The sequence below is a fragment of the Lepeophtheirus salmonis genome, chromosome 6 (genome assembly GCF_016086655.4).
Source record: "Lepeophtheirus salmonis chromosome 6, UVic_Lsal_1.4, whole genome shotgun sequence".
NCBI classification, from domain to species: Eukaryota; Metazoa; Arthropoda; class Copepoda; order Siphonostomatoida; family Caligidae; genus Lepeophtheirus; species Lepeophtheirus salmonis.
Window position 1 is genome coordinate 39,866,086 of NC_052136.2, and position 72,089 is coordinate 39,938,174.

The following is a 72,089-nucleotide window of genomic DNA, read 5'->3' on the forward strand; positions in this document are numbered from 1 at the left end:
ATATATTTATTTTTTATAAATACATTCAAATATATTTATTTTTATATATAAATTTATAAGTATATATTCCTTTCATTATGCATTTTTAAATCAATTGACACCAAAGATAGGCGAGAATTCTCTTTTAGAGGGAGACATTAACACAAATGACTTATTAGATAATAACAAAAAAGAAGAAAGTGCACAAGCATCAACCGTTTTTGCTTTTCTCATTGCATCCCTTATTTAATTATGATTAAGGGTGATAATTTTGATAAGAATACAAAAGCGTGCGAGGAGAAAAGAAGAATTACTTATGGCATCATTGATTAAATAATATACATCTTCTTCTATCAATCATGAACGTCATCATTCCCGCCTTTATTATTCAATACTAATATAATAATATTAGATGGGGATAGTCGATAGGGAACTGAATAAAATGCCTAAAATAACGTCGCCTTCTGTCTGGATTTCTGAAAATGGAGGCCTAGGAATTTGGAAAATACTTACCGGATGAGAAACAGATGGTTTGTCGGATTTGTCGATATAAATGTGCCTTTAGTAGTCTAGAATTACACGCCACTCATTATCCTCATCTCATAACTAGAGTATGGATATTCATCTATAAAATCAATTTAACGATGAATACATCAAGTCAGACTTTAACTCTGATTTCACAAGGATGCTTATTGTATGTAATATAACCTTATCCATTGCTAATCATCTACGTTCAAAAAATTTATGGAGAAATACAAGGGTAAACATATCCCTTCCCGAGGAACCATCATTAAATTAATGGAGGATGTTGGTACTGATGTCATTTATAAAAATACATATAAAATGTTTTGAGTCATCCACACCAAATGACGATCAAGTTATCAGTAAAAAGTATTTACGAATATCGAAATGGAACTCTGAATTTTGTACTATCTCACAGTAAGTATTCAATTTTTTTTTAAATCTAACCATAAAATATGATTCTATTTTAGCTAAACATATCAAGAATTATGATACACAACTCAGTAAAGGGCAAAAACAACTGCTTAAATGGTCACAACAACGGGGGTAGTAGCTTTGGATGGTTTGCAACAAGTTTTTCTGAGACTACTTACTTCGTTTTAAGACTTGGGTATGATAATTAGGTTTTCCAATATTACATAGTCATTAAATATTACTTTTTTATCCCTTAAGGGTTAGCTATGGTTGATGGGCTCCAAGAAATGGTGTTCAGAAAACTCATAAAAGGCAAAAATAACTGTTTAAATGGTCACAACAACGAGGGTAGTTACATTGGGTGTTGCATTATAATTAACAATTGTGTATATCCTTCATGATAATAGTATGTTGTTATATAAGCATACCTTAATAAGGGGAAAAATATTTTTGATGCTCTTAATAAGGAGTAATATCGCCAGACATTACTACATAATTAGCTTTTGCTCTAAATCTTTAAGATGAATTTATTTCTAACATTTTTTTATTAATATATTTATTGTCTAATTTTATGATTTTGACATTTACTTTATTATTAATAATTAGTTAGATCTCATCGGTAGAGATATATCTATCCTGTGCACAATTGTATATAGCAACTTCTACATGAAGAAGAGGGGTGATTATCTTTTTGATTAAACTCCACGTCTCACTTGTGAATTGCAACCTAAAGTTATGACATATTTAACTGAATTCCGATGTTAGAACAAGAAAAATTATCTGGATCAATCTATTATTTCAATATTCTTTATTTATAATTTATTATTATTAATAGTTATATGATTTTAATTGTTTAATTTTGTATATTTAACTTAAATGTTTAATGGTTTATTTTTTAGTATGTAGATTATATTTCATTAAAGCCTTCTTTTTTAAACTTTGAGCTTCAAATATATTTCAAATACTCTACTTTGTCGTTTCATTAGCTATTATTCTGAGAATAAGGTTCATAATGAATTACAATTTCATGGAGTGTGACGTTTTCAAATCTACTGTAACGGATAAAAACGTCGAAGTCAATTATACGTAGTATATCTTCATTAAACATTTTGCTAATAAATACATTCGTTATACCCTCAAAAATCATAATAAAGCAGGCAGATGATAATCACATAAGTATTTTAAACAATGATACCTTATGTCTTTTTTTCCCCCTCCTCCTCGCACGCGTTTTTCTCTACAATATTATCAACTATAATTATGATATATATCAGAGAGCAATAATAAAATAGCTACATATTCGATGCCTCACGCACACACCTGCAATATATACGCGTTCGATTCTATATGCACACATGAACAATAGTTCTTTAATATGACTAAATAGTTACTTCTTTGATCAAAAAATGTTTATGACATACATCAAATATATATATATACAGTGCGCTTCGTGACTGCTTTTCATACGTTCTTACAGACATACCCACTTTGCTTGCTAATATAGATTATTACTTAAAATGATATCTAATCTATATTTTTTCTCCTTCAAATTCTTATTTTATGTACAATGTACATGACACAAAATTTAAGAAAATGTTCTTCTTTAATAATAACTTATTTAATGATCCGGTATTTTAATACGAACGAGTAATTTGCAGATATTTAGCAGTCTTAATTACAAAGAATCATCAAAAGTGTAGCTGAGTCACGCACCAATACTACTAATTTACTGATAAGTATAGGCCCACAAGAGGAGAAAGGTAGGAATTAATCCTTTACTTTTTGAAAGGCAATAATAGTAAAAATTGCAAGATTATGTTCCCATCAACATAATAGACGGGCTTTTTGAAATTTTTTAGAAAAGGCAAATTAAAAAAAAAAAAAATGGCTTTACATTCTGACAGAATCTTTTTTTTTTTTTTTTTTTTGACAACTGTCATTTATTTATTTTGACAAAAATTAATATATTTTCAAAAAATTTATCACAAGATTTTACCCATGCGGGGCGCAGTACCTACCAGTATCAAAATTTAAGCATTTGTCACTTTGTTAACTCGCTAACACAAAAATATACAGTGTATTTTATTTTTCAGTTGTCAACATTTATTTTTATTTTTTCCTAACCATGGTTCTGAAAATTGATTGGTTGAATATGAATTAGGTATTTTTAAACTGTGACAATTTGAATTATCATTCCATAGTTGGAAAGAAATGGCTAAATACCAATTGATTTTTTTTGGGCGGCTTTTCTGTAAACTTTCTGTTAAAAGGTTACGTTATACAATAAAGAGAACGACGTGTCTTAAAGAGGAGACAAGAAGATGCCAACATACCTCTCTCGTCAGCAAGTTCTTTGCCCATAATGCTATTCATTGTGAGCAGCTATAATACTACATCATTACTCTAACACTCATTATTGCAGCGAATATTAACTGTATCTGAGTCCGTTCGGTATAAGTTGAATGTTTATATTTCTCCTTGAGTCATTCAATTACATCCAATTTTCCTGACATAATGGAGTACTTTGGGTATCTATTACACTAGGGGCAGGAATCAAGTCTAGTCTCTTTTTTACAGATTACTTTACTCTCTTCTGTTTTGAGATTGCATAGTTTTTAGATCTGACAACTTTTCCTAGATCTATTGGACTTTCTCCATGTACATACAATGAACAGTTTAAAGTTTCAATTTCAGTGCTCTTCACAAACACTTCCTCGTCTGTGGAAGAAGTTTCACTTGCTATGACTGATAAAGGTTAGGCAAGCTAATAATTTCTTCGTTGAATTTGGAGATTCCTGTTCGTCATTATTTTTTAATTGGGGAAGTTTTTTTCTAAATCCAGAGCAAAACCTGTTCCCAGATTTTGTAACGAAGAAAATTGACTCAACAGAGACTCTGAGGCTTTTCAAAGATATTTTCCTTAATATTTTTTTTATGGGAATGTTTGTGGGATCTACAAAATATTTTCTGAAGTTTCTTTTTTTCACCAAAACCATGTTAACTAACGATGAAACTAAGCAATTTATTACGATTACATACAACAAATTATTCACTTTATTTCAATCTCTATAATAGTGTACTTTATTACTAAGTTTCAAAGATGAATGAGTCTATATTATATATGTAATCAACAAAAACTACAAATACATACGAAGAAGATACCAGTACTCTATTATTTTCAATCCATGTGTTCCAAAAAATTGTAAAATTCCTGCTATACATCCAACTGGATCATGATAAAAAAGGATAGAACAATTAAAAACCACTCAAATACGTGTGAATGTACATTGTACAATAATTAGGTTGTTGGAATCGTTGAAAAAGAACGAATTTGATTGGCTGAAAGAGATTATATAAAAAAAGTAATAAAGCACGTTGGTACGCTTGCATCTTCTGAACAAATTTTCCTTGGTATTGTACTAATCATCAGCAAAGCAACTTCCCCTTACTGCTCTCTCACGTGCATCATCATTATGCCGAAGAAAACGTGCATTTTTTCATGGGTTTCTAACAACGGAGGTACTGATGTGTGGAATTATGATTTGGAAAATAAAAGTATATCTTGCCGTTTTTGCGGTGCCCATCTCGTTTTTTGCGCAAGTAATCCGCTACTCCATAATCTCCCATCACATCAACAACTTAAAATTCTTCAAAAAACACAAGATTCAATGAGACGAAGTAGAATTAAACGGTTCATCTTTCAATTTGGACCTAGCAAAGTTATTTGTGCCGTGTAACATCATTTTAAATGTTCTGGATTATCTCAAAGAGAGTATTTACTGCTTTGTACGAAATTCCCCTCTCTCCATCACCAATTATAACAAGATAGGGAACTTGGTTAAAAACAGTGGAGTACTACTACCATCACTTCGACGTCTTCAGATAATATTTAGACATCCTTGATGATGATTTGGTAGCAACCAGAAGAGCACAAAAAGTAATTAATAATGATTCCTTAAGAGAAGAAGTCGTATTGATACAGGAAATTTTTTTGTCAAATACCTTTAGCGATAACTGCACTAGAGGAAAGATTGCCTCTTCTTACCAGCCTAAACATAGTAGAAAATCTGACTCAAGATTTGAAGGAAGAGCCATTCAAGACCAAGTTAAAAGAAGTGCTTCAAGAGAATCCTGGCTACACAAAACTAAAGGAACTCTCAACAAGTGACAACCTTGTATACAAAAATATTGTCAATTGTGATGCTAAGAGAGTCTTTAGTATAACGAATATCATCAATACGAAAAGGAGGTCCAAACAAAGTACTAAGAAATTGAGGGAATTGTTGATCACCAAATGGAATGAATGTTTCGTTATCATTTAATTGTCAACACGTAAATAATAGCAATACTTTTTATATAATTTTTTACGTAATTGCCTCATTTATATTCTTTAGATTTCGTGCCAAAGTTATCTATTCATCCTTTATGGTCAGTGGTCACAAATAAGTTACGAGTACTTTTTCTGTAATGATAGGTTTGATGTTCTCTAACTAACGATATATTTTGTCTGCATAAATTTATAGAATATAATATACATTTATAAAGTTGTTTATACGGAAGTTGTATATAAATAATATACAACAATCCCTCTTCCTTCATGTGTAAATAAATAAATAATTTCAGTTAAAGATATATTCTAAACGATACTCTCTTAATTGGGTTGGAATCGATACTTACTTAGAACTCTTGATCCAGCGACAGATACAATTGTACCACTGTCACATGTAGCTATTATATTTTGAAGTAATTTCAATGGACATTCAATACATCGATGGGTAATTTATTCAGTTCAAATTTTTGAATCGAGTTGATCGAAATAGAGCTTTATTTTAGACACCTGCATACTCTGGCATAGTGGCCTCTCTTACCACATATTGTGCATTTGACGCTTTTTGCAAGCAAACCTTCCCATTCTTATGAAGAAATTGGAAACCACTCTTTCCACACAATTTTTCTTGGCTCTTGTTCCACAATCTCCTACAGCTTTGACTTCTTCGATATACATTGAATTCACATGACTTTATATTCGTGTTAATACCCTTTGATACTAAATCATTTAGACTACTTTGATTATTCTTCGCCGTTTCTACTATTCTCCATTAATATATACTTCACATATTTTGTTAGCATCATCAAATAATCTTAATTGTGTTTTTCTATACTTACATACCAAAGTTTTATATTATGACAATTAATATTTCATACTATTTGTATCATACAATAAATCATAACTAACATTAAGACTTTTTCTGGTGAATGTTATTTTGATTAAATAGTAACAAGTAAAGCTATATTTTGGTGAAGGAAAGATTCTATATGTAGTAAATTTTCAGATAAGTTGTAATGTTAAAAAAATCATAATTGAGATATCTTATAAGTATGTTCGAAATTATCCATCGGCCATCAAGTATGATTTATGAATATAGGTTGGTTTGTGTCCGAAAGAAAACAGAGGAACCCGATAGTTGATGTTGTATTTGCGGGCTCGCTTACGCAAAACGCGATTCCCACAACCTTAACAATAATACAAGTTGGAAAAGTGTATATGTATTATAAAACTTGTAAAAATTAATATATTCATATCATTTTTTAGTAAATAAGACGGAATTTACTATTATGGCGATTATGACCTTCTCCAGTTATAGGGCTGAATGAAGGAGATCTCATAGAGATCCCACTCTAATTTTTTGCACACTTATATAATATAATTTGTATTGTACATTTCTTGCAAAAAGTTGGCGAAATCAATTTTGAAGCAAGCCATTTTTATATTTTGCAATAGTGTCTTCATAATATTGTTTGCAGAGTATCCTCTTTTTATATCGAAGATTTTTTCAGCGTGGGTCTATATAGCGAAGTTTTTTTATATCGAAATTTATTTGGGCGGGCTTCTTTACAGCTAGGATCGTTTCAGCGAGGATTTAATAATTTGTATTAGAACAAAACAATACCAATAATGAGTGATGACTCATGACGTCATTTCATAAGAAACTTTCGAATGATATTTTTACATGAACATCTACATATGATATTTTAAATTTTGCCGTCGGTTTTATACATATTCGTAATCTAATCCGTGTTTCAGGAATTAAGGAATTAATATTTCGGATAATAAATTGAAGCACATCCCTCTTCTTGATCACGTGATCAACTCAGACAGATAATGGACCGACCCAACACTAATTAAGTATGTTCTCGTAAAAATGAATATGACGTAACGGCTCACTCGAACATTAAGAATGATCGACTAATTCTTTTCAATTTCCTACCCCTTACGTAATTACTAACTAGTTATGCAACGGTAAAGCTCAAAACAACCACATAAAAGAAACCTCGCTACATAGAGTTTCGCCATAAAAAGCACGCCAAAAAAATCCTCGCTGACAAAAAGCGCTCCCAAATAAATTTCGATAAAAAAAATCGCTATAATGTATGACACTCCGTGTATATGTTTAAAATATTCATGTTATAACTATGAAAATATTTCCTTAAAAAAAATATTTTATTCAATTAAAAACAAATTTAATCCAATACCTTTATTTTACATGAGAATTCATACAAACATGATCAAAATCCCCCCTTACTAGGTAGAAAGATTATTTCAAATGTCAAAAGTTATTGATTAGGATTCATAAAAAAGTTGAAGATCTTTTGCATAAGTAATAAAATTATTAAATGCAATTTCGTTCTTCGTCAATGGTATTTGCTTAATTTTAATGATTTTTTAGGCATATCGAACTTCCGCCATCAATATGGTTACGGATCGAGAGAAAAAAAGTAATTCACCTTGGGGGAAAATCGAAGATAACTGTAGTATGTCTTTGAAAAGTTAATGAAGAGAGTCCTAACGGTCCTTGCCTGAAGATAACATCTGGAGCAAGGAATAAACCGTGAATGAGATATTGAACCATCATGACTTCGGATGCAAATCTATTCCTTCGCAAAGTGGAGTTGGTAGTCCGGATAACGGATAAGAATCTCAAGATTTATGTTCCCAACTTATGTGGGATTTTTCTCTTTCTAAATTACTTTCCTATTATGATAATTAATTAATTAATAACATAACAAGGGGTGGGGGTGAGGCGGGATGATTTATTTATGAATGTTCATGTTCTTAAGCTACAATTAAGTAAACAAAGATCATGCCGGTGTGTCAGGAAAAAATTATCTAGCAAAAATAGCAAGAAAAAAAAAGTAAATTGGTGGAAAAAATGAAAAAATTATTTTAAACTGATATAATACCAATGACCAATAAAATATATTAAGATGAAAGAAAAATAAACAAACACAACAGCGGTTCGAATGTAAGAAGTGCTTATCACTTAATTCTGCATTATAAATTATAATATCATAAGACATCATATTCCTAAAGACTGGATTGATAGACAACCATTAGCATAATATATATTGAGAAATATAAAGCTTTTAAAATTTTTGAGTGTCTAAAACCTTCCCCTAGAGTTGGCCTTAACCATACGTCCGCAATTAACCAAATTAGATAATTACATGAGTCTAGAATAACATTTTTTTAGAGCCGTTTCTGTTGTCATTAAATATGTATCTACGTACATGAATTCTATAAATGAATTAATTGATGGAACTAAATATTGACAAAGGAATTTACTGAAGTTAATGAAGTTGGAGGCGGATTATCATTCTAAAGTGAAATGAATAAATATATAGAGTTGTAATATTTATATTATTTGATAAATATCAAAGAAGAATTTTTTTCCAAACGTAGAACTATGTACATATTCATATGCCATTGTATCTTACTAGAAAAATATACTTAAAAGTTCGTTCAAAGTGATCCTATTAGTCACTTGTTTTGGTTCTCATAGCTTAGTTTGATATCCATTGGATGTGTGAATTCATTGTCCTAGATGTACAACTTGTATGATTGAGTCCTTTGAGTATCTACGTAATGCAGCTTGTTTCATTCTCTTTGGACAATAAATAATGTTTATGAAGAAAGGAATTTCTATTGCAATTTCAGATTGCTCCAACTGTACTGAGCTTTATAGATTTCCTCACTTTCTCCAACGACCCGACTTTTGAATGCATCCCCTTATCTTCTCTAGTCTGTCTCGCCACAGACCTCTTCTTTCGACAAATCCTGTATTATAAAGAAGTGGAAATCCCTGCTTTTGCCTCATATTATACTAATACCTACTTGTTCATCAATCCATGAGTCTTGTCCAATATGAAAAATCCATCATGTATAATGATAATATATTTAATAATTCAGAACTATGTGATTAGCACTTCTACCATTTGAATTGCTTACTTTTCTTTTATCTTAATATATATGATATTGGTGAAACGTATTATATCAGTTTAAAATAATTTTGTTCTTTTTTTCAATTTCTCACCTTTACTTTTTTTTCCCCTGCCATTTTTTCCTAAATCATTAGCTATTATCCTTCTTGGAGTTGTATTATTTCCCCACAATATGGTGACACTCTCTGAACCACTAATATTAGTAAATAACGCTCATTATACATATATCATTTTCATAATATATTTAAATATGTTGTCTACAAGTTACAAGTTGTATAAGAATATTTATACAAGTTACAACCAAAAAATAAGATGAGTAATTTTAAATGAATGATTTACAGTACTTGGTGTAAAGATAATGCGATAATTGAATATTCCGTGAATAATCCATGTATTAAGGGTGTAATCTGTGGCACATTATAAATTTAGAATGCCCTCAGTTATTTTAGTCATAAATACATAATAACTATGTAATTTTAATACATCAAAAGGAAATGATAGTATTAATGTATAGTGGGTTATTAAGATGACCAATCTTGAAATTAAATAATACATTTGAAGACAAAGAAATTGAAACTTGTACAATTTACTTATAGACGTTGCAACTTGTACACAACATATATATATATATATCTATAAATTGTGGCATTAATTGATAAGTAACTGTTGCCGTAATCCTGATGACAACAAAAAAACAGAAGCAAAACATAACCTCCGTTCAACTTTTTTGCGGAAGTCAGATTTTAGAGCCTAATTAAAATGTGCAGTAGCTATATTTGGTTAAAATTATTCACTCCTTTAGATATGCCTTTAGTTGGGACAGTCAGAAAAAAAAAAAAAGAAGATTCCTCCCAATTAATATGCAATCAATAAAGGAAAAGGCAAATTACTTCACCAGTTTTGCCACCCTAAAGAGGCAAATTTTTTTCATAGCAGCTTAAGATGAACACATCAGTTGTGCTTCTTTCATCTATGAATTTGACCAGAAAAGCGGATGCCGCACAATCAAGCAAGCCTGAGATTATCATATATCTATTATAAAAAAACCAAAGCATGTGTAGATATGACTCACAAAATGAAGAGCAAGTACGATGTAAAACGATGAACAATGCGCTGGCCTTTGGCATTTTTCTATAACATGATTGACGTGACTGCATTAGTGTCGTTTATCATCTACAGGGAAAACAACCAAGGCTAAGGAAAAAAGAACAAAGGAGAAAGTGTCTCAAAGATCTTGCAAAACAGTTATGCGTGCTTGCAATGTAAAATGTTCTAGTAACCGGATGGTTATGAGAAACTATTATCTTCTAGCTACAGTGGAAATGTTCTTAGGGAACCACACTATCATACCCCCAGAAGGGGCGGTATCTTAGCTAAAAGTATTCCATGGAACTTGTGGAGCTAACCCTTTCATGGCAGTTGTTATATTTCTCTTGATAAGAAACAAACTCGCCGTAAGACCAAGAAAAACTGCGTTATTTGTGTTTAGCCTGCTTGTGACCAACATTCAGAAACAAAAGCTATGTGTATGTATTGTAAAACTGTCTAAATTTACCTCGAATATTTAAACCTATGTTTTTTGTCCTTAACTTTTTATTTCATTAATAACATTTAAATATATTAAAAAGATATTCGTAGATTCAGACGCTATTTCGCTCAAAAAAAAAATACGAGGGTACAATTTTATCCATGCTGTCCCTCAAGGCTGTGAACTTTTACCCCTGTTTAGGTAACTTTTCAATATTTCCACCCGAAAATTAGTGTATATAATGTAATGAAGAAATGTAGTGGCGTCAAAAAATCTGAGAGCTCTCAGATGTCTCGAAAAAAGTTAGACATTCTTTAATATTAGAATGGATGCAATTGTACCCATACAGTACCAAACAAATTAAATATATGCTTAAATAAAGACTTATGTAAAATTTGTTATTGAGTGTCTGCCTTTTATATCGAATACTTTTTCAGCGAGGCTTGATATAATGAAGATTCTTTTACCAAAATTTATTTGGGCGAGCTTTTTTTCAGCTAGGATTGTTCCAGCGATATATTTAATAACCAATTGACTAATGGTATTTGATTACTTCATTTCACTAGAAACTTCATAACTATATTTGTAACATATTTTGTATTGGGAATTAAGTATTTCTAATAACAAAAGGAAGGGCATTCGTTTCCTGCAGGAGGTCCTCACTTATAAGTTATAACTCAGTCATACTCCATAATGAATGGACCGACTCATTGTTTCCTAATATCAATACAAATTAGAAATACAACGATCAGGTTCAAAACAACAATATAAAAGAAAACTCCCTATAAAGAAATTCCCAATAAAAATGATCCTCCCTGAAAAAAAAGCTAGCCAACACAATTCAATTAGAAAACCTCTATGAGAGATAGTGTTGTGTCCGTCCTTATTTAGGACTGAAGACTCAAATCCCTTCCAGTTAAGTCTCAGTTTCGGTCCAGTTCAGCCTTAGATATCAGTTCTAAAAACTTATAAATTTCGGTTCTTTATGACGTTACTTAGCTTTATTTCTTTCTTTTTTTAATCCGCTCTAACACTGACAGTCCTAAGGGTCGACAGTCTTAAGGACCGTTTTCTATAACCGATAGGACCAATCCTAAGTCTAGAATCAACTAGATTGAATGAGTAAGGATGGACACAGCACTAATGACAGCCATTCATAGAGATAAACAAATGACACTTTTCCAATTGACTATAAAATGAATGTGGGTAACAGAGGGGTTGAAAAACTTTATGCTATAGTTTAAAAGTAACTTCGAGCAATGCTGGGCACACCCATTAGTAATATAAAATTTAGGCTTAATTTTAAAGCATTTCGTGCTTTTTAGAGAAGTATTTATATATACATACTTATTAGTGTTGGATCGGTCCTGATCCAACTGATAGGACTGATTTCTTGATCAGTCTCCCCCCCCCCCTTCGAGTCTTTTTTTAAAATCAGTACGATCTTTTTTACCATTCAAAAGTCCTTCAGTTCTACGGTCCTAGCAAGTTTAATAGAAATATAAGGTTCGACCATAATGTAATCAGGCTGGTTCAAATTTTCAATGTAATGTACCGTACCTACTGCTAGGCAATACATACATATTTTGACGTCATAACGTATAACAACGGTGTATTAACAGCATATAATACTAGAAATTATTTGATTAATAGTAACAGTATATACTCTTTGACGTCACTAATAAAAAGTGTGGTGGAAGTAAAATATTAGTCTGAAAAGCGTTATGGTATAACCTTGTATTTCTATTTACCTTGTGTCCTAACTATTTCTTTTTTATTTTCTTCACTCCTATCTAGGAATGAAGAATATAATAACGAAGAAAATAATGAATTATAGGTAGAACATACAACAATAAAATCTAGCAATACACCTTCTATTTTAAACATCGGTATCTTGTCTCGTTGAAAGAGGTTGTTATAATCAAACAGCAACCACTAAAAAATAACGTTGTTAGTAACTACGTCATTTCAACTAGTGTAGTTATCATAAAAGACTGATATGGACCAGTTCTAGGACTGATAAATTTTATTAGGACCGGAATTATAGGACTCTAGACTTCTTAGTTTTTTTCCGACCACTTCAACAACACTAATACTCGTACATATACATGATTCTGGATGTATAAAGTAATCCATTTATCGAATTTGAAAATAATAAGTAGTTACATAGGTTTTATGTTGGTAAATGTTAAAATGTATGTATATTATTTAATCAATAAAACTGTTAAAATACACATTTGGCATTCAAATCATTGGAGGATAATAATATTCTAGTTTCACAGAATGAAGCCCCAGGTAAGTAATAACAAAGTTCACATAATGAATGCTCCTCTGGATTCATGATTCACTTTTTGAAATAAACATAAGATGCAGTGTATTCTCCTTTCAGCTGATTCTATGAGTCGACTCTTCTATGATTCAGGCCCGTCCACACGGCAACACTTTTTAAACATTGCTGTATTTTTTTTTATATAGAATCAAAAAGTTTTGTGTCCACACGAGGCAGAAATGTGCCTTATCTGAGCGGGTTCTTAAATATTATGTATAATTATGGAAATCTGGTGTATTTTTTTTACCAGGCCCGTTTTTTTTTTTTTTTTTTTTTTTTGGGGGCAATTGGTAATATAAAGAATGAATTTTCATTTCCTTAGCTGTTGCTATTATTATTTAATTTCTTAGTAGTGAACATCCTTTCCTAGATAGATTCAATTATTTGTCAAAACCTGATTGAACATTCGTGAAAACAGAAGCGTAACCCTGAAGATTTTTGCTGCAGGAAACCATAATTGTAAGTCCTTCTTGGACGGAGAGTAGAATTGAGGATCGCCATTGGAGTAATATTAGCAAATGGCATTGCTTATATCATTTTCTCCTTCCTCCCTTGTCACAGCTGATTGTAGCTGATCTAATAAAACGTCATGAGCATGATTCTTTCACTCCTACAAAACGTTCTTCAAATTGTCAGGATTACCATGTTGATTTTCGAGTTTCTTTTTTTTAGCATGCCCATTCTACAGTGGACTTTCATCACTGATTATGTATCCAATGGGGAGAGTTGTATAAAATATGATCTGTCTATAGGTAAAAATAAAAGAAGACGAAATTATGGTGTGATCCTGACAATTTGAAGAATAGGAGGAGATCAACTTAGCTATCATAACGTTTTATTGAATCAGCTACAAGCAGTTGTGAGAGAAAGGGAATAAACAAAAATCTCACTCTGTATATACCAAAGGGATATGAAGTTACATATGAACCTACTCAATGTTCATCCTCAAATCAACTGTAAATCCAAAAAAGACTGACAGTTATAGCCCCTAAGCAACCCCTCATTGCTATTCTCCGTCTTTCAAGAGCACATGCACTAGTGATTACTTTATAATTAGATGTAACATCTTCAAGAATTAAATAATATTAATAAAAGCTATGTTAAATAAAAAGTACTTTTCAGATTGACGACTAGAAAAAGTTTCACACGGCTTATATATATCATATTTTTGAAGTAGAATCTTTATATTAAATGCGAATGTCCATGTGTCTGTGTCCGGGGATCACAGCCAAAACAATGAATGAATTTTGCTGAAATTTTTCATGTAAGTTATTTTCCATTAACTTTTTTATTGACCTTCAAGGCCATGGCAGCCTTAAAATAGTATTTTATAAAAACGAATTTTTGACTACCAAACAACTATTACACATAAAATTGAAAGTAAAGACAGTAAAAATTTAAGAATTATTCTCGCAAGATGTTGCTACGTATCTTTGATCACTTAAAAGAATGAAGATTATAAGATTTAAAGAAGAAGAAAAATAAGGTGGAATAAGACAAAGGTTTTTTGACAATAATATGAAAGATGAGCGATCGACAGTTCAACTAAAATATTTTTTATTCCCTAAGCCTTATAACCTCCTTTAATAAAGTGTGCAAAGATACATACCAACAAGGAGCGAAAATAATTCTTGGAATTTTACAGTCTTAATTTTTGCTATACATTAAACAGAAGAGTTTATAATTAATTTTAATTTCCTAATGTCCCGGGCAACGCCAGGCATGCTTACTCCAGTAGTTATGAAATGAAAGAGAGAATGGAATTAAAACAATCTTGTAATCAATGTCTTAAATAATCAAAATATTATTTTAATGGTTGATTTATTTATTTTAAGCTATTTAGAATAATAATAAATATATAAAGTTACTTGAATTTCTTTATTTGAATTCCTTCTTTCATTTCATAAATATTTTATTAATAGAATAAAAGCATTTTGTTAGTAAAAAAGGAAAACAAACAAGAGCACATGTGTTCTATATATAGAGTTTTCCAGGATCGGATATTTTAGAGAAAAAAGTGATGTAACTGATGATTTTCTCAATCTGAGATATGTTCATTAGAGGTTTGTTTAATGTAAATATATTGAATGAGCTATGACAGTTCTCGTTTTTTTCACAACAAAAGTCATGATACTCGCTACAACAATCAATAAATAATATCGACGACACAAAAAGTGAAAATGCTAATTATTTCTGGAGAAAAGTCACTTACACGTCTTAGTGCCGTAAATTTTATCTTGGTCTATAGTACGTACTTCCACTTAGGTCAATTTTGCATTGCATATTTTTGAAAGCCTGGGACTAACGGATATATGTTCTCAATTGCTTATAAAACCAGATAAAGCTATAAAATAAGGAAATACTGTTTGTTAGTTACGTCACTTTTGTACCAATCCAACGATAATATGGTTAGAGTCGAGTAGTTTGTTATAAAAAAACACATTTAAAAACAGGAAAAAGAAAAAAGTGTTTGGGTGTGCTCTTTCTTCTTTTTTGTTCATGATTTAATTGTGCATTGTGGTGTTAATTTCTCCCTCTGAAGTAAGTGTTCTCGCCTATCTTTGCTGCTAACTGTTTTAAAAATGGATAATATTTTCCCTACACTAATATTATTTTAAATGTAGAAGGTTTCTCCTATTTATAGTATTAATTCATTTTCTCCCCCTAAAATCATGTAACAGGTAGTGATAATACCAAGGGTCTAATTCAGTACTACCATACGTCTAGCTCACGCCTTCTCCTCGCGCTCTTTTTATTTTATCAACTTTAATTGTTGTACTAACAGTAGAAAGCTTGTAGTTTAACCTTATCTAAAGTCACATTCATTATTTTCTATTTTATATAATGTACTTCCCTTTTCAAACCTGTCTCACTTCTTCTTAAGATTCTTTGGTAGCCGGACTTTATGGAGACAGTGGACTATATGGAGACAACCAATCAAATAATTTTATACTGATCATAAAAATATTGATAAAATCAGTAGTTCGAACCGAAATTTAAAAAAAAAAGGAAGAATTAGGCTAATCTATTTGCAGGAAGAAAGAAAGAGAAAAGAAGCAAAACAATAATTTGAAATCGTATTGTAATTGTTCAATTCAAATCAGAGATTCTGACGGATTCGTTTTTGTAAATTGGAGCAGTCGTCATGTGGTAAGTGGATTACAGATAGAAGAGAAGCCCAATTAATTCGCTCAGTCACTTCACCAATCCCTAGATTGAGATCAACTCGTCTAAAGTTCCCTAGATGGTTGTATGAATGATCATGTTTACTGCCTACCTATGCGAGTAGCATGCATTGCCAACAGATGAGTTGTGAACACGTTAATAAGTTTCTGATCAAATAAAACAGTTCAAAAGCAAGTTTTTCTCGAGTGAATTTCTATCCTGTGTCTCATATTCGATTAGGATTCGTCTCTATCCGAAGATGCCTTGCTATGGATTGCTGTCAAGTAGAGTTTTTTTTTAATGAACACCAAATAGAGTGGATTTAATACGATGTAAATAATTTTGTTCATACATTTTATAGGCCCTCATGTCAAACTGCATAGTGAATATAACAATCATAGAAATAAAAACTGAGTAAATGTATATTTAGGACCTTCACACTGCCTCAGGTGTCCACAAGGTATTTCCAAATTTCCCTGTGAGATTAAGTTACCAAAGTTTCTTCGTCGAGGTGATTTCTTACTATGATATTTCTAATCAGTTTATTGTTTCTTTTATTTAATAAAATTGATTTACCTGACCCAGATTTTTAAATGGTATCTTTTTATTATTACGAATTATGCATATATATTAAATCAAATAGTAACACAATACAAATTCTAAAGTAAATAAATTTATATATATATTTATCATACGTTCATGGATCCTTTCTTCCCAGTCGTGAACTCTATAGGCGTAGTATTATCATGACGATCAGGAGCTGTAGATGCTTCTAGGAGGGGAGAGTCACAAAATTGTGGGGGAGGTTAGAGGTACTAAATCAAATATATTGATGGAATCGTTGTGGACGGACATTATGAGTTTTATATATTATATACGAGTGTTTTTCGTAGTAATAATTAAAAAATTATTTCAACAGCTAAACTAGTTGTTTTTATTGTATCCATAAAACTATTCCGTGTAGGAGAATTTGCCATGAACATTTTTGTTAATATTAAGATGTTTACTTTTAATGATAAATACAACTTTTTTTTTTAAAGAGAAGTTAATTTTAAATATGGCATAACTTATTATATTATACAAAGGAATCTTGATGAAACTTTTGAAATTCAGCACCATAACTTCAAAATTGAAAGCATTTTTCGGTGATATCAGAATAGAATATGCATTTTAGACCAAAATATCGAGAAAAGAGAAGCACATTATCTTTACGAGTCTATAATTATCTTTCACTTGTTTACCAATGACGAAAGAGACTCAGTAGTAATAAAGAAGTATACAACAATGATTCCGTAGAGGATCTGGAGGAATTTATGTATAGGACAATGATTAACGAGAACCGAAGTCACTATCACAGACCTTGAAATGAAGAGGCACTTGCACAATCAACAATCACTCCATTAAAGGGTACAAGATCCACCTACCGAGTGAAGCACTTGTTCAAGGGATCTCACCCTAAGAGTCGAGATCCCTTGAATAGAGTATCAGAAGACGTGTGAATAGATATTCATAGGAACGGTAAGGATGAATGGATGCAGATCCAACTCCTCACTTCTCTCACCTCCCTCCTTCGGCTGTAAGTCCCCCTTTTTTAGTCTGAGGGAAAACACGTTACATAAATTCATTTAGCAAGCTAATATGACGATGAGTTCTAACTAGTTGTTCTATTTAAATAATCTGCTGTTTCCATATAGTCCGAAAACGGACTATATGAAAACAGAAAGAAATACATACAAACCTGTCTCCATATAGTCCGTTGTCTCTATAAAGTTCGAGAACCAGATTCTTTTATCCATGAATATTAGTATTATATTTTTAGATGACGCAATTATGATTTTTTTATATGTAAGGTCTCTACATCTTTTTATTGTTCTGTATGTTGAATGGTTGAACTCGAATGAGCTAAACTGTTAAGTTGTGAACATTGAAATGAAGAATAGTCCCACAGTTAGTTATAATTGACTAACTATCAAAGGTTAGAAAAATTCCTTATACTGCAAGTCCAAGTAGAGTCTCAAGTCCTTGATCACAAGTTCAAGTACTTGAATATTTTCATCAAGTCCATTTCGAGTACAGTAATGCATTTTAATTTGTACTTATTTTAAGTCCATGACTATCTATAGAGGACCCATAGTCTAAATGCTTTTCTTGAGTTCAGTAGAATTAGCTTTCAAATACAATTCGTGTCGTGGGTATTTGCTAGGGAGATCAAGTCGAGACGCAATTCTTGATAACTTGTTCCTAACATCAACAATAAGGTTCATAGAAGCTTTTTTACAAGCCACAAAAAGTATTTGTTGAGCTACATACAGGTCACGTGCTATAGTTTCCCCCCTGTTTTAAAGATATGTTAAATAAATATTGACAGTGATATAAATCATTTTATTTTTTAGCTGCCCGCTTATTTATTTTTTGAATAAGTTATCTAAAGAACGAACATTATTTGTATTATCAATTCCTTAGAAGTGACCTTAGAGCTTAAGCCTGAGGATTTGTTGCAAAGTTATAATTGAAAGTCCTTGTTGGACTCAGAGTAGAATTGGGATCGATATCAGAGTAATTCTTGCCAATGTTTATTTCCTTCTCCCTCTCCTCACGTGTCAGAGCTGATTATAGCTGATCTCCTCCAAAACATTCTACATATTATCAAGGTTACAATATTTTTTTTTTTTTAACATGCCCATAATACACAAGATTTTTATCATGATATATTGCCTATTTAAATCAGTGATTCTATACACTTGGAAGCGTGTAGGTGTCATTTTCTTTTAGGGGAGTAGTTAATTTCACATGAATAATAGTGCCTAGGATTTCTTTAAGACTATTTTTTATGACCTTGATAACCTCGTGGAGCCTTCGACGATACACTGCGGAGACCTTGTGTCCCATGAAGCTTAGGTTTGGATTCATTTGGTATTTATTATATATTTTTTCACTGATCGGTTGACCTGTTTTACATAATTTCTGTAGAATAATTCAAATAACTCCGTGGCTATCTAATAAATATTGAAAATATTGGGATCTCTAAAATAAAAAGAAAAAGGCCCATCCCATATTGTCAATTATCGCTTACAAAATCCTATTTTTATATACAAATATAATTACTTCCCTACATGTATTATGACTGGATAAGTTAATATTTATTTTTAAGAGCTCCTTTACTCATAAAAGTTATTACATTTTGGACTTTAATTTTTGTGAAGATGTCAGAGAGTTTTATAGCCACAAAATGTAAAACAGGTCATCCGGTCATTGAAAAAACGGAAAATATATTTATTATGTTCACACAAGTTCTCATTGAATCTGAAAGAGAGAGAAATAGATAAAGGCCGTCAAAAATTTAGGGGCAATGAGACTTATTCTTTAAATACCAAGAAACCTCTATAAAATGGTTCCATAAAATATGTAATAGACTCTAATAAATATTCGAAATGTTCTCTGAATTCTCAACAAATTTTTATACGGAAAAACAGGTTCTGAAAAGGTAGAACCAAAAAAACCTCGATAAGAAAGATTGTACTTTTGATCAAAGAAAAGTATCCAAATTGAATTGTGTGATATAAATATTTATTTGTATATGAACGACTAGTACTAGCCTGCCCGTTCCGTGGACACATGGGGGATGATAATGAAAGTGTGATGTGATATTTGTTTCGAAATGTATCGATGCTAATCCAACATGGAAACATGATGTTGTCCTAAGTAATCAAGAGGACATATCACCAAAGTAATATGTCAAATTAGTTATATCATGTCACTGTTTGGCTTTATTGAACGGATTAAATTCTCATTCTTAATGTTCATTTGAATTGCAGCAATCCCAGACGAATCAACTGGTTAATGCAAACTTCCCTTCTAACTTTTAATAGTTGAGTATAGAACAAAAAATGTTGCTAGGCAGAAAAAACAGAGGAGAAGGAAGATTCAATGTTTATCTTTATATATACTAGATAAGTCAAATATCATCAATTAAAATCTTTTTTATTAATGTTGTTTTCCCAAATTTTTTTAGTCATTTGAATTCGTTTTTCTTTTACAAATCATTATCGACCTTGTTAGTGATCTCAATTCTCAAGAAACCTTTAAAATATCCAACTTTCGTCGTGGCCTGTAAAGTATCACGCAACCTATTTCCCAAAAATAAACCATTAGGTCACAAAATAAATTGGTAGTTAGCCAATTCTTCCAAACTATAGAATGATTATTCAATAATTTTGTAAAATTGTTAACAACTAAAAAATCTAATTGTTATTCAACCAATCAACGTTCAAAACACTGATAGGAGGTGTATAATTGAATAATTGACACCTGACAACAAAATACACTATATATTTTTGAAAGGAGCAAGATAAGGCTGTGAGGGCTGCTGCAACGAATTTCAGAGTGGAAGGTGAAGGGAGAATCCTTATTCACGCATTTTATATATAGCCCATATTTTGTATCTTCTGCAAGCGAAGAGTAAGGGTAGATTTCCCCCTCTCCCCGGCTGTGGCAACCCTGTATATCAAATAGATCATAGTGTAATTATTAATAATTTCTGTCAATCTTTTGTAATTAAAACAAACCATTCATTCGAGTCGAGGCTTTTGAGGTCAAGTCAATTATTGAGAGAATTTTTATAGTGTGATCAAGTTGAGCTGTAAGTCTTCAAAATATGGACTCCAGTCCATGACCCCAATTCTTTAGCTCTCAAATATAGAATTTGACTTGACACAGAGTCAGAAAAAGTGGGCTCAGATACAGCTCAAGTTAAATATATCAATAGAGTTGATATTGTGAATTTTATCTGTCACCGTGATGTACTACATTACCAGAAAAGTGGAGACTGATCATGCCTTTACCTTTATTGTATCTTGTAACCTTTTTTCAAAAAACAAAATAAACTCTCCCAAAATCAGTTTATAGTAGTTAACCGATTCTTCCCATATATTATTCAATAATTGTAGGGAATCGTTCACACGCTAACAAGAACTAATTCTAATTCAACTAATCAGCGGTTATAATATCCAAAGATAAAATACATAGAGTGATGAAACTGGACAAACTTTTTATTATAAGACTTTTTTGTCAGAATGAAATTTAAAGCGAAAATGAGATGATTTTTTTTTTTTGGGAGGGGGGTGGGGGATTTCTTCTCTTTAAAAAAGGTCATTTGGACAAATTATGCAGTAGAGCAAAATTTTTTGAAATTTTATTTAAAAAATTTATAAAAGATGTGAAGAGCCACTTGGAAGAGAAAGAGCCGGTTCTCTAATAAGAGCTAGAATTTCCATCACTAATTAGTATAGCCGTCGTAAAAAATATTAGATTTAAGAAAAATAATTAGGCCCTTCAATAAATTAATGATCAAGTTTTTGTTTCATATACTGAATCAAACTATATATGCACGCTAATTAAATCCATTTCAAAATGTCACGCGGCATAAAATTATATCGTTTGGGAAAACGTGAAAGTGAGATGATTCAATTGAACAATGTTTAGCGTAAATTCACGAATCTTATTCAATTGAAGAATGATTTTTTGTGGATTCTTGAATTGAATTATAGTCCAAATAATCTCCCAAATACATAATTATGTTTTGGAAAGGCAAAGTAAAATTATATTTAAATTTAAAAATTGGAGTAGATATTAATTTACTTCATAAAATAATATGTTTAAAAATATTTATTAACCTATTGACATCTCTAAATTTATAAAATTATGATAATATATTTGAAGCGCCTCAACGTTTTTAATATACCCAATAATTACTATTCCAATGTTTTGGTCAGCTATTTTTTTTAACGGAGTCGACTACTTTTTCACATAATCACTCGATATATTTTATCTCTATGATAAAATTAGATTGTATTTTGTTTTCAGCTGTTAATGTTTCTCCTCCTCTTCTCCTAATCAGTACTCAGAAGGGTGATATTGGTTGAATTAGAATGATTTCTTGTTAAGGTGTGAACAATTTACAACTACTATTGAATAAAAATTCCATTGTGACTAACTAGTACTAACTGATTTTGAGTCTTTTCTCCCAAATTTATTTTTTGACGAAAGGTGGTGAGATAAAATAAAAGTAACCATATGAGGGAAGGGAGGAAAAATATTGTTAGTTTACAACCAAATACTTTGTAATATATTGATTTAGTCAGGTAACGTTGTAGGATCAACGGAAAATGAACTCAATTTATTTTTTAGGAACATACTTTGACATATTATAAATAGATTTTTTTTAAAGTTACTCCAAAGTTTGGTAATAGGGTAGACTGTATAAGTTTGCTACTTTCATCCTACTTTCTCATTCTTTCTCGAAATTGGAGCCATTGACAGCGAAAAGTTGAAATTCAACTATTGCAACCTTTTAATAATAAGGAAATCACTTTGCTAAGTGAATTAAATAGTATATTATTGGAGTATGAGGAGGGAATCTTGACATTTTCCAGATATTCGGACAATTAGCACTTTGGAGGATCATGAAACAAGATGGAAGGTCTCATTATGTGGAGAAGGCGTTGAGTTTCTTCCGTAAGTATTTTTTTTCGAGGGGGATGCTGGGAATCGGAGTTGATCCGTGGAGTGAAGGACGAGGCTGGAGAAGATCACAGCTTGATTCAAACGAATAACCTATTTTAGAAAAGAAATTCCCAAAATAAAATTTTTGAAGATAATTTTTTTTCAGATTTTTTTTTTTCTCGCTTCGCTTCACTTATCAAATTTGTTTCCTCATTAACAAAAGGTTGTGATTATTGAATTGCAACTTTCCGCTGTCGCTGTCTCCAATTTCGAGATAGTAAGAGAAAGTATGACGTGCGGGCAAACTTATTTATACAGTCTACCCTTGGTACAGTTATCATTAGACAGAATGTATGCAATAGACAAATTTAAATATTGTTAAATATTTATATTATAAAAATACCAATAAAAGAAAATAAAAAAAAAGGCTTTTACTTACATAATAACTACTTTTTATACATCCTAGTGAGCCTGTTATCAAAGCAAAGGACATGTTAAAGAAATAAAATAAAATTGAATTGAATGCATAAATATTGGAAAATCAATGGGGCTTTAATTTTGTTTTTATATTTGTAAAAAAGAAATCAATTATATTGATTTTTAAAATATTCATAGGTAAATAAATCAACTAAAAAAGTATTACTACAAGTTTTCTGATTATAGGAAAATTTTAGATACATTTTGAACTATAAAGTTACTCAACAAGTCTTAAATGATATCAATGATAATGCATAATGTATTTTTGAACTAATTATGGAATTATTTGATTAAATAAAAGGAATAAGGAGAAAAGAATGCGCATTATATACGGTACATATATACGTTATTAAATTATTTGTACATTATAAACATTATATTTAAGACCTTTGAATCATTGATTCTTAAAAAGAATCTGTTTCGAAAGAGACTTTCGTATGAATTCTTTTTTTAAATGCTCAGAAATGAGAAATGATGCACATTTGTAAGACACGGCTGGTAACAGTGTTTTGTATCACAGTAGCTTTGGTCTTGAGAACTCCTTGAATTTTGAGTCGCAAGAGACATTATTCAGTTTCTATACATATTTCCAATACATTTTTTGATGGGTAAAGAAGACCTCCATTGGATTTCCTTGCAATTAAAGAATTGTGGTAGTTACATGGATTATGATAAAAAAGAGCTTTTAAGTACTTAGGGCATACTAAATACTTGGAAACTGACCTTACTATATATCCACTGATGTAAGCAACCGCGCATACTTTGAATTGTGGAAGGCTTTGCACAAAAGGAGGCTATCTTTATCCACCATAACTTTGATAGATACAAACGTATTTCTAACTAATTTTATACAATGGCATGTGTTTAATAAAACAAAGACTTTTTGGTGGCGATCACTGGGTTGAAAAAAGTATGTCTGAAACTCCTTGCCTGGTTCCAAATTAGCTCCCAACTTTTTAAGCATAGTTTGATGGCACTATGTCCATTGCAAGTTAATGAAGTTACTGTTATATTGATTGAATGGAACCTTCTCAGACATTGATTGACAAGATTTGCTTTTTCGGAGCTAGTCAAACTATGTTATGTATTGTCTTTTATATACTTTTAGCTCATGACGTAGGGATTTGTTTTAAATAGATAGTAATGTACCTTTTGTTTTACGAGTTGATATATTTTAATAGTTATGTCTATGTACATCCTTTTAAGTGTAATCCCTTATAGAATATACATTAAGTGTATGATTGTACCCCAAACCAAAAGGTCTTCTTATTGGCATTACTCCAGTCCGTTACTTCCGTCTGTTGGTGGTGTTCGTAGAACACTAGAAGTGGGGACAAAGATGGAGAAACTACTATCGAGGCTCACGCACGCGGAGCTGAGATGCGAATGTTCCTGGTTGGAACTTGGAAGTGAGGACGAGTTGAGGGGAAAAAAGAAATTGGAACTGGTGGCATTGGTGAGAGAGTACATCGAGGGTTGTGGCTGTGATCCCAAGTCCTTCAATTTCAACGATGGGGCTCAAGCCTCTGGAGATGGTACTTCAGGCACAACGGCACAGCTGGGGGTACGGCAGCTCTCTCCATTCGTGATGGATAGTCCACGAAGGGGCCATAGATGGTCGTCATGGTGGGACGAATTCAAAATTTACGTGTCCTTGTTGGGAATTGTCCCCAGAACGAAAAAGTATCTCCTGCTTCACTGTGCTGAGACAGAGGTCCAACAAGGGTTCAAAACCATACAGATTGTTGCTTTTCCTGAGGAGGACGTCTTCACCTCGACGGTAAGGGCAATTCGAGATGCTTTCTCCCCAACGGAAAGTCTCTTGCTTGAACATTTCCGGCTGTCTGAGATGAAACAGGGAGTCGGGGAGCCTGTGGATGATTACGTGACTCGGTTGCGTGCCCAGGCAAAGTTTGGTCGCTTTGCAGGTGGGAGCTGCAAAGTTTCATTCGAAGACGAAATTATTCTCGACGTGGTGATTAAGAACACGTCGTCTCCACGGCTCCGCCAAAGTCTTTGAGAGAGGCAGCACAAAATTGACAGACGTGTTGCCATTAGCCAGAGCATTGGAAACCTCCATCAGCCACGGCAAAGAAATGGGATCGAGTGAAACTGTAATGGCATCCCAGTATAAGGTGCCAAAAGGTCTCTGTCGCTCCAAAGGGGCGTGGTCGACGCAAAAAGGCTAATCCGAAGATGAACAGAGGGAACTGCAAGTTTTGTGGAAGAAGCTATGTCTTCCAGAAGTCAAAATGCCCTGCGTTTGACAAGGAGGGTTCCCTGTGTGGGAAGATGGTCCATTTTAGAGTATGCTTTCCGTCATCTGTGCCGTCTAGTTCTTCCATCTCTTTCCAGTTGAATGATGGAGTAGGGGATAGGGATTTTGCCTTCCTGATGATAAATGGGAGAAGAATTAAACTGTTACTCGGTCTTGGATCGTACGTGAATATCTTACTGAAACATCTGGTTGATATGTCAAAGGTGATCAAGAATACGGATCCAATAGAGGTTTTTGGAGGGGAAAGGTCAAGACTCTGGGCTCCATCAGGTTGTTGGTTACATTAAATGCTTCTGACCCGGTGCTTCGTAAGTTTATTGTATCTCCTATTGGGCAGCCAATCCTTGGTTTTCGTGATTGCCTAGATTTCGGATTGGTGACGCTGAGTAATTCCATTAACGCATGTACGGCTGGCGATCCCGTGTGGAAATTCTAAAGAAGAAGCATAACATTATATTCGACGACTCCAAAGGAAGCAGAATGAAACATACGCAAGCAGTGATCCACCTGCAAGATAATGCTCGTCCCCGTTACATCATAGCACGTTCAGTGCCACTCGCACTCCGTGAGGAGGTTGCTTAGGAGATCTGAGAGATGGAGATGCGTGGTACCATTTCTAAGATTGATTCATCAGAATGGGCCTCTCCAATCGTTTCAGTCCTTAAACCAGATGGAAGTGTTTGGGTTTGTGCCGACTTTACTCAAACCATCTCTTCAGTAATGAACAAGATGTTGCACCCACTCCCTCATCTAGATGAATTGCTTGCGGATCTTGATCAGGCCCAGTTCTTCTCCAAATTGGATTTCTTGAGGTGTTATAAACAATATGAATTGGAAGAAAAATCAAGAGAGTTTTTGGTTATAAATACACAGTCAGGACTTTATAGATATAACGTCTTACCTTATGGTCTGGCCACGGCTCCTGCTATTGTGCAGGCTGCTCAAGAGAGGCTATGGAGTGGTATTCGGAGTGTCAAGATTTATATAGATTATAAAGATGTCTGAATGGGGGGTAGCCCATTCCTTCTCTCCCCCATATCATCGGCAGTCCAATAATGGGCAAGCTGAAAGAGGAGTAAGGATTATTAAAAATGGGATAAAGAAAAATATAGGAGCATCACTTGAGGAAATCTTATATGCCTAAAGGGCAACGCCGTTAGAGTGTGGGAGCACGCCAGTTGAGCTGTTGGGCGCACGCCGTATTCGTACACGATTGGATGTATACCTTCCGACTTCTCTTCTCTTCTCTTCGGTTCAGACCCCACAAGGAATGGTTAAAAGACACATTAATCAACTTCGTCCTCGAGTACAAGTGAGGAGTGGTGTTATGTATTGTCTTTTATAACTTTTAGCTCATGACGTAGGGATTTGTTTTAAATAGATAGTAATGTACCTTTTGTTTTACGAGTTGATATATTTTAATAGTTATGTCTATGTACATCCTTTTAAGTGTAATCCCTTATAGAATATATATTTAGTGTATGATTGTACCCCCAATCAAAAGGTCTACTTATTGGCTTTACTCCGGTCCGTTACTTTCATCTGTTGGTGGTGTTCGTAAAACACTATAAACTATGAATGAAAAAATGAGCGACTGGAACTTTTCAATTCTGATTTAAAGACACAACCATAAAGACAAGGGCCTGTATAGTCTCACTAAGTTCTTCTTCATCAAGACCTATGTTGACATATCCATCAAGTTTTTTCCCATTCAATTTTTTTTTTTTTAAACTTACATTTCGTCTAATGTCAAATTGACGAGAATTTCTTCTGTAGATTCGTAAGCTTTATTGCCCTTCGATTTAAGAATATCAAAGGAAGATTGAGTAAAATCCGGATGACTATCCACATTCGAATACCAGTTTGAAATGGTACTGAGATTATGTAGGAATAAGTTAAAGGTATTTCTTACATAACTATATACTTTTGTCAAGTAGAATGACAATGTCAAAGCAAATGCTCGGAGCAGAGGTGAGTAGGTACTGCGGCTTCCCTTTATACTACTTCCGATTTGCATCCTTTTTAAAAGGCTTCAGGAACGTCAGACATTGTATCTAGAATGGATAAAGCCTCTTCTGATAGCATTCTCTTGGACCTCAGTTCTTTTAGAACGTCAACCAAGTTTCCTAACTTCTTGAAGATTGTATTCCAATTACATATGTATTTTTTAGAACGGTCTGCAAGCTTGGAAATCATATTCGTTTGCCATTGGAGCTTCTCCTTAATGACTTGAGCTGATGGGAGAGAATAGGGATGATCAAATTGCATGTTTTCCGTAGCCTCAAAGTGGGAAGGATCTATCTCGAGTCCAGGAGATGGTTTGACCTTTTTAATAGGTGAGGAGTAACTCCTTGTAGAAGACTTGCGTTTTTGAAGAGTTCTTGTAACCTCTTCTTGAAGGTGACGCGGGAGTGCTTTGAATAGAGTAAGCACAGCATTTTCTCTCAGCCTTACAACTTCCAGAGTCCAATTGAATGATTCAGAAGTAAAATGTTCCGAACAAATTCTCGAAAACTTTTTGGGAGTAAAGTCATCTTGATTGAGATTCCTTACCCATTGTCGGCACCTCTCCGGATCCTGGGTCGGAAAACAATGACATGAATTTGAATTGTCAGCAGCAAACTTGTTTTTGCACCCAAATGCAACACAAGACATGGCAATCATCGACTTGTTTGCAACAATAATTTGCATTAAGTTAATAATGAATAAGTAAAGTCACTAAAGAGTGTTTATATGAATAGGTACTCAAGATCATTTATAGAAATACCCCCATTGTAAATTGTGAAGTTTACATAATTTTCAGCATGTTTAGAGTTATCCACGCCATAGTATAAAAAGAACTCTGAATGTTGTACCATCTAACAGTAGGTATTCATTTTCTAAAAATATCTAATTATAAAATATGATTTTATTTTTGCTAAAAATATCGAAAATTATGATGCACAACTCATTAAATGGCAAAAATAAGTGTTTAAATGGTCACACTAACGGGAGTAGTAGCTTTGGATGGTTCGCAACTAGTTTTTATGCCATTAGTTTCTTCACTTTAAGACTTGGGTATGATCATTGTGTTTTCCAACATTACATAATTAATAAATATTACTTTTTTATCACTTAATGATTAGCTACGGGATAAGCTCCAAGAAAAGGTGTTCAGAAAACTCATAAAAGGCAAAAACAACGGTGGTAGTTGCATTGGGTATAGCTAGTAATTAGAAATTGTGCGTATCCTTTATGATAATAGTATGTTGTTTAATAAGCATAAATAACAGGGGAAAAATATTTTTTGATGTTTTAATAAGGAGTAATATTGCCAGATATTATTGCTTTATAATTAGCTTTTGCTCTAAATCTCTACGATGGATGTAATTCTAACTTTTTTTTATTAGTATATTTATTGTCTAATTTTAGGATTTTAACATTTACTTTGTTATTAATAATTATTTAGATTTCATCCGTTTAGATATATCTATCATTTGCAGAATTGTATATAGCAACTTTCAATTAGGGAAAAAGGGTAATGATCTTTTTGATTAAACTCTACGTCTGGTTTGTGTTCTACAATCTAAAGTTATGACATATTTAACTGAATTCATGTCAGAACAAGAAAATATTATTTGGATCAATCTATTATTTCATTATTCTGTATTTATAATTTATTGTTATTATAAATTATATAATTACAATTGTTTAATTTAGTATATTTAACATAAATGTGTGATGGTGTATTTTTTAGTATGTAGTATTTAATTTAGGCCTTCTTTTTTAAACTTGGAACTTAAAATATATTTCGAAATACTCTACTTTGTCGTTTGATTAGTTATTATTCTGAGAATGTGCCTCATAATAAATTACAATTTCATAGAGTATGACGTTTTCAGATCTACTGTAACGGATAAAAAACGTCTAAGTCAATTATAAGTAGGATATCATCATTAAGCATTTTGCTAATAAATACTTTCGATATACCCTCAAAAATCATAATAAAGCAGGCAGCTGATAAACACATCAGCATTTTAAACAATGATACCATAAGTATTTCTCCCCCCCCCCTCTTTGCACGTGTTTTTCTCTACATAATTATCAACTTTACTTTTTAGTTATTATATAGGGAGGTGTAAAAAATACTGAGATTATGTTTGAAAGGTTTAGTGATGAAAATATAATATATTTTCCGTTTCTTAATATGGAAATTTATTTTTAATTATTTGTATTCATTGGATTGATTTATCATCCTTAGACATGCATTTCTATTCATGTATTAGAGCAGTGGTTTCCAACTGGGGCCCCTGTGATCCTTGTATTCCACGATGCATTGTTCAGGGTTCATCTCCCAAATAGTATTTAAATAATTTATGTGTGTGTCATGTACGTCCCGCTTAGAAAAATAATAATAAAAACGCATTTATTTCAAAAACGGAGACAGATAAAGACTTTAGACAAATATAAAAGTTGTTCAGAATTATGAGTTACGTACGTCATGCCATGTTTAAGTCGGATCAGACGAGATTCCTGAGTCCTGGAGGGCAAGTATGATTTTTCGCAACTAAGTTGATTTTTTTCATAAAACAAGATCGATTCCCCGAGACTCAAAGTTTTTTAATTATTTGTCGATTCGAAAATGCACCAAAAAAATTAAAGATCCATAAAACGAATTTTTGTACTAGCCCTTAACCGCCTGAATTTTATCTAATGAATAAAAAAGAAAAAGTATCATTTGTATAAACTTTAATTGGCGTCAGTATATAATATAAATAAAAAATCATCAAAAATATTTTTTAATAACAAAAATACATTAACAAGACTTTGATATCCACTTGATCACATTATTTAAAAAAAAGTAAATATTTATATCTATGTTCCATGGCTTTGAAAGTAAATTCGGGCGAATGACTACAAATAATAATAACATTAGAAATTCATAAAAATTAATAAGAATATTCTATACATGGAAAAATATATATTTTTCCTTCAAAATCATATTCCATATATGAACATATAAACATATTTCTTATACTGATCATAAACCAGCTTTTATCATCATAATTATGTAGAAGATATAGACTTTGAAATTAATGCTACACCTGTTTATTTAAAAAGAGACTTTGAAGTATATCCAGGCGGTATAATGTATACTAACAGATCGTATATTAAATAAGAATTAAAAAAGGAAATTAGGAAGTGAATGAGCAAGTTAATCTTAGAATGTATCTTCAATATTCGTTATGGTTGAAGAAGTAACATGGCAAGTTTGGAATTACAATAACAATAAATAAATCACAGGGTAAAATTGCTTTATATTTACCAAAATCAGTATTTTCATATGGTCAATTATATTTTCAAGAGTGTCAAAAGGGGATGCAGGTTTGATTATATTTATATCAAATGGATAGAAATAACAAAAAATGATGTATACATGGAGGTTTTACACTAGAAATTTATCTAATATATAATTATAGTTTATAGTAAATCGTTATAGTTTAGAATTTTAACAAAAATAAGCTAAATATAAATAAAACCTTTTTAATCTTTCATTGTCTATCTTTAAGATAGCGTGTTCGTACTAGCATTTATATATTATTTTTTTTGAATTGATAATGTTTAATTGAAGTTGCCACATTACCAAAGGACTGATCCTTATTATGCTTAGCTAATTATAAGCTCATCAAATTGCTTATACAAATAAATAGATATAAAAAGATTCGATTAAATTAAAGGTGGATTTTCTCTGTGATAAATGTGAAAATGTAATTTAAAATTACCTAAACTTATCTTTGTACTGGTTTCATATTCGCTCATCTTGCTGACTGAATTTAGTTTATTTTCCGAAAATATGACATTCAATATTTGTGATACAAGAGATCATTTTTTATTATGATAACAAATGTGGGAGTAAATATGAAGTTTCTAGTAAGCTTAGTTCCTACATTATTATTTAGCTATTTTTTTCTAATAAACTTATAATATTTTATGTGATAAGCATTTTATTGTTTGAATATAAAATTAAATTTTACGAAGCAAATCTTACAAAGTATTTTTGTTGGAGGATGTACCCCATCATTTTGTTAAATATACATTGTATTACTATTATTTTACTAATAAACATAACAAACCACTAAATTAATCACTTAATAAAAAAAATTAAAATGATAGTTTGTGTAATAAAATAATTTTATAAATCAAATCATGCGCAAGATGGAATAGTTACCCCCATAGAAAATCATAAATTTTCTGACGTATTTATGCAATAAATGATTGTTGTGTCATTATTTAATTCTTTAAATGTATTTTGGGTTTTCATTTATTCAAAAAGTATAGCAAATACTGTGATGAAAACATTTTATAATTTAAAATCAAAAAAATACTTCTAAAGATAAATATCTTAGAATCTACCTTTCAAAGACAAATAAGTAAAAATGCTATTATTGTATAAGGCAAAACTAATTAAAATTATTCAGTGAAAAATGAAAATGGCAACTGCACAATAATGCCTTATATAATATTAATATTATTAATCAAGTAATCATCATTCAACCCTTGGATCGTCTCTCTCTAACTTAATTCTTTATTAAAGATTTACATTATATATTATTAATTTTACATTCTTTGCGAAAAAGATTACTCCTAACTTTAATGGATAATATATTCGATCTAAATTTTATTTTTGGTAAAAATACACTTCCCTATATAAGGTTATGTGATTGAACCTTGGTCCACTCCAGATATTAGTAGAATTAACTCATTGGTCAATGTCTGGGTATGACGTATTATTTACCATATTTAAAACTTTCTGAAGATTAATTTTGGAGTAAGACAACCAACAATTCTCCAAGTTGGACTTGTGGTGTTTACCTGAATGTAATAAAGAAGTTATAGGATTCTCGTCGCTGAAACTCCAAGGGGTAACCGAGTAAATGGAAGTCACAGAGTGATTGTAGACAGGAAATTAATATAAACGTAGTGTATTTAATATGATTACAGGGTTGCCAAGATAAATCGTAAAAATTCCTGATGAACTCTTGGGTTATCTTCGACGTGTGGCAGGAGGTAGAACCATGTTGCCGCACGTAGGGCTCTAAGACGTTTTCTTGCATCCATGGAAGCACAGTGTACCTGAAGTACTCCACATACACAGTAGAATTGACCTTTTCTCCCTTCTTGATGATGGATCAAGCGTTTTTGGACTTGTACACATAGGTACATTGTCCTTGGATGTGGAGATCCATCTATCATTTTGAGCGTGCCTTTTGCATTCAATAATCAATATTTTATCATCTGAGAAAATGATGGTGTGACCTGCATTGGACATTTTAAGCCTAGAGACTAGAGTCTTGCAGTGGACCAACCTGACCTCCTTCTGTTTCACAGTCAACAGATGACGCACAAACAATTTATAGGTCATACCTCAATGCCTTTTGGAGGTTGCTGCGAGCCACACCCTTCTTCCTGGCAAGTGTTGTCCTATTCAAGGATGGATCAGCGGCCACGGTCCTCTTCAGGCCTGCCAGAAACCTAGCAGTGACTTTACGATCACTTCTGGCACTATGTAAGGATCATTCATTCTTTTCCTCATTTTTGAAACTGGTGTAGATGCCATAGATAGTGCTCATGGCATATCTCGTGAGCTTGATAATAGGTACTGCTCCATGGCCTGTACGAGCGAGTTCGATGATAGTGAATCTTTTGGGTTACTCCATAACTCTTAGTGTTTATTTAGGGAAAAAAATCAAAATAATATTATAAACAAGATTGCAAACTCTTAATTGAGACATTCTGATTTGAACTCAGTGCAATGATACCAGTGTTATTATCAATTGAATGTTGTACGGATTTATCTAGGCAACTATAATTGTAAAAACATGCAAATATGATATCACCGCCCAATCAACTAAAGTGAGGGTGTAGTTGATTGATATGACGAGTTTTTCCTTCATTGTCAATCTTAACGGACCAGATTGGGTTTCCAATTTTCTCGATAGTGATGTCCATGATCCATTTAGGGCCTGTAAACTTAAAATTATTCCACCGAACTTTCACATATTCATTGAGGTAGTTTTTGAGTTTCAAAGAACGAGGTAAAAATCCATCAATACGAGAACGTATTGGACGAGAGAGCATCAGTTGTGCAGGAGTTTTTCCCCCGTTGAGAGGTGTTGAACAGTATGAGAAGAGGAGTACATCGAAAGAAATTTTTGTGTTCTTTTCCACATTTCCTTTACTATCCTCACTACCCTTTCAGCGTGACCATAGGATTGTAGATTGTATAGAGGAGACAATGAATGAGAAATGCCCCACTCTTGCAACTTCGACTTGAACAAGGGATTTGTAAATTGTGTGCCGTTGTAGGAGTGAAAAGACTTTAGAAATCCAAACCGAAGGAACCAAATGAGGAGTCGCTTCATTGTGTAATCCGTGGAAGTCTTAGGCATAACAGCCGCCCAGATCTTTTTGATCCATTTTAACACAAGAATATTCTTCTGTTTGAATTGGACATAGTCAATATGCACGCTCTTCCATACATCAGCTAGAGCAAATGTGGACAAACTGTGACGAAGAAAATGTATCGTTAGTTTGACAAGTGATACATGCAGCTACAAAATTGACAATATCCTCATCAGTACCAAGCCAACAAAATTGACATCAAGCAATCATCTTCACAATGCCTTGATGGGTGAGATGAATTTCTTCTAAAAGCTTTCAATGAAGTGAACATGGGACAACCAGTCGAATACATCAGAAAAGTAAGTGGTCTTCCATTGAGAACAGGTTTGCTTTTGAAAATACATTTTATCAAGGATAGATGACCAATTGCCTGACTTTGCAGCCTCGGTAGCTACATGACGGGCTTCATCATCTTGAACAGCTCTTAAAAGCTCATCCTCAGAATATTCAAGGGAAGAAATTGAATCACAGATGATAATATCAGTCAAATCATCCATGGTTTCAGGATCATCAACGGGACCACGTGAAAGCACATCTGCATGAGAATTATCAACTCTTTTCACATACATTATCTTGAAATCAAAGCCTGAGAGTTTAATAGCGAAACGAGCAAGGCGGTCTGTGAGAACTACAGGAAGTTCCTTTTTTAGGATTGAGAATAAATTTCAAGGGTTTGTGATCTGTCTTAGAATAGAAGGGAAGGCCAGGAACATAACCCTTGAATTTGTGAAGAGCAAACATGATGGCAGTGGCTTCTCTGTCAATTTGGAAATAATTGCGTTCCGTTTTCAGGAAGCAAAAGCCACGGGACGCTCATTACTATCAACGATGTGAGACAAAATTGCGCCTAGACCAAACGGTGATGCATCAGTAGACACTATGATTTGCAATGATGGGTAGAAGTGCATTAAACATGGAGATTCTGAAATAACCTTCTTAATTGCATCGAAGCTCTTGTTGGCTTCATCAGACCATATAAAGTCAACGTCTGACCTTATTAGATCTGAGAGCGGAGTAGTGATAAATGAAAGATTTCTCATAACTGCCCATAAAATTGAACTAACCCAAGGAAGGATTTAATTTCTGAAACGGAGGAGGGTATCGGAAAATTCCTCAAAGGACGAATCAACTCCTGATCAATTGAGCGACAATCTTTGGAAATTTTAAATCCTAGGTATGTTAGACTTGGCATAATGAAGATGCATTTCTTGAGATTGAGGCGAGCCCTCGCCTTAAGAATGTGTTGGTAAACTTGCTTTAAAATGTCGAAGTGTTCATTCATTGATTTAGAAAAACAAGGGGATCATGCATATGTGCAGCCTGAACAATTACAGGTGTTGAAGCAAGACCGTATGGTAAAACATTCTTGCGTAAAAGACCAATGGGAGTGTAAATTGTCAAAAGCTCAATGGTCAAAATACTCATCTAATTCAAATTGTTCGTAGTAGTGTCGAAAATCTAGCTTGTTGAATTAACACACTCAATTCAAACCAGAGAACAATTCTATTGGATGAGGTAATGGATATAGCTACTTGTTGACAACGGGAGATAATGTTTAAATAAAGTCGGCACATATTCAATTTAAATTGAATTAAAAAAAAAAAAAATTGTACAAAATTAGAAAAAAAAGTTTTAGTAAAAATAATAAATTCCTTAAGAATGACTATTTTTTTTTTTCCATAACTTAGAAAAGTAATAAATAGTTAAAAATCCGTAATAAATAATAATCGGAATTACAAATTAAACATTATTTTTACAATGCCAATCCCAATTCCAGAAAAAACACCATATTACTATTCTGATTAATTATCTTACCATTAGTAACATATACATATTTAAGGTTACCCTCCGTCTTTTATAAGCACATAAGCATGTTAAATCCGGTGTTCCATATAATTAACTCTATTTAGGAAAGGAAGTTCATTCCTCAGGAATTAAATAATAATGAGAATAGCTGAGAAATAGAAAATTTAATCTTCCGTTAGCCAACTTAAAAAAAACGGACGATTAAAAAAATTATCCGATTTTTATCACTAAGTAAACCTACTTATACCTAATTGGTGCAATTCCATCTGACCAACCCATAAAGGAGAACAAAAAATCATACAAACTAATAGAATTACTATGAATCTGTCAATTTCATTGTTTGACATTTTTCTGCATAAAAAAAAAGTGTGAATAATTTATAGCGGGATTCATATCATAGTTTATACATGAGATTTGGAATCCTGATATGAGCAATTTCAGCATTTTTTTAAATTCAAAACTTTATGGATGCAAAAGTTAATAATATATGGATAATCATTTAATCATTACAAGGGAAAAAATGCAATTTTTTTTTTTCCAGTGTTGCATACATATTGCCTCATCGAAAAAGTGCTCAAACAACTCTTTTTTTTTTTTAGAAATTACAAATCTTACTTCAGAGATAAAAACATTCATTTTTTTAAATTATTAACATCCCCCAAAGCCGTTAGTTAATTACTTTGAAGAAAATAATCTCCTTTTTGATAAAAAAATCGAAAATTTCGTTTTAAAAAAATCAAAAAACACAACATTCTGGTTTCTAAGATGGACACGGATTCTAATTTAAAAAATCCGATATCTTTTTTTACATTAACTTAGTTGACGTTATAGGGTTAAGTTCCTGTAAAAAAAGACATTAATTTATAAAATTGCACACATTCTATGAATAAATTATAATTCAAAACTTGTAACTTTTCCTTTTATATAAAAAAGAGTGCGATTTCCATCCACCAACCCCCACAATAATAATAAAGGGAAAAAAGGACGATCAACTGTAATTCCATGGGGAAGAAGAATGAAAAACAGCTGGTAGAAAGGAACAATGATAATTTAACAACGACAGGGAACAAAGAATAAGGCAAAATATATTCACCTAAATACTCGTAAATGTAGATTTAAAAATATCACCAATTATCCAAAAAATAGGCACAAAATGTCTGCAAAACCAGCACTAACGGTTCATAATTTTTCGTTCATTTTTGAGTCCCAACTTGCAGATGGTGTCTGTTATGTGTTTGTTTTCCCTCCCCTTTCCCCCTATAATTTAACATGTAAAACGGAAGTTGTAAATACATTATATTTTCAATAACAGATGGAGTAAGGTCTGACATTGCTCCTGTTTAAATATGAATCAAATTCATAACTATTTATCCTTTATGGTTGATAGAAAATAGGATGTACATATTTAAGAAGGTGAGATCAAATAAGTTAGGAAATGATTCTAAAAAATCCTTTGAGATAATATTTAAAGATAGATACGTCTTCTGTCCATGAGAAATTTGAAAAGAATAAGTTGCTCAGATTTGTTATTTGTTCAAAACTTATTTTTAAATCGTTATTACTCAGTAAAAATAATTTCTTAAATGTAACTTTCAATCTAACGATAAATATTTTTAAAAGAGTGGACTATTAACGTCTGCAATTAATACAATTGGAACCATTAATGATAAAATATTTTTATATCTCTTTAATAACATCGAAATACAAATTTTTTAGTTATAAGTAATATATTAATTATGTATACGGTAAGCTGAGAGGACATCAGTTGAGCTAAACAATCTAAATAAGACTCTGATTAAAATCAGAGGCGTGTATTATGATTGTGGTTGAGAAAATGATTTAGTGCTCTAAAGTGGAGAACCATCTACATTTAAAATAGTATAAGTGGATGGAAAGTATTGTAATTATTTTTAAATTATATATACTAACCTTATTAAAACAATTTACACTAAAGATAGGCTATAATGCATACTTCAGATGGACATTATAACAGCTCTTGTAAACATATTCCAGGGCCAGTGGTCCCCTGAATCCTTTTAAAAGTGGCAAGGGATTTTTTATAAAAATGACGTCATATATATACTAAGTTGCATTTGGGGGGGGCACAAATTAAAAAAGGACTTGTAATTTTTTTAAATTTTATTATATGAACTCCTCAAAAGTGATGGAAGGGGGCAATTTCACCTTGGCTCCTATGGTTCAAGCGCTACTTGGGCGATCCTGGTACCGGATGAGATATTTAATACTTTTATTTACATACTTGGTATTCGTGTTGCTCAATATACTCAATAGGTATTGGAGACCAGTACTTGCAGTGCTAAAAAAAAAAAAAAAAAAAAAAAAATGACCTACCGTTAAGGTTACCCAAATATATTAGAAAAACATTCGTAATAAAAAAGGAAGAATAGACTTTCATACTAAAAAGGTTCTCATATTTCCAAGCTATACCTCAGGCCACTCCAAACAAAAATACAGCGGATTTCTCTGCAAGTACATGTGAATTGATCTTAACGGCACTTTTTTTTTATATTTGAAGTCAAAAAGTACTGAAATGTACCAAGATACCGATACCCGTTGTGTAACCGGAATCAATACGAAATATTGATATAGTGACAACACTACTGGGTATATATATTCATTGATTTAATAAATCTCAAGGATCAGGGGGCTGGCCCGTTACTATGATTTTTCTTTAGGGGGGATTCGACAAACCTATGACAATTTTGACTTTCTTTTTTTTTTTTTTTTTGAGGAAGTACAAAATTAGGAATATATGGTAGAATATTGTTAATATCAAAATTGTGTAAAGACTAGCTAAAAACGTTTTTCCTTTTGAAAATTTGATAACAAGATTTTAGTTAGTGATTGGGGGCGGATGGTTCTCTTACCCGTTTTACAAGCTCAAGCTATAATTGATCAATTATTCAAAGTAATTCAAATTAATGAATCATGTACCGTGATTTCCGAGTTGTATCATTTTCTTTGTTACACTGACTAGCTAACAATATATTTACTAATATGTATTAGATGACCTTTCTACACTCACACAACACCGCCTACCAGTGTTTACAAAAATTATATATAGTATATACGAGGCTATAATATGTTCATGAGTCACACACTAAGACTTGTGTGCATAAATACTGATATTTATAGATTCTGGGTAGAAAGTTAAAGATGACGCCACATATACTATTATATGTATTTCCAGCGTAAAAAAATGTGTATTTACATAATTAGTTCTACCTCTTTGTTTTGCTTGTATAACTATAGCCAGTTTAAAAAGTAGGGGGTCATAAAGTGATGGATATAATCTTAAGATACCCACCTACTAAAAAAACAAATTAAGTATAAGTAAAGGCTACAATAAAATTATCAAAATAAACAAAAATCAAAATTTATTAATGCCTTTGATTAATGTTCAAATATAAATATATTATATAACCTCTATAACCGTTACTGATTGGCCCACGTGTTTTCTTTATGTGCAAATCGAAATAAAGTATTGAAAATAATCATATTTTATCATAATTCCCTTTAAAGTGCAACGATTAATTGGCTTCAATCACTGGCTCAATTCTCCAAGGGAATACTAGGTCTGGAGGGACTTCATTGAGTTGTGTGAGGTGGTGTAGGCATGCCTCTTCAATTCCTGGTAGACATAAAGATACAAGGGGCTCACGTCAAGGAGCTAGAGGTCCACGTTTGGGATCACAGTGTCCTTCCTTCCATTTGCCTTCTCGTCCCTCGAGGCGTCAGCACCAACCTCAACACATCCAGGATTATTTCAGTGTTCTCTCCACCCCCCCCTGGTTTAAGAAGTGGACAAAGGTGTCGTCCTTACTACTACTGATAAAGGAGGTCTAATTTTTTTACTTGAAGTTGCCGTCCCAGCCAACAGTCTGTTTTCTCGTTTTCCAATCAAATAAAACTTTTCTCAGCTGAGAATAATTTGAGGGATGGCGTTGACATCCACTTCAAGCTTTTCTAGATCTTCCTGCACCTCTCCAACCTTATCTCCTTAATGGTCAATTTCAAGAGGTCTTGACGGATTTTTTCAATGAAAACAAACGAAAATTTATTTTATCAGTTGCTTAACCTCTTGTATGAGCAGGTGAGGAGGGGGACTCGGCTGCAATGCACTCACACGGGATTTGGATGAGGTCAAAGTATGTTACAATTGTAGTGCACGACACTGCACTAATATAATGTACACTTTATACTTAAATATGTATTTGAGGATTAAATTAACTATAAGATAAGTGTAATTAATTTTTTTTATTTTTGGGTAATATCCCAAAATTAAAAAAAAAAAAAAATTATTGTCTTTTAATTGTAATGATTATATACACCTCTTGTTAGGACAAATACATGGATTTTTCTTTCAGGGAGGGAAGGTTTTTAATTTTTACAAAAACTTTAACCATTTGGACATTATGTTTTTAAAAAAAAAATTAAGATAAGACAAATACACTTTAATTTAAAAAAACATTGACACCAGGGAATATTGTTAATTTCTAATTTATAAAAAATAAATCAATTTTTAAATATTTTAATATTAAATTATGACCCTTTTTAAGGGTTTCAAGTCCCCCAAATGTTCCTTAATCCCTCCTCTGTCTCGAAATAAATCACATTTATATTTCAAAAATAAACTTATTCATATAAGTAATTCATTGACAACGGACAACAAAATGCATTGCAATGTTCAAATAATATTTATCCAGTGAATATTTTTGTGTTAGTGAGGTAACGAAGTGTTCAATTTAGAAAAACCAGTTAACTAAAAAATATACTCCCTCAAAATTTTATAAAAAACACAATTTATAAGTATAAATGTTAAGTGCATATACCTGTTTCAAATATGTATTTCATTTAATGCCATATATTTAAGCTAATATGTGAAACATTCATATTGAAAACTTTTGTAGCAGGTTTTTTAAAATATGCATATTTGTACAATAGAGCAACGAAGTTTTTATTAAAGAGGTTGTTATCACTCGAGATGACACCATCTGTTGTTGGGGTATTTATGCTAAAATAACCTATAAAAAATTATTCTCTTTTTTTAGTTGTGGATTTTCAAAAATAAATACATTTGTGCGCGTCTAAAACTGAACACTCCGAAATTTTTAAAAATAGTTAAATGATTCTGTAATTTTTAAAGTGGTCGACGAATTAATTTATTTAACATGAAAGATGAGAGACTTAGACACATGTCTATTCAATATAGCCCCCAATGTTCTCCACTACCAACTCCAGCCTGGACCGAACTTGCTGCATGACTTGGCGATGAAGCTCTGGTCGAGGTTGGCCCAAGCATTCTTGAGGGCAGACTTCAGCTTGTCTTTGGACTTGCATTGGGCCCCCGACAGCATCCCCTTTCAACCCCCAAACACTGCGAAGTCAAGCGGCGAACAATCAGGCGAGTTTTCTTAGGCTTGTTGAGAAGAATCTTCGACCTTGCGAGGCGTTTTTCCTTGTCTACAGAGGGCTTAACGAGGAGTTCTCTAGTAGACCTTAAGGCCAAGATTGTTCTTAAGTAGCCGGTCCATGGCCCTTCTGCTGACGTTGAACTCCCTGGAGAGGCCGCTGACGGTGACCTTGCCTCTCTTGTCCTCGACAGACTTTTTCACGGCAGCAACCATTTCGTCCGACCTTCGAGGCCTTGACTTAGATCTTGTGGTCGCCTCAGGAGTCCCTTTGGGTGCCATGCTGTAAACGGTGGTGCGGCTGCAGTTGAGAACCTTGGCAATTTCAGCGGGAGTTTTTCCCCGCGCGGAAAGTTCCGAAATTGCGACTCCACGTCTCTACATACTATTGGTTGTTGTTTCACTGTTGCTATTTAGATTTTGCTGGAGTTTTGTTTATAACTGGTCAAGAGCCTTGCCTCGAAGTATAAACTGGTTTCAACTCAATAAAATCACGAATATGTACATGGCGTAAAATTTAAAGGAGTGTTCAGTTTCAGACGCGCACACCTGTAAATATAATTATATATATAATATAGCGGGGTATATTACAGTTAACGTGATAACAGCGCCGTCAAGCAATTTATACTTATCAGCAGTGATGTAAATCCGGTAAAATTGTTAGCTGTTTTTTTTCAGGGGCTTTTTGTTTAGAGGCTCATAGGTTCAAGACGAATGGATTCAAAAAGCTTAAAAATATTGCATTTGATAGCAGAAAGTATAAACTCTAACACTTAAAAAAAGGGATTTTCCAAAAACGCTCTATATCGTTGTCAATTTGAGATAAGGCCTCGACAATATTTCAAGGATAAACCTAATTTTTGAATTGATCTCATCACAAAAATCCATATTTATTGGTATGCCCCATCTAGAAAGAGAGAAAAGAAGAAAAACAGATAAAAACAAAGAGAGAGAAAAAGAAAAGTTTGTACGGTAACTTCGTCTAAAACATATTCGTATAAAACGTTTTCGTCTAAGGAGATTTCATATAACAACAATTTCGTATAAATTTATGAGAAACGAGGCATTGACTTTATGAATTTTCATTTTGTACCCCGAATGTTGGGAGTGTTTTCAGGTAATGCCGATAATTATGTTAATACTAAGATCCCCTGACAACACCCCCCCCCAATAGTTCCCCGAATGTTTGGGGTGTTTTTGGGCACCGCCAGGTCCCAAAACGGGGTCCATCTTACCGCCAATACTTGAAAACAATTAAGATCCCCCTCCAAATTATACCCCAAATGTTGACGGTGTTTTCGGGTATCCCAAAACAGGTTGCAACTTAACACCGATACTTGAAGAAACTATTAAGAACCCCTAACAACCCTCCAATTCTACTCCGTATGTTGGGGGTGCTTTTGAGCACCACCAGGTTCCAAAACGGGATCCAACTTACCACAAATACTTGAAAAAACAACTAGGACCTCCCTCCCCAATTGTACCCCAAATGTTGGTGGTGTTTTCGGGTACCCCCAGGTCCTATAACAGGATGTAACCCACCACCGATACTTGAAGAAACTACTAAGAGCCCCTCCCAACCTCCCAACTATACTCCGAATATTGAGGATGCTTTGAGCAAAGCTGGGTGCCAACACGGCCAATCCTTGAAGAACAACTAAAAGCCCCTCACAACCACACTCCAATGTGTACCCTGAATGTTGGAGTATTTTTTAGAGTTTAGTAGTTCTCAATTCTTATACAATTCCTAGTTGTTTCTTAAGTATTGGGGTTGGTGTCATCCTATTTTGGAACCTGGTGGTAGGCGAAAACACCCCCAACATAAGGGGTATAATTTAAGCGTTGTGAGGGGCTCTTAGTTGTTTCTTAAGTATCGGTGGTGGGTTGCATTCTGTTTTGGGACGCGGCAATACCCAAAAACATCCCCTATATTCAGGGTACAATTGAGGGGGCTCTGAGTAGTTACATAATTATCGGTGGTACCCGGAAACACTCCCAATATTCGGGGTACAAAATGGCAATTCATAAAGTCTATACCTCATTTCCTCATAAATTTATACGAAATGGTTTTATACGAAATTGTTATTATACAAAATCTCCTTATACGAAAAATGTTTTATACGAAGTTACCCATTACAAAAGAAAAGATATATTATATTATATTACATATATATATATATATATTTTGTGCTTGATTAGATCTAATAACAGAATAAACATTAGATCTAATCAAGCACAAATGTGTTACCTTGTGATTTATACAACACTGCTGTCCTCAGCTACCGTTGATCATTTAATGGGTTTTTTAGTTATTTTTAAGTTATTATTTATTCTTCTACCTTATTTCTTTTCATTTTTAAATTCAAATACAACTATGCGAGCGAAAAAATGAGCGCCACTCATTTTTAATTGGGCGAGAGTGAGAGAAAGCTCACAAAATTAGTAACTGAGCGGGATCAGGAGTGAATAATTTAGTTATTTTAGCTGTTATAGTAAAAATAAAAGATCAATAGGGACCTGTCCTGGCACTGACAAAAATTAATATGGGCTGGACTGCAGTCAATTAAACTTATCATTCATAAATAACTTTTGGTAGATGGCCCATCTAACATTCGTTATCTATGATTTGTACCATAGAGATAATTTAAAAAAAAAAAAAATCTTTAGATTGTAAGGTTTTGTAGAATTGAATTTAGAATCAAAAGTTGCGAAAATTCATTGAAAGTTATTATTATAAAAATTATTCATTAGTATTATCGAATAGTAATGATCACCAATTTTTATGGGCTTAAGCCCATAGGCGGAGTTTGAAATTTATAATAGATGGGCTAAGAGTTTGAAATTTATACTAGAGGGCCAATTTATATATAATTTTATACATAAAATATACATGTTCATTTGATAAATCTTGAGTCAAGTGGTGCCAACTCCACGAATCCTTCAGCTCCCTCTTCCCCCTGAATATATATATTAATAGAGTGTAATTATGTGTTGTTGATTAAGTTAATAAATGATTATTTTGAGCTAGATTCCTCCCTCAAACAAAAATACTGCATACATCCTTCATAGTACATATTATTTACAAATCTGTATAAACCACATGTGGGACAGAGTCATTAATTTATGTGTTTCGAGTCCTTGAAGTTTAATTCAAGGTAAAAATTATTTATCTTTAATAATTATCTAATGAAAATCATTAGTAGAATATACGAAAAAACCTATGACGTTAATTTTAACACTCGTTACTATGGTTATGTTGAAATAAACAAGGGATATTAACTTATTTATGAACATATTCGAATTTATTCGATTTATCATTCTAATTAAAAAAAAAATACTTGATGAAAAGTTATAGAAGAGCTTTTGATGCATGTATCATGGATATAGAGATTTGATATGAATATACTTATTTATTAAGGTCATAAAACTTGTAACTTTTATAAATTATTTTCCTAAATATTAGAAACATATACTATTTTATGATTTGAATTTTATATATCATATAACTTTCTTGTAAGTCACCAAAGTTACAAGCCAAGTATCAAATCACTTATTTAGAGGTACAACTAATATAATATGTACTAGTCAAATTTCAAGTTCTTCAAACATTTTACAAACTTATAGTTAATAATATATAAAAATAACTAATCAATTACAAATAATGACTCGAGTTTAGGTCCTAGACTAAGGAGAGTACATCCCCATCCTTGACAAAAAAAATTGTCAATATTTAATTTTTTTGTGTAAAAGTGTGTGGCCGAAAAATGGAGTTATTTTGTCAAAATTGGAAATATTGAACAACATATAATATTTTTTTTGTTAAAGTAAGAAAATATATTTGTGTACAAACTGTTATGTTTGTAAAATTGCTACATGTTAAAACAAATGGTACCAGTGGTACTTTTTTTGTCTTAAAATGCATTATTTAATTCCAACATTGTTCATTTGATCTATTATAATTACATGGTATTATAATGATTAATATAAAAATGAGCATTTGAACTTTATATTGTGCCATAGAATATTTATACTTGAGTAATTATTTATTAAAATGGTCAAAATTACATAATTAATATATAGAATATCTATGGAATAGTCAATTATTACAATTACCTAACCCCAAGTTTTGTAAATCCTTCATTTAAAATTTTCAACTAATTTTTTGATTAAACTTTATACAAAATCATAACTTGTACACAAGAAATATGTATTTAAAAAATGAATTGAAAGAAATTAATGTTATATTTTTTTTTACATGTCCCTTTTTCAAAGATCATCAAAAATATATATATTGTCTTTTATATTAAAAAAACCCTTAAAGACAGTTCCTTGGTCAGATGGTATAATGTTCACGTATACTTAATCAGTGCAGCTCCATCCTACTAATTAAAGGAACATTAAAAAATATATGTATACATATATTATATAGTCGCGGTCGTCCAAAATACATAAATCAACACTTTACTATGGAGCATAAGAGATATTATGTGGACCCCTTGACTCGAGTCTTTGTGGAGTCGAGTCAAGGGCATGATGCGTAAGCTAGGTGTTTTCAACCCTTCAAGAGATCTCTTTCCCACCTATCTCCCAAAGTATATATGGCGAAAGAAATTACCAAAGGGTAAAGTTTTTGATCATATTATTGAGATATATCCACTATAAGTGTCTGTACGAGTAAAGTGATTGAAAAGAAAACACGGATTAGTAACTATTGTTTCTCTGAACCTCTGATAATCAGACAAAAAAAATAAGGAGTTGAATACTGGATAATTAAAAGGTAAGAATAAATCATATTATTGCTTTCAAAGATTATATATTTTTTTGTCTCAATAGGTAAACTATATTGGATGTTTATCGGAAGAGGATATTATAGAAAAAATCTGCTTGTTATAATTGATATATATTTTAAACATCTATCTTAATTTACTTATTGAATATAAATATAACTTTAATATATATATCAAAAATTGTAATTTTATTTAAATCAGGGTGGTCGAAGTGGTCTTTAAAAAATATTTTGGGTTTATATTGAAAATATATTAATTAGTATTATTCATTCTTAGCTACTTCATTAATTCATACTCATTCAAATTAAAATAAGAAAATTAAACATTTGTTGTATCTAATTAATTAATTTCATATATCTATACTTTTCTATGTTACAGCATATTTAATATCTAATTGAGTCTATGGAAAAGGAGTTCTTGGTATAGAAAGAGAGAAAGAAAGGAAGAATAATTAGAAAGAGAAAGCGGTGGTAGTAAACTTGCCCAATTTGACAATTTGAAAAATGTTTTGTAGCTAGGAGAGTGATTTAGATAGTGCAGACGTTTCATTAAGTTAGCTACGAGCAGCAATGAGACGAAGGAAATAAACCCCAAACCCACTCAGGATCTAGGAAGGACATAGGCAGGAATGGCTCATTTTTCGATCCTCAGTGTGTTACTCTCCGTCATTTATGAACGCACATACTCCAGGTTAAACTTGTGACCATTTGCTCCAAGAATAATTAGAAAGAAAAAGTGGGGATAGTAGATTTTAGTAAACGTAACCGTTCTTTGTATTGATTGATTCACAACAACAAATAATATTTTAAGTTGTCAAATTGTACCTTTATATAAATAACAATAGTATATTATCATTTATAAATGGGATATTCAGTTAAACAGACTATGAAACATAGCGTTATTATTATAGACATAATCTATGTATAGAGCAACATTTATAAATTATTATAGTAATACTAATATTGTACGAGTGCCACATTTGTCTGCATAATTTACAGATATGACATAAAATCGTAAATCATAATATATAAACAATTTAGGCGTGTTTTTATAATATGAATATCCACATCGATACGAAAGTGCATGTGAATCGGCAACCGCAGTAGAGTCTCAGCTTTTCAGCAGCCGCGTATGTATCCATAAAGATATTTCTACCCTGTTCATAATATATTGTACTAGAGAGTAGAAAAATTTTAAACCTCATAAATGCATAAATATCTGTGTACATGTAATACCTTGTATAAACTAATTGTACAAGTTGCAACCTAAAAATACAATAAATAATTTTTATTAGCTGTTATGAGGATAATAATATAATTTAATATTATTCCATGGATAGTGCATATATTACAGGTATCAATTGAGACTATTTTGATGAAAATAATTAATTGATAAGTATTATGTGGTATTACAGATTAATGTTAAAATACTCACAGATTGTGGGCCTCAGCTACATATACATATTACTCGTAATGCAGAATTTTAATAGATAAAAAAAATTATAATATGAATGTATAGATGATAATTATTGAAATTATTAATGCTGTAGTTAAATAAAGTGCTATGAAACGTAGAAATCGCAACATGTACAGTCTGGTTATACAGGTTACAACTTGTACAAGATAAATGTAATTCAAAGCTACCCCAGGACTGAAACAGTAAACTCTATGTAGTAGACATCATTGATGGGGAATTAAGCAATTTAATAATAAATAATTAGCTATAAAATTCGAGTTGAATTCGTCACATACTGCTAAATAAATCATGTTTTACTTTATCAATTGATAAAAATAAATGTCTATATATATATATATATAACATTAACATAGGTATAATATTTTCATTCATTTGATAATATATTTTCTTATCAACCTAAGTCAGTCATTGGCTGCATTGTTTATTGTGAAGAGTTTTAGTTAAATGACGAAATTGTTCAAATAATTCCTGGACATGCAGGCTGAATTAGCTGGGTAAAACCCTAGAGTCCGTTTGGTAAAACTACAGCATCAAATGTTCTAAATAAAACCGCCGGAACTAGCTATAATTCACGTAGTATATAATTAAAAAGACCTGTAGCAGCTGTTGCACCTAACAAGCCAAACATAAAAATATATAAATAAGTGACAACGACGAGCTGTTTATTTATCGTATTTTTATCTTAAATAAAAAGAAGGTTCACCTTCACTGCATGAATCTCTCGCTAGTAGTCTATTTTTCAGTTTGTTGTACACAGTAAGAGAGAAGTGAGCCTCTGAGTGAACGACGTTGTTATTAAGTAAATAGGAGGAAGAAGAAGAATAAAAATAAGGCAGAAGCTGAGGAAGAAAAATGAATTTTCTAAAGAAGAAAGCGAAGAATGTAATGTCTCATATAAAGATGGAAGATCCCTACGCTACATCAACTTTCCTTCATGGCTACATCCTCCTCGATATATTTGAAGCCACAGATCTCCCTGACATGGAGGGATGGCTCGCAAAAGTTGTGGACAACAAGGATTTAACGGACGCATTCGTGGACGTGAAGCTTGGAAAGGCCAAACTAGCCAAGACGTCTGTTATCCTCAATTCGCTTTTCCCCGTATGGAATGAATCATATCGTGTGGAGGTGTGTCATTTTGCTGAAGAGCTTGTCTTTGAGATCCGGGACAAGGATCATGCCTACTCTGAGTTCATTGGGGAAGTGCGTCTGTCTACGAGAGAACTCCTTAATGGAGACACACGAGAGGGTTGGTTCCCCATTATGAAGAAGAATGGAAATCCACAGGCAATTTAATCACAGCGAATATGATCCTAGCAGGAACTCCTTTATTCACTAGGCTCATGTTTGGCAAGCAATTATTTTAAAGTTATTGATCATTGGGGGTTTTTCTGAGATCACATTTTCTATTCAACTCTACGTATCACTTGATAAACATTTGAATTAAGCATTGATGAATGGCAAATGCATATTGCATGTGTCTGTGTCACATCATCTGAAAAATTTATCAATTCCCCCAATAACATTTCAACTTGTTGATATACTTTATATTTCACCACAATTTTTTCTTTTAATTTTTTCTGTGTGTGACTAAGCAAATCCCAATTAGCCTTATGTTAGTGTATTATACTTTTTTTAAATAGTGATTTATAGATTGATGATAATTATTTACAGAGAGCATACTGCTATTTTCATATTCAATTATTGATTAAACACAGGGTGAAGCGCAATTAAGATTCCGGGTTGTTTACATATCAAAGATCTGTATTAATAAAACCTATGAGGTGGATTCATATTTTCCTCTTCAAAGTAATTGTAACGTAACTTTTTATCAAGATGCTCATTGCTATCAAGACATGCCTGTTTTTGCTAATTTAATGGGTCCTGATGGTGTGAAGTATGAGCCAAGATCTTGTTGGACGGATGTGTTTCACTCCATTGTCAGTGCACAAAAAATTATTTGTATTACTGGATGGGCAGTATGGCATAAATTAGAGCTCTTCAGAGGATTTGACAAGGAGGATATCTATAATGGAACCTTAGGAGATTTGCTTCTCAGAAAGGCAGAAGAAGGAGTTAAAGTATATGTGATGGTTTGGTCGGAAAAAACTTCTGGAGATATTATTGGACAGAAGGGTGTTATGGGTACTCATGACATGGAGACCTATAACTTTTTCAAGAATACAAAAGTTAATTGTGCCTTAGCTCCAAGAGAGTTGGGGTCTATCAATGAGTTAACTGATGTTTTGCAGGTTTGTTATCTGTAATTATTGTCGTTTTTTATTAGGTAATTTATCTTTTATTGTTAGAACGAGTTTGCGACTGGTGCATATACTCATCATCAAAAAACTATCATTTGCGATTTCGAGCAATATAGGCTAATCGCTTATGTTGGTGGACTTGATTTAACCGGAGGACGTTGGGACACACCTGATCATGAATTGTACTCAACTCTGACTAATGAACATAGCGAGGATTTTAGAAATTCGAATGCAGGAACTGTGCCACCATCACAGGGTTAGTAATGTTTGACGTTATTGCAATGTATTAATCTTACTTTGAACGCTGTGTTCAGTTACTTTAAGAAATTGTCTTGTAATGGCTCTTTTATTTTCTCTATAGGTCCACGTGAACCTTGGCATGATATCCATTGTAAGGTTGAGGGCCCAATTGCTCATGATGTTTTTATCAATTTTTATGAAAGATGGATGCAACAAGGTACAAAGTATGGGGATCTTGAGCCCATTGATACCAGGGACATTAATATAAATGCTCCAGCTCCATATGTGGACCCTGCCAAAGTTTGGAACTGTCAGCTCTTTCGTAGTATAACATCGGATTCAGCAAAATTCGACCCTTCAAGAACAGAGGTTATGAATAGTAAAAAAGGTCGCTTAGTGGAGGCAAGCATTGCACAAGCATATATTCAAATGATTCGTAATGCTGAGAACTTTTTATACTTTGAGAATCAATATTTCCTTGGATCTGCATATGCCTGGAAGTCAAATGATGATGTTAACTGCCATCATGTTATTCCAAGAGAGATTGCTCAAAAAGTAGTTGATAAAATCTATGCTGGTGAAAGATTTTGTGCCTATATTGTCATGCCCATGTTTCCAGAGGGGGATCCTGTAAGTTTGTTTAGTCATTTATTGTGTTGTTCTAATATTAGAATGTCGTAAATTAATGTAATTTTTTACTTTTTTAAATTTCATAATACTCTTTCATTTATAAGTAAGACATATTTTTATCCTTTAGAATGAAAGTAATTTTACATTCTTTTAGATACTTAAGAGGGGTGCTTATTTTAATGAGTCTTCCCGCTCATTGCTTTCTACATGTATGCAAATGTTTTAAATTAATTCTATTTAACTTTTCCTATTTAATTATCCTTGATGATTAATTAATTGTTATCTCTTTGTATATGAATATTTCCTAATGATTATTGATTTTAATCTATAGGCTTCAGCTCCAATTCAAGAAATTTTGTATTGGCAAGCACGTACAATTGAAATGATGTATGGTCGTGTTGGTGAAGCTCTCCAACATGCACAACTACCCGATCATTTAGGAACCCATCCAACAGATTGGCTTCTTATCATGTGTCCAGGAAAAAGAGAGCTTCCTGGACCTCATCTAGATAACTTAGATGTAATTCAGTATTACGATATGATCATATGGGTGTATAATAAAATTATCTATTTATTTAGCCTCCAACAGAAACAATGGCATCTAAATTTAGAAAGACACTACGTTTCCCGATTTACGTTCATTCCAAAATGTTTATTGTCGACGATGTATATATACTGATTGGGAGTGCCAACATTAATCAACGTTCAATGGCTGGTACTCGTGACACTGAAATTGCAGTTGGATGCTGGCAGCCAGCTTACAATCCACAAAGTCCATATGGAGATGTTCACATGTTCAGAATGTCACTTTGGAACGAACATTTAAAAACCAGGGAGGATATTTTTGTAAATCCAGGCACGCTAGAGTGTGTAACTCGAGTCAAGGAAATGGTTTTATACAACTGGCAAGTGTATAAAGGAGATGTGCTTCAGGATACACCAGGCCAACTTTTGGCTTATCCCTTAAATATTCTCTCAGATGGAACCATTGAGCTCTTGGAGGACTGTAAGACTTTCCCTGACTTTGGTTCTGGTGCTAAAATTACGGGTAAAGTTAGTGCAATGATCCCTCAAAAAGTAACAACCTAAATTTAAGACTGTTACAAAGAAGCACAAAAATTGCCATGAACGAACAATGGAATCCTATTCAAATCTTTTATAAGTTATTATTACTTTTTCTTTGACTAAAAAAACAAAAAAATATTAACTTTATCAAAGTTGTTACTTATTGTATTATTTCAAATTTTAAAGAAACATTTTATTCTTCAAATTTTACGTATATAGAGACCGTTGTGATTGACTAATCTCTATGAAAATTATTATTATAAAATAGTTTTCACCGCTTCGATAAATTGTAGGTGCATAATAAGTTTGTGATATTCATTCTATAATGCTACAAACTCATCTTATTAAGTTGCTTGAAAACAAAATAAAATCTTTGTCTGTTTCATAAATTTAACATAAAATTAAATAATATGTAATTTCATGTACTCTTAAGGTGTTCAATGTCTGCTTTAACAATCATTGTTATGAAATAAGATATGGTTCTTTAAAAAAAAAAGTATTATTTGAGGCTTATAAAATTTATTATTTGTATGAATAAACGTTAATTCATGTTTTAGATAAATAGATTATTAAATATAAAGAGTGCGGGATGTCATTTTTCCGCGTTAAAGTTATTTAATTATAGTATTATCTAGGTTAGGGATACAAAAAATCAGATGACAAATGATATTTTGCTTTCACGTGCTATATTTAGATCGACCAGGTCTTAAACCACATGACTGACCAATTCACTGTAGGATCCTCCGAAGAGGTTATGGGAACTACAGACCAAATTATCCAGCTGTTCAGATCATGCGTCTGATTACAAGAATATGACCCCATATCTCTTCAAGCACAGGGGAAAAGTTGAACTCGAAGCCTACTATAAGGTTTGGGGGAGGGTGTAATTGTAGAAATTGAAAGCCAAGTCGCCTGAGGGAAATTATTGTGGGCTCTGAATAGCTCCAGCATTCCAAAGCTCAAAAGTTATGGTTGGATAACTTTGCCTCTTTTAAAGTAAGTACTTCTAATGCCATCCTCACTTGATCTCAAACCTCCTCTGGACTACAGTGTTTGGAGCTTTTTGGAGGCCAAGGTTGTTTATGACCTTTTACATGTAACGCTATGTGGAAGAACTAAATGCAAGCATCATGGAGTTAAAAATCCAAAAATTATAATTAGAAAAATTTCAAATATTAAGTTTTTTGGGGGGAAAAATCAAAAATCCACAGCTATTAACAAAAAATTGAATTTTTCGAAAATAATACTTCTATACCCTATAAAATATTGAAATTTTAAGTGAAATCGTTTAACAAAAGAAGAATGTTAAATAACTGTACTATAATACGCTTTTCATTTTGTAGCTTCGGTTGAACTGATGATGCGTTTATTAAATCATTTGAAAAAAATGAATTGCTTTACAGTATACAGTTAATCCTTGCTTCTCTCTATCTCCATATTTGTTAACACCAGCAAGATACCACTTTAAAACTATTATTGAGCTAATAGCTAGAAATCGTAAATATTTATCAAACTATTAAAGTTTATATGTGGCTTGAAAAATAATTATCCAATTATTTTATTGAATTATTATTTCCTCCAACGAAGTTAAACGGAGGTCAGGGCGTCCATTGAAGGTAGACTGGTTGTCCTCCATCATCCAAATCAATGAATTTTTGTCTTTATGACCTAAAAGTGATTGCTTAGAGAAATAAATTTCAAATGGAAAATAGCCCCTTGAGTTTTATTTTTGTCTTGGGTTGTTTGTAAACAGCAGTACAGACCGATTTTGGTAAACCATTGTAGGAAAATTGTAAATGGTCATGAAATTTGAGACGTCAAGGTCACATTTAAAGTTCAGATACATAATTGAAATGAATGTTAATTTTTAGGAGAAATTATTTTAGGCAGAGGTTTGGGCTCTATCGAGTGCTTATTCTGGGGCGTCGACAGGGGTGGGGGGAAGCAGAGTGTTTATTTCCCTAAAAAAGATGCCAAAACTATAAAAATTGATCTTATATATTTATTTTTACAATTTCAGTTGTAATTTAAGTTTTATATAACTTATGTATCAAAAATATATTAACTTCAACTGATTTCATAATCTTTTAAAGCATTTATCTTTAAAATTATGAAAATAATTGAAATATAATTTATTTGTTGACATAGGGCAAATAAACGAAAATATAAATTTAATTTATCTAATCAGATTCATAATTTACTTTATCATTATAAATATTGATTTAGTATCTGATGATAACTTTTGTTTATTTTCTTTAAAATTATATTTTCGAAGTTGATATAGTAAAGGGTCACTGCTTGTTAGAAGATGGTGAATCTGTTCTGTAAGGCTGTTAATTCTTAAGATATTTGTTATATGATCAATCACATATGTTTTATAGATATAACTTTTTTAAATTACGCATAACAAAAACAAAAAACTTAATATGGAATCCGTTGAACGCCAAAGGCGGGAGTTCCACCCAAATATATATATGTACGTTCATTTCTATAGTCAAGACACAAATTTCGACACACTTAAATCTTAGCTATCTCAATTTTAGTTATGGATGATACCTCCTAGATCAGGGGTTTTTAACTTGGGTTCAATCGAAACCCAAGGGTTCGCTAAGACACTCTAAGGGGTTCGGCAAGCCCTCTGCCTCCACTGACGTGACTTTCAACCGGGCGACCAACTTTCAGTGCGAGTGTGCCGCAACACTGTTGCATCGCTCAGAGTGGAGGATACCAATATGAAAAAACAATCGGGGTGCCCTGCTGTGAGATTAAAAAATATTTTCTCCGTGTTAGATTACAAATATTTAGTTACTCAGTAAAAATGTGTTACACAAAATAAATACAGCTCATTCGCGTTATTTTGATGTTACGCTCCGCTTGTCGATCATTGGTTGTATGTGAGTCAGTATTGCGCTTTGTCCGCTTCAGCGGACCCCAAAAAAAAAACCCTTACTCAACCGTCCACCAATCATATAGGTATGTAAATATAGATGAATTAAGTCATAGTTAATTATTAAAATCTATTATATATATGTAACTTATGACCAACTCATAATAGTACTGAGTCATTATAATAAAATTACATATTTGTAGCACGCCCACCCAAAAGGAAGCTAGATAATTTTTCTCAAAATTGAACATGGAATACATTTTCCAACAAATTATAGTTCATTTAAATGAAAAAATGATTCTGATTAATCCTTTGGAGGCACCACAAATTGTACTTAAAGTAGCCAAAATTCACCGGCACATTTATAGAATTAGTAAATTAATAAATTATATCTCTAAGACAATATTGGGGCCAAATTAAGTCAGATAGATAAAACGGAGGTTTTAAACTACAGTTAACACTCTCGGGTATCTCAATTCATCGCAGAAATTTGAATTCAAATCCTGTAATTTACCGTAATATCTCTTTCAAATATTGCCTGTCATTTTATAAATATAAATGATTGAACCTTTGAATATAAAACGCGTTTTCCGCTTCCCGTGATACATTTCTGATAATTAATAAATTACTGCAATTATTTCAAGAGTACTTTACAGCCAAAAATAAAAAACAAAGACGCACACAACATTTTTCGTATGGATTTAAAGTACTTCACATTGAGTGGATATTTGAGTTAGATATTACGTTTAACGTTACTGGTTGCAAATGTGAAGTACTTTACAGCCAAAAAAAAAAAAAAAAAAGACGCACACAACATTTTTCGTATGGAGTACTCTTGAAATATTTAAGAGCGTGAGAATTTGTTTCATTGAATACAAGATAAATTAAATTATTACTGCTTAAAAGGGACATAAATAATAGTTATGTACTTTTTAGAGTGGATTGTTGCAGTAATTTATTAATTATCAGAAATGTATCACGGGAAGCGGAAAACGCATTTTAACAGAGAGTTGGTGATTTGTTCTATCTGTCAGAAGGAAATACAGAAGGACAACTTTAATGATCACAAAGTTAAACTCCATAAGAATGACCCCAGCTGCAAGTATCAAGTGAAAATTGATCATAAGAAGCAGAAAACATTGAACTTTGCTGTTAAGAAAACTTCCTCTGCTACATCCTCATCCTCAGTCACTGCCTCCTCCTGTCCCGATGACCCTGCTCCAGTTGAGGCCTTACTGCCTGAACCAAGATCTGAAAAGTCCGTTTCTGCTGAAGAGAAAGTTACTGCAGACACAGAAAATAATGGCGACTCATCAAATTACCCCAGCGGACGGATTTCTCATGGAATAAGACTTCCTAATCTCGATATCGGACCAATCTTCTCTCCCGAGCAGCTCTCTGTAGTCAACAACAACAATATTCCCTCTGCAGAGGACTCTGAGACTAGCGACAATGTCCAGGGAGGTGAGAAGAGCAAGACTGAGGAGATGGAGTTTGTGGACGGAGGCCCAGAGTACCCTGTCGTCTTCACGAGCCAGCTGGGTGACCCGATACTTACCGGGCGGGAGCCAAAGCGGAAGGACATCCAGACCAGAACCAGAGTGGAGACTGAGCGGGAAACTGTGCCTAAAGTCGAGAGAGATCATCCTCTACAGCCCAAGTTACAAACATACAGTCCTCAGATAGATGACAAATACTCCAGAGACTTTCAATATGATTGGTTCCGTAAGTTCCCGTGGCTAGAATATGACGAGGTTGAAAAGTCAGCCAAGTGTTTCGCCTGTTCCAAATTTTCCATTTCCAACCTTGGGAAATTTGAGTTCAAAACATGGAAAAACAGTTCCTCGTTGAAAGTTCATTCTAACAACAAAAAACACAAACTGTCGATGGAAAAGTGGATCAATTTCCTCACATCAAAGAGAAAGAATACCTCGGTTCTCGGCCATGTTCAGTCTCAACATGCTGAGGAAGTCGTGAAGTGGCGAGCTTATTTGAGGTATCTTTTCCAAACTGTTGGGTTCCTCGCAAAGCAAGGATTGGCTTTTAGGGGCGATTCCGAAACAAGAGAAAAGTTGACGGAATCTAATGAAAACAATCGAGGAAACTTCTTGGAGCTTTTGTCCCTGCGTTCACACGACAATCATATTCTCAAAGATAAACTGGAGGCCGAAGTCAAAAAATTTGGTTCAGCTGGGGCAGGTTTTGCCAAATGGACTTCACCTGACATCCAAAATGAGCTGATAGAGATTATAGCATCCAAAGTGACGGAAAATATAATTGAAGATGTCAAGACTTGTGCCGGCGATGATGACTACTGGTTCTCTGTGATTGTTGATGAGACATCAGATATGTCAAACACGGAGCAGTTCAGTCTGTCACTGGGATATCTGACGAGTGAAGGCATCAAGAAAGAGAGCTTCCTCAAGTTTGTAAAAGTTACCCAGACTGACGGCAAATATTTGTTTGAGAAGCTTCACGAGGCTGTCAAGGATCTCGGCCTTAACCCCGCCCGCACTGTCTCCCTGGCCGCGGACGGTGCCTCCAACATATCCGGCATCAAGAAGGGTCTTGCCGCCAGGTGGAAGGAAGCAGCCCCACTGTGTGTCTACATCCACTGCTACGCCCATGTCCTCAATCTTGTAGTCAAGGATCTTCTCTCAGATATAACCCTGTTGAGAAATACAATGGGGACAGTACAAATTTTATACAACTTCATTGAAGGGTCACCAAAGAGGTCAGCAATCTACAAGTCGGTGAAGATAACAAGTAAAGATGAGGAGCATGCCAAGGTGATGACCCTGAAGAACCAGTCTGCTACCCGCTGGAGTCTCCGCTACGATGCTGTACACGCTGTATCTCTAGGGATGGTCAGAATCATGAAGACCCTCATAATAATGAGAAAAGATAAAGATACATTGTCGAGTTCAACAGCAACTTCTCTGCTCAACAGCATCTTTAGTCACGAATTTGTTTTCGGCATTGAACTGTTGAAGACACTCCTCAGACACACATCTAGCTTGTCAGATGAACTTCAAGGCAGAAAGGTTGACCTAACAAAGGCCCGGAAACACGTCAACCTAGTGATTAGGACTCTTGAAGATCTTAAGAATGAGAAAATCTTTGAATCAATCTGGAAACTTGCTGAGTTGAAGTCGTCTGAGATGAAATCAGTATTTGACCAGGAGGACTCAATTGATTTGGAATTCAAGGAGGCGAAGATTCCAAGGAGAATAAAGTGGAAAGGAACAACTGAATCCTACTTCCGTGAAACACATTTCGATGTTGCAATCAATAAGATTGTATTAGAGCTTGAGAGCAGATTTGCCACCGACGATACAAACATCACAATGGATCTCATTGCAATCGTCAATGACAGTGAAGTGGAGACCTGTGTCATTGAGCGTGTCGCCAAGCACTACAGACTTGAACTCGAGCAGCTCCAGTCAGACCATGCAATCTTCCAGCAATTCAAGGTTAATATTATAATGTTTCATTTTGCATTATATGTTTAAAATTTATGTTTCTCTAGGCAGATATTGACACAGAAGACATGGTTTCGTCACAAATTGCTGCGGAGTTAATAAGCTCGGGAGTGTTCCGCCTGATGCCGGAGCTATACAAGGTGATCGTTATCCTGGCCTCAATGCCCATCAGCAGCTGTGAGGCGGAGCGGTCATTCTCCTGTCTCAGAAGGCTCAAGAACCACATGAGGACCACCATGGACCAGGAGAGGCTCTCCTCCCTCACCCTCTTGAACATGGACAGGGTGATGGTGGACAAGGTGCTCCATGAAGACATGGACAGTTTGATTGACACCTTTGCGTCAAGGAAAGAGAGGAAAAACTTCTTCTTCTAATCATGATAAAGAACACATGCATTTTTTTTCATTTTTTTTTTCAAACACATCACCACGTATACATGCGAGTTAAGAACATCAAGACTTGTGAACATAATTTATTTTCTGTCGATGTAACCGTTTCATGGTATATTATAATCTCGTTCATTATCTTCATCCGTTATTATTTTAAAAATATTTAAGGAGGTTTAAATTGTTTGACTTAATTGTATAGTTCAAAATTTTTCTCTCATTCTTGCACCGTGCATTTTATACTCCATTATACTCCTTCCTTTATGAATAGGTCGGCATTGACTTTCCGTCTAGAGTTTTTCCTTTTCCTTTTATTTTTCCCAATGTTTGTTTGAAGAAAATAATGGTCAGACAGTCCATTGGACGATATTCTTGCAAGATTTAATCTATGCTGTAGCATTTGCCCTGTTTAAATATTCCACGTTCACCACTGAAAATCAACCGTTCACCCTTGTAAAGCGGACCGAAAAATCTTCAAAAAAGAGAGTGGTCCGACGAATACGTAATATAGATTTACGAGTATGAAGGAACGTGATGGGAGTCAGTGTCCTCAATACATGATTTGCACTACGAATATGATCCATTTTTGTCTAGCAACAGCAAACTGAAGGAACACTTCCAAAAGCTGCTCGGAGATGGGAAATACAAGAACACAGCACTTGCTGAATTCAAGGTGAAGAGAGCTCGATTTGATGATAAGGCTACTCTACCTGTTCTCGGCTTTATACCTCTCGACAAACCAATCCCCACAGCATCGTACGAAGCTGCTTACCTCATCACAAAGCAGGACAAAGCCACACCATTGGTGAAAACATTTGCAAAACCAGCTGCGTTAAAGATGGTGAATATCATGCTGGGAAAAGCTGCAGAAAATAATTTATCACAAACTGTTTGAAACAACATATCTTTGTGAGAAATCCTTTTTGAGGATTGTCGAGATAAAAACAAAAAAAAGGAACATAATCTGTTGAGAAACCTTTATGAGAGTTGTACTTGCCAAGGTGATACCACGCATTTCTGAAATTGTGTCTGAAAGGCAACAGCAAAAGACATATGGATTGGCAGCAAATATTCATTTTTGGGTGAAAATCATGTTTTCTTGGTATTGTTCTTTGATGACAGTGGTTTTTGGTTGTATCTGATGCATGGTTCTTTTTTTGCACAAATAAAATATATACATATGTTCTGAATAAATCATATTTTATTTTTCCAATCACGAAGAGGTTCGGTGGATGCACTGATGAAGTTTGCCGGGTTCAGGACCATCAATATGGTTAAGAACCACTGCTCTGGATTGTTCTATCTTGCAGTACACTATCAAGCAAAATCCTTATTTTGGAAAAATGCGCAAATATGCACAGGTCATTAATGATGTATCTAACTAACGTATTGAGTTTTTTTTTTGTGCACACTTGTTTTTCTGTACTAAAACGTTAGGTATATAAATAATTTTATGTATTTAAATCATAAAATTAGTAAACATTTCAAAAAAAAATTTTTATACAAATATAAAACTGAAAAAAAAAATACTGTAAAATAGTTACCTTTAACTAATGCATTTACCTATTTTTATTTAAAATTGTGTACGAACCTCTAAATAGTCTTCAAACTTTAACTTGATTATAGTATATTATTGGTATATTCTCATACGTATAATATACTCACAAATTAAGTTATAAAAAACCATATTACTGTTCTTTAAATTGTTTATTATCGTCTGAATAGCAAAATATTGACACATTTTTATTAGATGTAAACAAAAAAAAAAAAACTTAATTCAACAATATTAATATTCTGGGATTTTGTCCATTTTTTCTGTAAAATAAATCACTGTCCAACGAGGACTTAACTCCACTACAAATCCTAAAGGTTACCTTCTGTTTTTTATGAGCACAAGCTAATGTTCAATCAGGTTTTGACATTAATTGAATGAAGTTTACTACTCTGAAGTTAAATAATACTGACAACAGTCATGAAAATGATTTTTTTTTACATCAGATTACCAATTCCAAAAAAAAAAAAAAAACAACGGGCTTGCAAAATAAATCTACGATATGCACACTTCCAATATCTGTATTTTTTTTAATTATTTTTTTTGCTGCTATATCATAATTCTAAATTTTGACAATGTGAGGTAGGTTACCACTGTTGAGAAATCATTATTATCTTTTTTGGGGGGAAGGGGGCTTGAAATTAAATTTCAATTATTAAATTTTTTAGAAATTTAAAAAAAAATCCACAGCTATTCACAAAAAATTTAACTTTTTAGAAAAAGAAATTAAAATTTTAAATATTTTGGGAAAAAAAAATTCAAAAATTTATGGTTATTCTCCTAAAATTATTTTTGAAGAAAAACAAATTTAAAAATCCATAGCTATTCACAGAAAATTGAATTTTTCCATAAAAATTGGAAAAATTAAATTTCAAATATTTGAACTTTTTGAAAATATTAAATTCAAATATTTGAACTTTTTGAAAATATTAAATTTTTTAGTAAAAAGCAAAATTCCTTAATCTGAGGTGGGTTTCAGCCCCTCCAGCCCATCCTATGCGGACACCCCTGATACTTAATAAATAATATCATAGTGTGGACTTTGATTCCTATATGACATATGACATTTATATACTGTTATTTATATAAACAAGATTATATATGTCAGGTATGTATGCTCGGCTCAAGTTTATAACAACACTTAATCGCATTTATAAATGTATTTCAATTTTATTTTTAGACTGTCGAGCGAATTTTTAGATATAAGTAATGGGAAATTTTAAATAATTTATTTGTAAATTTCTCAAAATATGAATAGAAATTGGACGAATAATATCTATTATTGCCTTTGAAGGGAGCAACACAGCAAAGAATATATATTTTTCGAGAAAATAGAGAGTTGTGAACTTCTAAGACAACGATTTGGCTCAAACAAGGCCTTCTAAAATCTAATTGATTATGTCTCACTCTCCAAATTTAAATCCCCAAAAGTCAGAAGTCAAAGAAACAACACTTCAGAAATGTATAAAAAAACAGTAAGATTGTATTTTTGGATATTAAAAGAGTTATTTGATCCTTAGAGAATCCGCGACGATGAAATTTGACCTATCTTGGGGCCCAGCCGTTCACCTGTACAACTTGTGTTTAGGGGTGTGTTATAGCAAATTATAAAAAGGTCATAAATGCTTAGAAACGCGGTGGTAGTGGAGTTTAAACTCCTTTAGGGCTCAGTGCATCACCTGTACAACCTGCGGGATGGGGATATTTAATGGGATATTTCAAGACAAGTTTCTTCATCATCCATATATATTATCGTCCTAATATATTATAAATAGCTACGAAATTGCTCACGATAATAATGTCTTTCAATAAAATTACTCACAATTATATTGCTTCACCATGATGATATTACACACAGTAATTTTGTCGCAAAATTATAATATACACGTCAATTTTACCACGTAACGATTTTGTCTGCAAACTTTTACCACAATCATTTTACGGTGAACTACTACTGTGTTGTGCTTATACATATAATGTTTATTAAGTAATATAAATATTTTTCTTCAAAGAACACTCAATAATTTATCTATATGACATATATAGCATATGAACAATACGTATTATCATAATATCATTTTAAATTGAACTAAAATATCCAATCGTGTATATCAATAAATGTAATATCATTTTTCGGCCAATTGTCCCAAATAGTCCTTCGGCAAAATGTCTGTTCGGTAAATTGTCCTTCGACGTAATGTCCTCTCTGGCAAATTTTCCTTCGGAAAAAATATTTTCGCCCAAATGTCCGCCCACTGTGAGCAAGCTATTCGCTTTGTATCACTTCCTTATGCGTTTGAGTTACGGCCCAAAACATTCAAAATTTAATACAATATTTGGGTGAAGAACTATACAAGGGCGATATATTTTGTTGGCATACAAACCTCGTATGCCCTCTTGTAGTCCTGTGAATTGCAGAAATCGCTCTGGAACTAACTGGGTTACACTTTTTTCACTTCCAAGGGACGAATTCCTTGGAGGGTAATGGGTACTAAAAATGAAAAGAAATGTTTGGAAACCTTCAGATAATTCTCGATTGTGCTTTAAACACATTGAAAAAAATATTATTCATAAAGAATTCCAATAGTAAGAAATGCCGTCACTCTCAAGCCATTCCAACATTGTTTAAACATCTAAAATCTAAAGTTCCAAGGCTCACCAAAAACTCCAACTAACATATTTTCATTCCGAAGAACAAAAGCAAAATTTAATAATTAAGGACATCTCAAGCAACTTTTTTAAATCAAATTTCAGGTAAAAAGATCTCCTCAATTTCAGGATCCTACATACTTTACTCCTTATTTGGGACTTCTACTTCCGAAAATGGAGAAATAGACTTAGTGGCCACAAATTTAATTCCATCAACAATAGAAGATGAAACTTTTGCATTGTTTAATTTATCTTTACAAATAATAATAGCTTTATATGTATTACCAGATATTTTTTTGTGGTAAAATATCTTAAGGACTTTAATTTCAACCTAAAAATCCAACTTGGAGTACATGAAGCAGAAATAAAGGAATTAAAGAAGAAGTTGAAGGAGAAAGATGTCAAAATTCGGGACGCAGACTCAAAGTTTAAGTCTTTAAAAATATGCATCTCTTCAGTGTTTAGCCAGACCAGATACAAAATTTAAGTTGCGAGTCTTCACATTCCAAAATTCAATAAGTTAAGATTCGTTCAGGTACTATATGTTGTTAAATCGATGTCGGAGTAATTCCAGCCTATATGTCCTTGATATATCCGGAGTGAGATTTGTGTTTATTTTCTTCCTCCCACGGCTGCTTGCATCTAATCTAATGAAACGACATGACAACTTAACTGGTCTTTTCCTATGCATTCTTTAAAGTGTGAGGGTGAACACGTTAATTTTTAATTTTTTAATTTTACATACTGGCATGTCCTATTTTTATGCATTACTTTTTAAACTTAACCATATCTATAGATATGTAGTTTGTAAAGAAAAAACTACCTATAGACATTAGGAAAGGAAAAACAGTTTATCTTCTTTTTTGTTCATTATATAATCGGTCGTCCAGGTGTTAACTTCTCTCTCTGATGTATGCATTATTGCCTATCTTTGCTGTAAATTGTTTTAAAAATGCATAAAAAATAAATATTTATTAACTGAAATATAATGACGATATTTTCCTTGCATTAATACTATTTTAAATGAAAAAGGTTCTCCTCTTTATACCATCATATAACAGGAACCCAGTCTTGTGGTTGCTCAACTTTTTAATTGTTTAGTTCACTTTAATCTTTCCTTTTTTTTAATGGAATCAAAGTAAATTAACAAATTTCTACCATCAAATAATACAAAAGTCGTCAAACTACGGCTTACATGCCATATCCTTTCTGACATGCCTTTTCGATGAAGCCCCACTCCATCAGCCCTTTTACCGAATAAACTGGGCCTTTGAAGTTTAGAGATATTCGAAATAATTTTGTATTGAAGGAGTGAATGTAGGTGATTTATATTTCATCGCAGAAGGTATTCCTATATTTTTGCATGGGATTATTTCTCCTTAATTTTTGACTTATTTCCATCTCTTTTCATTATTCAAAGACGTCCTTAGGTATAGAGCTTTAAAATATTCAAATTATTAAAATATGTAACATGTAAAGTATATCTAAAATAAAGTAGAGAGTACTCATCTATGTTTGTAAGTAAATATAAATATTGAGAGAAATCGAAGTACTTCATGAAAAAATTAGTAAACAATTAGAATATATTAAAAAAATTAAAATAAATAGAGGTTTGAGATAATTTATTTAAACGACTTTTTTGAATTTGTCATTGTATAACCGTTCATGAACGATTTTTTGAATAATGAACGATTGTCACTTTTGAACGATTGTCTGCAAGCAGTTGTTATTAACAAGGATCTTAATTCAAATGTATCATTTGTCTCGCTCTCGCCTACTCCTCGCACTCTTTTTTCATTACAAACTACTCAACTTTACCCATATCATGTGCAAGATTTTGTTCTTACTCTCCATCAGTAATGTAGCTTGCAATGATTAGTGGGGAAAATTAGGCAAAGTGTTTCAGGATAAGTATCAAGGAATATTGGGATGCTCTAGGAGTGGATTTCCTAGACCAAAAAAAGTGACATCTTGTTCTATCTTTACATATGATAATATATTGGACTATATCAATAAGTTTTACAGAGATGACAAAGCTTCTGGACCTGACAATATAAAAGGAAAAATATATACCCTATGTACTGAGTATATTGTTCCCTATTTACTTATGTTTGGATTAGAGATGGAAAAGAGGGGTATGCTTCCCTCAGCTCTAACTCGATGTAGGATTTCCCTCATCCCCAAAAAAGGTGATGGGACATCATTTAGTCATTGGAGGTCTTTGACAATACTTAATGAATCATACAGAATTTTAGCAGGTGTTTTAGCAAAACAAATCGAGCCTATACTTAACAAAAAACTGGGTTCAGAACAAAAAGGTTTTTTTAAAAAACGACATATTGCTGATATTTCACGAAATATTCAGACAACTATTAATTCCGTTAAAATGAGAAAAAAATTTGGAGCAATCATTGCGATTGACTTCAGCAAAGCTTTTGACTCGATAAACCATAATTTTATCCTACGTGCTGTAAAGAAGTACCTTCCAAGAAGTTTTTTTAATCCAATCCGTGCTCTCCTATTCAATGGAACTTCAACTATAGTGATTGATGGATTACAGAGTAACCATATAGTCTTGGGAAAAAGCCGTAGACAAGGATGTCCCGTATCTCCGTTACTGTTTGTGGCTGCAATGGAACAATTAAGTTGTACACTTATGCGGAAATATGGAGGTTTTGGTGTTTCCATAGGAAGTAAAAAAAACATTTAATTTACCTTTATGCAGATGATCTTACACTGATGGTAGAGGGAAATTCGGACAGACAAGTAATGAAAAGAATCGAGATTTTACTCTCCTATTTTGATAAATTTTCTCTATTTTCGGGGATGAAAATCAATGCGGAAAATACTTCCATTCTTCCTATTGGTAGATGGTGCGCTGGGCCTCCCATAATGATTGGAGGATGTAAAGTAGTTGAAAGAGTAAATATTTTAGGAATAGAATGGGAGAGAAATGAACCTTCTTTATCTAACTTTGTGAAGCTAAACTCTCAAGCCCACAGGTGGTGTCAGGCCTGGAGAGGATTTAACTTGCAAAAGAGAGTAGACCTATACAACACCAAATAAATTGCTCAAATGATTTACGTGGCCACAGCTATACCATCGGTAGGCGAGATGCTCTTAAAGGAAGAGGAAGGGTGGCTGTATATATTATTTGATAAAAGATACGTACCTGCCCTGAAGAGACCTCGGTCTCAACTAGGAGGAGGACTAGCACTACTTTCAAATATTTTACCAAAGATTTATATAAAGATTTTCATAGACCTCACGTTCAAACCTCAGTTGGAATGGAGGAGATTCATCACAGAGTCATCCGTCTACAATATGTTGATGTTTGGTACGGATTATTCCATCGATGCAGTGGCATTGCACTCCATGGAATGGGCAGCTGCACAAAAAATTATATGGAGTAAATCACCTATGTTTGATTCCAATAGTACAATTGATGTCATACGCCAAAATCCAAACAAGAAGCCATTCTTTAAGAACCTCCAAAAACAACCGAGGGAGCTGGAAACTAGGACGTTCTTACATTTCATGACATGAATCACGAATCTATTCTGAACACTGGAAGATTTTACTACCCTCTGCAAAGATCATCAAAGTGGCGTCTTCCGCTTACTCCTTGGTATTTGAAATTTAATTTTGAAGTTTTTAAATCTCCTGTTGCGTGTCTTATAACTAAGGAACATATATGGAGCTTAGGTCTTCCTCAAACATGGGAGAGGAGGATTATGTGCAGTGCCGTATGTCAGGAAGATTTTTCGGTCCGCTTTACAAGGGTGAACGGTTGATTTTCAGTGGTGAACGTGGAATATTTAAACAGGGCAAATGCTAAAACATAGATTAAATCTTGCAAGAATATCGTCCAATGGACTGTCTGACCATTATTTTCTTCAAACAAACATTGGGAAAAATAAAATGAAAAGGAAAAACTCTAGACGGAAAGTCAATGCCGACCTATTCATAAAGAAAGGAGTATAATGGAGTATAAAATGCACGGTGCAAGAATGAGAGAAAAATTTTGAACTATACAATTAAGTCAAACAATTTAAACCTCCTTAAATATTTTTAAAATAATAACGGATGAAGATAATGAACGAGATTTTAATATACCAAGAAACGGTTACATAAAAAATTATGTTCACAAGTCTTGATGTTCTTAACTCGCATGTATACGTGGTGATGTGTTTGAAAAAATGAAGAAAAAATGCATGTGTTCTTTATCATGATTAGAAGAAGAAGTTTTTCCTCTCTTTCCTTGACGCAAAGGTGTCAATCAAACTGTCCATGTCTTCATAGAGTACCTTGTCCACCATCACCCTGTCCATGTTCAAGAGGGTGAGGGAGGAGAGCCTCTCCTGGTCCATGGTGGTCCTCATGTGGTTCTTGAGCCTTCTGAGACAGGAGAATGACCGCTCCGCCTCACAGCTGCTGATGGGCATTGAGGCCAGGATAACGATCACCTTGTATAGCTCCGGCATCAGGCGGAACACTCCCGAGCTTATTAACTCCGCAGCAATTTGTGACGAAACCATGTCTTCTGTGTCAATATCTGCCTAGAGAAACATAAATTTTAAACATATAATGCAAAATGAAACATTATAATATTAACCTTGAATTGCAGGAAGATTGCATGGTCTGACTGGAGCTGCTCGAGTTCAAGTCTGTAGTGCTTGGGGACACGCTCAATGACACAGGTCTCCACTTCACTGTCATTGACGATTGCAATGAGATCCATTGTGATGTTTGTATCGTCGGTGGCAAATCTGCTCTCAAGCTCTAATACCATCTTATTGATTGCAACATCGAAATGTGTTTCACGGAAGTAGGATTCAGTTGTTCCTTTCCACTTTATTCTCCTTGGAATCTTCACCTCCTTGAATTCAAAATCAATTGAGTCCTCCTGGTCAAATACTGATTTCATCTCAGACGACTTCAACTCAGCAAGTTTCCAGATTGATTCAAATATTTTCTCATTCTTAAGATCTTCAAGAGTCCTAATCACTAGGTTGACGTGTTTCCGGGCCTTTGTTAGGTCAACCTTTCTGCCTTGAAGTTCATCTGACAAGCTAGATGTGTGTCTGAGGAGTGTCTTCAACAGTTCAATGCCGAAAACAAATTCGTGACTAAAGATGCTGTTGAGCAGAGAAGTTGCTGTTGAACTCGACAATGTATCTTTATCTTTTCTCATTATTATGAGGGTCTTCATGATTCTGACCATCCCTATAGATACAGCGTGTACAACATCGTAGCGGAGACTCCAGCAGGTAGCAGACTGGTTCTTCAGGGTCATCACCTTGGCATGCTCCTCATCTTTACTTGTTATCTTCACCGACTTGTAGATTGCTGACCTCTTTGGTGACCCTTCAATGAAGTTGTATAAAATTTGTACTGTCCCCATTGTATTTTTCAACAGGGTTATATCTGAGAGAAGATCCTTGACTACAAGACTGAGGACATGGGCGTAGCAGTGGATGTAGACACCCAGTGGGGCTGCTTCCTTCCATCTGGCGGCAAGACCCTTCTTGATGCCGGATATGTTGGAGGCACCGTCCGTGGCCAGGGATACAGTGCGGGCGGGGGTAAGGCCGAGATCCTTGACAGCCTCGTGAATCTTCTCAAACAAATATTTGCCGTCAGTCTGGGTAACTTTTACAAACTCGGGGAAGCTCTCTTTCTTGATGCCTTCACTCGTCAGATATCCCAGTGACAGACTGAACTGCTCCGTTTTTGACATTACGTTAAACGTAATATCTAACTCAAATATCTACTCAATGTGAAGTACTTTAAATCCATACGAAAAATGTTGTGTGCGTCTTTGTTTTTTATTTTTGGCTGTAAAGTACTCTTGAAATAATTGCAGTAATTTATTAATTATCAGAAATGTATCACGGGAAGCGGAAAACGCGTTTTATATTCAAAGGTTCAATCATTTATATTTATAAAATGACAGGTAATATTTGAAAGAGATATTACGGTAAATTACAGGATTTGAATTCAAATTTCTGTGATGAATTGAGATACCCGAGAGTGTTAACTGTAGTTTAAAACCTCCGTTTTATCTATCTGACTTAATTTGGCCCCAATATTGTCTTAGATATATAATTTATTAATTTACTAATTCTATAAATGTGCTGGTGAGTTTTGGTTACTTTAAATACAATTTGTGGTGCCTCCAAAGGATTAATCAGAATCATTTTTTCATTAAAATGAACTATAATTTGTTGGAAAATGTATTCCATGTTCAATTTTGAGAAAAATTATCTAGCTTCCTTTTGGGTGGGCGTGCTACAAATATGTAATTTTATTATAATGACTCAGTACTATTATGAGTTGGTCATAAGTTACATATATATAATAGATTTTAATAATTAATTATGACTTAATTCATCTATATTTACATACCTATATTACTGGTAGACGGTTGAGTAAGGTTTTTTTTTTTTTTGGTCTGCTGAAGCGGACAAAGCGCAATACTGACGTACGGCCCTGATTATGTGTTCTCTGAAAGGTATCAATGACGGTCGAAAATTCACCTCACAATTTCAGATATCGACTAGGCTAATTAGTTGTTATCAATATTGTAAAGACTGTGGAAGAATATATAACGATGTCAAACACGCTTTTGTTTCCTGCCCACTTTTGAAAATTATAAAGGATTTTATATTTCTTAATTCCGAGTATATTTTAAATTTTGAGGTAATAAATTTATCATTATCCTTAAATACTTAATGAATTTGGATTCACAATATGGAGTGCAATATTATAAGAGACAAGGATCTTGGTTATATAACTAGTAAAATTGGAAATATCATAATTTCAATTAATTATGCGACTTGTATTGAGTTCCAAATTCCTCTTGTGAATTCGGTTTTTAATGCAATGTTCTACTTTAAATTTATTCAAATTTTGATCCCATGATCACAAAACCGACATGTCAAAAACCTAGAAAATTTTCTTAACTCAATATATTTTTATATAATCTAATTATCAGCTGTTGAGGAATATATAATCGACTTACTAACTCTTTAAAAGCTATATTAATATAAAATATTAACTAATTTTGAAATAAAATAATATTAAATCTTTTTAACTGTATTTAAATTTGAAACATATTATAATTTCTTCAATAGAAAAATGATTGACATTGGATCTGTAGATACAATGAGAAGTGTCTCCGGAAATATATGTAATAAGCAAATTATATGGAAACCATTTTTTTATTTTAACATGCATAAAGGAAAATTATAAACTATTAAATTAACATAAGATCTATTCGTTGGTAGTACAGTAAACAATTTCATTTATGTTTTATCAAACTATGGTAAATGTTCAACATTAATATAAATTTAAATAACGTGTTTATAATTTGTTGCTCTCAACAATGACAATGGAAGGTTATATTTGGTGTTTTTCATGATATTGAATCCTATTCTTATTCAGTAATTAATAAGAAATAATTTATAATATCTACCAATTTTATGATATAGCAATTAATCCTTGCATTCTTAATGATATCAACGAAAATTATTTGATAAAAACGTGTCAATGACTTGGGATCTGATAGATAAACAGCAATTTGTTGATCCATAGGATCAACTCATTTCATGCCTTTGTTTAGAGCATTACCATTATAGAAACAAAATTAATGATCAACGTTGGGTCGTTTTCATCTTATTTGACAAACTGTTCATCCTTGATAAACACAAAGATAATAGTTTAATTCGGTAATAGACAATACCATAGTGTAACGATTCTTACATATACACCATTGATATGCACAGAGTCGAACTGAGCGTGTGCTTATGAAAGAAGGAGACTAAACAGTGAGGATGTGTTAGGTAAATAAGAATATACATCGGAGTAATTCTTGCCTATGTTATTCCTAAATAAGGAGTAGGATTTGTGTTTACTTCCTTTCTAACTCTCTCAGAGCTGCTAACAGCTTGTCTAATAAAACATTTTAATAGCTAAGCTCCTCTCCTCCCATGCATTCTTCAAATTGTATTGGTTACCACGTTCATTTATGGTTTCTTTTTTTAACACACCGGCAGGACATATAATATTCATTACTGGTTATGCCGTAACATAGCTGGATTATATTCACATTTCATATTTTTACAACATCAAAAAAATACATAATATATTATTTACTTATACTGCCTCTTGAATGCTTAAATATTTCAATTGAACATTTATTTAGATATTTTTAAATATTACTTAATTCTATTTTGATAAAGTAATATCGTTATATTACTAATTACTAAATATCAATCTTTTTTCGTGATTGAATACTATTTATCTACCAATCTACCACGAATCAAGCTTTATATGTATTTTAGTTAGCAGGATTTTATCAAATTATCAATGTCAGAAAAAAATAATATCAGAATGTTAACGAAATTAAAGTTTACCTACATAATCTTCTTTGCTCCCTATTAGAATATCAAAACGGAAGTTTTTGAAATTTTTTTCTTACCTAACCTCTTGCGACTCAATTCACAACTTTATTCAAGACTATGAATTTGTTGAGATGTTTTCTTTAGTGTTGTGTCAACTAGAACAATAATTGTTTAAATTATAATAATTTAAAAATTTATAATTATTGTAAACTCTGTTTGACTCGATGGTTGGAATAATGAGTTGATTTTTAAATTCAAAAAAGACTGAGTTGAATTCATATTTTATTGGTCAGATTGATTTTTATCCCAAAACCTTTCCAAATATTTTGAGTTTTGCGGCATCATGTGATTTATTAATCAATCAGAAAATAAGCCTTTTTAATTTTTTCTCATTGAGCTATATTACTTTTTTGAGCAATTTGAAATATTCCAACTAATCAAAGGTGATTTTTTGAATTTTTTTGACACTTTGAATATAAAACTTCAAACAAGATATAACTCATTAATTAACGATAGAATTTCAACCAAATTAATAACATAAATAGATGTGTGTCTGAGCTCTTTTAATAATTAATGTAGCCATCCTTTGCGGTAATGATGTATTCAAAGCAGCGGCGGGAGGCCTGGCATCTGCTGCAGATGTAGTCCTCTATCAAAGCGTCCCAGTGCTAGCTGACAGTGGCTTTGAGGATGTTGGTGTTTGGATGGTGGACACTGCAGGCCTTCCCTCGAAAAAATGGTCGACCATAAAGGTATAGTAAAGGGGGTTGGGATCAGAGCTGTACGGGGCCAAAATTGTCAAAAAGGAGTTCAAAAGAAATCAAAAGTATCATTCAAAAGAGTCATGCAACGGAAGAAATTGATTTCTTTTATTGCTTCTGTCAATAAGGGTCTCTCCACCCTCACAAGGTTCTTTTCATCCACTTTTTGATAGATCTCTGGAAAGTCTAGTGTGGAACTCCAATATCTCTTGTATGGACCCTCATGTATTTGAGAGGATTGGGTTGGACTGTTTTCTTTAACTCCTCCAGTTCTAGTTTGGCTTTGTTGATAGAGTCATCCTTTCTCTCCAACGTTTTGTACTTGCTGACGGCGTAGATGGTGGTCCTTGTGACG

General features: G+C 32.9%; 4 protein-coding genes and 3 long non-coding RNA genes across 8 annotated transcripts; 3 read left to right on the top strand and 4 right to left on the bottom strand.

Moving 5' to 3' along the window:
* The first annotated feature begins 554 nt into the window (after positions 1-554).
* LOC139905833 (uncharacterized) lies at positions 555-1,358 on the top strand. Its single transcript, XR_011780908.1, has 3 exons — positions 555-918; positions 972-1,111; positions 1,174-1,358. It is a non-coding gene; the product is annotated as an uncharacterized lncRNA (long non-coding RNA).
* A 26,137-nt stretch (positions 1,359-27,495) lies between these two features.
* LOC121120033 (THAP domain-containing protein 1-like) lies at positions 27,496-28,128 on the bottom strand. The gene has a single exon (XM_040714883.1). It carries the CDS (start codon positions 28,126-28,128, stop codon positions 27,496-27,498), a length of 633 nt encoding a protein of 210 aa, XP_040570817.1.
* Positions 28,129-29,620: 1,492 nt separating this feature from the next.
* On the bottom strand, positions 29,621-30,162 carry LOC139905754 (uncharacterized). The gene is made up of 2 exons (XR_011780793.1): positions 29,951-30,162; positions 29,621-29,851 (listed from the first exon to the last, which is right to left on the bottom strand). It is a non-coding gene; the product is annotated as an uncharacterized lncRNA (long non-coding RNA).
* Positions 30,163-39,798: 9,636 nt separating this feature from the next.
* On the bottom strand, positions 39,799-42,044 carry LOC139905755 (uncharacterized). The gene is made up of 2 exons (XR_011780794.1): positions 41,782-42,044; positions 39,799-41,702 (listed from the first exon to the last, which is right to left on the bottom strand). It is a non-coding gene; the product is annotated as an uncharacterized lncRNA (long non-coding RNA).
* Positions 42,045-46,747: 4,703 nt separating this feature from the next.
* Positions 46,748-52,192, top strand: LOC121119381 (uncharacterized). The gene is made up of 7 exons (XM_040714034.2): positions 46,748-47,069; positions 48,160-48,703; positions 49,135-49,668; positions 49,726-49,933; positions 50,039-50,547; positions 50,879-51,067; positions 51,127-52,192. The coding sequence occupies exons 2-7, from the start codon at positions 48,269-48,271 to the stop codon at positions 51,634-51,636; spliced, it is 2,385 nt and encodes a 794-aa protein (XP_040569968.1). The 5' UTR covers positions 46,748-47,069; positions 48,160-48,268; the 3' UTR covers positions 51,637-52,192.
* Positions 52,193-54,606: 2,414 nt separating this feature from the next.
* LOC139905759 (zinc finger MYM-type protein 1-like) lies at positions 54,607-58,370 on the top strand. 2 transcript variants are annotated; one of them, XM_071889430.1, is made up of 2 exons: positions 54,607-57,972; positions 58,033-58,223. In XM_071889430.1, exons 1-2 carry the CDS (start codon positions 55,471-55,473, stop codon positions 58,078-58,080), a joined length of 2,550 nt encoding a protein of 849 aa, XP_071745531.1. In that variant the 5' UTR covers positions 54,607-55,470; the 3' UTR covers positions 58,081-58,223. The 2 variants fall into 2 exon arrangements, with proteins under 2 accessions (XP_071745531.1, XP_071745530.1); XM_071889429.1 differs by having other exon boundaries at positions 54,612-57,972; positions 58,029-58,370.
* An 8,409-nt stretch (positions 58,371-66,779) lies between these two features.
* Positions 66,780-67,996, bottom strand: LOC139905720 (zinc finger MYM-type protein 1-like). Its single transcript, XM_071889376.1, has 2 exons — positions 67,184-67,996; positions 66,780-67,127 (listed from the first exon to the last, which is right to left on the bottom strand). Exons 1-2 carry the CDS (start codon positions 67,970-67,972, stop codon positions 66,801-66,803), a joined length of 1,116 nt encoding a protein of 371 aa, XP_071745477.1. The 5' UTR covers positions 67,973-67,996; the 3' UTR covers positions 66,780-66,800.
* Between the last annotated feature and the right edge of the window lie 4,093 nt (positions 67,997-72,089).

Bases quoted from the DNA above. Each gene is read 5' to 3' on its own strand.
- LOC121120033 (XM_040714883.1), bottom strand. From the start codon at position 28,128: ATGTCTTGTGTTGCATTTGGGTGCAAAAACAAGTTTGCTGCTGACAAT.
- LOC121119381 (XM_040714034.2), top strand. From the start codon at position 48,269: ATGAATTTTCTAAAGAAGAAAGCGAAGAATGTAATGTCTCATATAAAG. The intron at 49,934-50,038 runs GTTAGTAATGTT...TTTTCTCTATAG, and splicing joins AACTGTGCCACCATCACAGG to GTCCACGTGAACCTTGGCAT. The intron at 51,068-51,126 runs GTAATTCAGTAT...CTATTTATTTAG, and splicing joins CTCATCTAGATAACTTAGAT to CCTCCAACAGAAACAATGGC.
- LOC139905759 (XM_071889429.1), top strand. From the start codon at position 55,471: ATGTATCACGGGAAGCGGAAAACGCATTTTAACAGAGAGTTGGTGATT. The intron at 57,973-58,028 runs GTTAATATTATA...ATGTTTCTCTAG, and splicing joins CAATCTTCCAGCAATTCAAG to GCAGATATTGACACAGAAGA.
- LOC139905720 (XM_071889376.1), bottom strand. From the start codon at position 67,972: ATGGGGACAGTACAAATTTTATACAACTTCATTGAAGGGTCACCAAAG. The intron at 67,128-67,183 runs GTTAATATTATA...ATGTTTCTCTAG, and splicing joins CAATCTTCCTGCAATTCAAG to GCAGATATTGACACAGAAGA.